The sequence below is a fragment of the Microcebus murinus genome, chromosome 14 (genome assembly GCF_040939455.1).
Source record: "Microcebus murinus isolate Inina chromosome 14, M.murinus_Inina_mat1.0, whole genome shotgun sequence".
In the NCBI taxonomy this organism is placed as follows: Eukaryota; Metazoa; Chordata; class Mammalia; order Primates; family Cheirogaleidae; genus Microcebus; species Microcebus murinus.
The window spans coordinates 30,486,132-30,546,966 of NC_134117.1; the positions used below are offsets into that span (position 1 = coordinate 30,486,132).

The 60,835-nt window shown below is 38.4% G+C and overlaps 1 protein-coding gene across 1 annotated transcript; it reads right to left on the bottom strand.

Moving 5' to 3' along the window:
• Window positions 1-19,398: 19,398 nt before the first annotated feature.
• On the bottom strand, window positions 19,399-56,189 carry LOC105875674 (cytochrome P450 2C18-like). Its single transcript, XM_076009958.1, has 9 exons — window positions 55,871-56,189; window positions 54,138-54,300; window positions 53,820-53,969; window positions 43,655-43,815; window positions 41,988-42,164; window positions 26,789-26,930; window positions 24,835-25,022; window positions 22,178-22,319; window positions 19,399-19,945 (listed from the first exon to the last, which is right to left on the bottom strand). The coding sequence occupies exons 1-9, from the start codon at window positions 56,036-56,038 to the stop codon at window positions 19,764-19,766; spliced, it is 1,473 nt and encodes a 490-aa protein (XP_075866073.1). The 5' UTR covers window positions 56,039-56,189; the 3' UTR covers window positions 19,399-19,763.
• Window positions 56,190-60,835: the final 4,646 nt, after the last annotated feature.

Below are 60,835 nucleotides of genomic sequence, written 5' to 3' on the forward strand. Positions count from 1 at the left end.
AAATAGCTAACATAAATCATACACCTTGAATGAGGAAACATATATCAAATAATTGGCTCAGCAAATATATGTCTTTTAACCTTAAACCCTCAAAAGAAAACCACTTGAAAGCAGGAGTTATTAATATAATCTTTTACTTTCAAATAAAGAAAGAGAGGCTTTGGGAGAATAGGAGACCTGACAGTTCTCACAGCACATTGGTGGCAGAAATGGGATTTGAGCTGAGACCTACATGTTTCCATTGTGGTGCATTATGATTTAAACCAGAGCTGCCTTGAGAACAATTTTAGAAAAACAAAATACACCTGCAAATATTTGTTACTCTGACTGTACACCACATAGACTCTGCTAGGAATGCAACAGGCTTCACATAAAATTGAAGCCTTTTATTTGACTCCAAAGATAACTGGAACAGAGGTGCTTAAAGGAAGAATAAAAGATAGGGTTCTGCCCCTCTCCATCACTGCAAAGATAAAAGTTACTCAGTGCAACTGACAGAAGAACAATCTCAGACATTTAGTGGGAAGGGCTTGAGAAACTATGACATCTCCACTTCCAAATTCCCTTCCAGACACAGCTACTTCTGGCATTTTGGTCTGTCATTTTCAGAAATAATAGAATGAATTAATGCACAGAAAGGATTAAGGATGGGAGGTAGGGAAATTATTATGAACATGAACATGAACAGCCAAGTGTCGACTTTAGCGTTAATAACAAAACTTGACTTTTCTAATTTTTCATTTATCAAAATAAAATTGTGAACATTTAAAAATATTCTTATTTACATTACAAGTAAAACTGCCTGTAAAGTAAAGCAAGCTTTCAGTGCTTTAAAGCTTTCCTCATCATTCATACAAGAGCAAAATGGATTCATCGTCAATGCACAGCACAAACTATCCTGTGGACTATGAGTGCCAGCTGTGGGCAAGGTTTTGTGGCCGGTGAGCACCATGCCGAAGTGGTTAAATGTACCCACAGCACAGAACCACCAAAAAGTTCAGACCTAAAAAAGAGCTGACATTCAGTGGTTAAGAGAATCTAAATACAACCAGAATGATATATATTACTAGATCACGAATGACCATGTTTTTGCAAAGGCATGTTCTATATGATAGCATCATTTTTTTTCTAAATTAACTAGTGCAAGTGTTCCTATCTCTCCGCATCTATGCCAACATCTATTGTTTTGGGACTTTTTGATAAAGGCCATTCTTACGGGAAATAAGTGATATCTCATTGTAGTGGGGGACTGCAAACTAGTTCAACCTCTATGGAAAGCAATATGGAGATACCTTAAAGCAATACAAGTAGATCTACCATTTGATCCAGCAATCCCATTACTGGACATCTACCCAAAATATCAAATGACACTCTATAAAAAAGACACCTGCACTCGAATGTTTATAGCAGCACAATTCACAATTGCAAAGATGTGGAAACAACCCAAGTGCCCATCAATTCATGAGTGGATTAATAAAATGTGGTATATGTGTGATATAGCGCATCTTGTATTTTCCTGGATAGAGCTGGAATCCATACTACTAAGTGAAGTATCTCAAGAATGGAAAAACAAGCACCACACATACTCACCAGTAAACTGGTATTAACTGATCTGCACCTAAGTGGACACGTAGGAACTACATTAATTGGGTATTGGGTGGATGGGGGGGGAGAGGGTGTGTATATACATACATAATGAGTGAGATGTGCACCATCTGGAGGATGGTCACTCTTGAAGCTCAGACTTCTCAGGGGAGAGGGGCAAGGGCATTATTTGAAAACTTAAAATTTGTACGCACATAATATGCTGAAATAAAAAAAAATTGCAAACACTAAAAAAAAAAATTAACTAGTGTGGTTATTTCCAGCTCTTTTATTAAGAAAAATATGTCAAGACCCAGTTGCAAAAGCAATCACAGCAACAAAAATAAATAAATGGGATATGATCAAATTTGCACAGCCAAGGAAACTATCATTAGAGTGAATAGACAGCCTACAGAATGGGAGAAAATATTTGCTCTCTACACATCCATAAAGGGCTGGTAAAAAGAATGTATCTAGAGCTTAAAAAAGGGAACAAGAAAAAATCAACCCCATCAAGAAATGGGCAAAGGAAATGAACAGAAACTTTTCCATAAGACAGAATAATGGTCAGCAAACATATTAAAAAATGCTCAACATCTCTAATCATTAGAGAAATACAAATCAAAACCACCATGAGATATCACCTAACCCCAGTGAGATTGGCCTCTATCAAAAAATCCCAAAACAACAAATGCGGGCAAGGATGTAGAGAGACAGGAATACTATTACACTGCTGATAGGACTGCAAATTAGTGCAACCTCTGTGGAAAAGAATTTGGAGATACCTCAAAGACCTAAAAATAGAAATGCCATTCAATCTAGCAATAGCACTATTAGCCATCTACCCAAAAGACAAAGAACACTCTATAATAAAGACATCTGCACCCGAATGTTTATGGCAGTGCAATTCACTATTGCAAGGACATGGAAACCACCCAAGTGCCTGTCAATTCATGAGTGGATTATTAAAATTTGGTACATGTATACAATGGAATATTGCTAAATAATAAGAAATGACAGTGATCTAGCACCTCTTATATTTTCCTGGATTGAGCTTGAGCCCATTATCCAAAGTGAGGTATCATAAAATCAGAAGAATGGGCTCCACATGTACTCTCCATCAAATCGGCACTGACTGACTAACACTATGGTGCTCACACAGTAGTAATATTCTCTAGGGATTAGGGGGTTGGGGGGCATAAACTCACAACTAATGGACGTGGTGAGCATTGTATAGGAGAAAGGCCTGCTTCTAACCCTTGCTTGGGTGAGCAAAGACATAAAATGTAACCAAAATATTTGTACCTCCATAATTTCCTGAAATAAAAAAAAGCAATTAAAAGCAAAAAGTACAAATCTGAGGCATCACATTACTTGACTTCAAATTACACCACAAGACTATAGTAAGCAAAACAGCATGGTACTGAGATGAAAGTAGACACATAGACTGACGGAAGATAATAAAGAACCCAGGAATAAAACCATATATCTAGCCAACTGATCTTTCACAAAGCAGACAGAAACATGCACTGGAGAAACAGCACCCTGTTTGATAAATGGTGCCAGGAAATTTGATAGCCATATTCAAAAGAATGAAACAGGACTCATTTTTCACCATATACAAAAATTAATTCAAGATGAATTACAGACTTAAATGTAAGGCATGAAACAATAAAAAATGTAGAATAAACATAGGAAACATAGACACAGAAAAAATAAAGTTTTATTAAGACCCCAGACACAGTTTTATTGGTCATGTTTACAGGGACTCTGACATTTATAGAGAATTTTCATACCTATGGTATCCATTTTGATTCTCTCAAATACCCTTGCCTTAAGGTAAAATTATTGCCATTTGAGGGATGAGGAAGTTTGGCCTTAGAGATTCAGTTGCTTGGCCAAGGGCACACAGATTGCAGGTGATAGATCTAAGGCTGGAATCTGTATCCCCTGACTCTTGCATGTTTCTTCCAAGCAAGAAATTCAATACAACCAGATTCAACAACATTTACTTACTGTGTACTCTTACTCAGTATTTCCTGATTCAGCCCAACCAGTGACCTTCAAACAAACATTGAGTCAATAATTACAGCACAGATGGATTAAAATGAGGGTCAGAGATTGGTTTTGTAACCGTTAGCACTGAGTGTGTTTTGTCTTGGTGAAAACCCTTTATCTGGGACAAAGAGAAGCAGTTATTTTACTGCTAGATTCATGTAGCTCTGGGCTCTAAAACAATCACACTAGTTTATTTTGGATGAAATGAACTCATTGTCTCTCTTAAAAGCAATCGTTTTATTTCTTGAGAAATAAAATGATTTCTGTTCTGTTTCTCCAAAAGGAGAAATGCTGAGGCTCCTTCAGGCTTTTTCTCTTTATACAGTGAAATAATCATAGATACTGGGGACAGAAGGGACCTCAGAGATCCACTAGGCTAAACCCTACTTTATTTTTCAGAATGGGCAATTGGTGACCCAGTGAAGTTAAGTGTCATCAATGCAGGGATGAGACCGTGTTCTATAATAAAATGTAGGTTTCAATTCCCAGTTCAGTGATTCCCACAGCAAAGGGATTTCTCATCAGTGCCCAAATGGATGGTCAAGGGGCATCTGATTTAAGCCTCCACAGAGTATTGCAGACCTCAGCTTGGGTAGAAGTATGAACTAAAACAATTTCTTTTTAAGTAAAAATTTCCACTGGAGCATAATATACATGGAGAAATTGTGCACATCCAAAATGTATAGCTCAAGTCATCACAAAATGAACATGTCTGTGTAATCAACACACAAATAAAGGAAAACAATTTTGCCAAGTCCCAGAAGCCTCCTTGTGTCCCCTCCTCCTCACTAAATTTCCCCTCTCTAGATATGTCCAGTGTCAGACCATATGATAGTTTTGCCTGTTTATGAACTTAATATAAATGGAAATGTTCAGTATTTTTTTAGTATCTAGTTTTTACACTTAATATGGTGTTTCTGTGGTACATTCATGTTGTCTCACATAGCAGAGGGTAAGCAATGGTTTATATTGTTTTATAAATATTTCTGAATTTATATTCTTCAATGTATTATTATCAACATATATGTTGATTCTAGTTTGTGGCTATTGTGAATAGTGCTGTTATTATCCTAATACATTGTTATCCCAATGTAAGGATTTCTGTTCAGTACACCTATGAGCATAATTAATAGCCATGCATGTGTACTTTTTCATTAACTACTGCCAAAGAATTGTCCAAATGGCTTAATCAATTTGCAGTTTTACTGTGAGAGTGTCAGCTGCTTCACATTCTTTTTATTCTTTTTTTTTTTTTTTTTTTTTTTTTGAGACAGAGTCTTACTTTGTTGCCCCAGCTAGAGTGCCATGACATCAGCCTAGCTCATAGCAACCTCAAACTCCTGGGCTCAAGCGATCCTCCTGCCTCAGCCTCCCTAGTAGCTGGGACTACAGGCATGTGCCACCATGACCGGCTAAGTTTTTTCTATTTTTGGTAGAGTCGGGGTCTTTCTCTTGCTCAGGCTGATCTCCAACTCCTAAGCTCAAACAATCCACCCACCTCTGGATCCCAGAGTGCTAGGATTACAGGCATGAGCCACCGCACCCAGCCTTGCTTCGCATTCTTGACAACACTTAGTGTATTTCGTCTTTTTTCACTTTAACCATTTTGATGAGTATACAATAAAAATCTCTTTGTATTTTAATTTGCATTTACATTAAGTTTCATGATGCTGAACATTTTTTCAAATGTCCTTTGGGAATTTCAAATTTTTTGTGAAAGGTTTGTATAGTTTAAATATGAACCCATTGTTTGTTTTATGTATATAATTTATGCTCTACATAAATACACATATATATGCATAAAATGCACATATTTTTATTTTATTTCATTTATTTATTTATATATAAATTTTTTTCACTTATAAATGTGGAGAAAAGTTAGAGGCTATGATGTCAGTGGGTTCTAGTGGTGGAAGCTAACTACCTTCTTCAGGGGCCACTTCTCCCCTGTCATCCAATTTGTTTCAGATATGAGTCTCAGACACCTTCTGATGCTCAAGCAGTGTATTCTGGCAGCACTCTTATGAGGCAGCAGGTTGGTACCATGAGCCCAACATACTCAGGGCTCAGATGAGGAGACTATTCTTGGAGTGGAATAATCTTTCCTTCTTCCTTATATCTGTGTTCACTTTGGGTCAGTAACCAAATGTTTTCTTAAAAAGGGAGTTTAAGCTATGCTAGTTAGTACAAAGTTCGTTTTAAGGTTGTTGAGAGTTACATCTTTGTGGAGGTGCTCTTGTCTCTTGGAAATCTCTGGATCAGGATTAGAAATCTCCAGATGGGTTGCGCTATATTGCTAAATAATACATAGTGTTACCCCTTCAAGATGTTTGAGTGGGCCTTAAGGCTACCATTAATTATTAATATGTAGCCACAATATGTCTCTTACAGTATACTACAGAAGTACCTACCAAGAAGTTTATTTTGAACATTGAGAGTAAATTGCTAACCTGAAGTTAAAACCTGAAACATGTTAGTATGTATTTCCTAAAAGCAAGAAAACTCTCCTATATACCCACAGTATAACCTTCAGAATCAGGATATTAATATTGATGCATTAGGGCTATCTAATCATTTCCATTACTGTTTCTCCATAAATCTTTTATATTGAATTCAGAATCACATTTTGCAACTAGCTGTCAAGTCTCTTTGGTCAGCCACAGCCTGGAACAATTCCTCAGTCTTTCCTTGATCTCCAAACCTTGTTTTTTTTTGTTGTTTGTTTGTTTGTTTGCTTGTTTGTTTGTTTGTTTGTTTTAGTATAGACTGGCATTTTGTAAAATGTCTCTAAATTTGGGATTTCTGATGTTGCCTTGTTATTGGACTCTATGTATGCAGCTTTGGCAGGAATATCACAGAAGATGCTTTCACTTCTCATTTCACCTCATTAGGTGAGAATCCGAATTCACTTGTGACTCTTTGATTGAGAAAGTGATCAATCAGCTATATCAACTTTATATTCCCCCAGAGTAAAATTTGCTCCATTTATAGTGATAAAATAAAATGTTCTCTAGTCTTTTTCTCTTTCTTTCCAGTGCTCAACCTTGAGATTCTGTTTTAGTTGTAATATGTTGGAGGCCAATCACTTCCAGACACAGTTATTTGTTTGCTGCAGAAGTAATTGGGTTTTAGCATTATTGAAATTTGCAATTTGATCTTGGAATACATTCTTAAATAATGTGGTTATGTTATACATCATCTTAATGCACATTTATCGCTTTGTGTGTTTTTGCTAAGGACTTATTACTTGCTGTTTATTTTATATTTATTTTACACTATGGAAATGATGTTCGACAAAAAGCAGTTTTTAGTGATTTTCTTACTTGAGTTCAAAATGGGTCCTAAAGCAGCAAAGATGATTTGGAATACCAATGATACCTTTAGCCCAGGAACTGCTAATGAATGTATAGTGCAGTGGTTGTTCAAGAAGTTTTGGAAAGGAGACAAGAGACTTGAAGTGAGGAGCACAGTGGCTTGCCATCAGAAGTTCAACAGCTAACTGAGAGCAATCATGAAAGCTAATCCTCTTACACAAGAAGTTGTCGAAGAATTCAATGGTCATTTGGCATTTGAAGCCAATTGGAAAGGTGAAAAAGCTCAATAAGTGTGTGCCTCATGAGCTGACCAAAAACCAAAAATTATCATTTTGAAGTGTTGTCTTCTCTTATTGAATGCAACAACAAACCATTTCTCAATCAGATTGTGATGTGTGATGAAAAGTGAGTCTTAGACTACAACCAGTGATGACCAGCTCTGTGGCTGAACTGAGAAGAAGCTCCAAAGCACTTCCCAAAGCCAAACCTGCACCAAAAGAAAGTCATGGTCACTGTTCAGTGGTCTGCTGCTGGTCTGATCCACTACAGCTTTCTGAATCCCGAAGAATCTATTATATCTGAGAAGTATGCTCAGCAAATCGATGGATGCACTGAAAACTGCAATGCCTGCAGTTGGCATTGGTCAACAGAAAGGGCCCAATTCTTGTCCATGACAACATCCAACCATGTCAAAAAACCAATGCTTCAAAAGTTGAATGAATTGGGCTATGAAGTTTTGCCTCTTCCGCCATGTTCACCTGACATCTTGCCAACTGACTACCACTTCTTCAAGCATCTCAACAACTTTTTGCAGGGAAAATGCTTCCACAATCAGCAGTGTACAGAAAATGATGTTTTCTAAGAGTTCATCAAATCCCAAAGCATGGATTTTTATGCTACAGGAATAACAAACATTTCTCGTAGGCAAAAATATATTGATTGTAATGGTTCCTATTTTGATTAATAAAGATATGTTTGAGGCTAGTTAGCATTATTTAAAACTCACAGTCCAAATCCACAATTACTTTTGCACCAACCTAATATTTATGTTGTTTTTGGTCTGTAATTGTCAGAAATAAAACATAAAATAATGCACAACATGGAAGGGAAATTATAGAATACAGAATAACAGTTATGAATGAAATCGAGGATGGGAGGTAGGGAAATCATTAAACAGATCCACCACACAGAGCAAACACAATGTGCAAACCTGAACAAGAGATGGCAACCAGAATGATATACATTACTAGATCATTAATGACAATACTTATACAAAAGCATGTTTTAAAAGAACATCTTCATATTTTTTAATGAACCTGTACAATTATTTCTAAGATTTTTATTAAGAAAAATGAAGTTATGTCAAGAGCCAGTTATACAATTTTTTTCGGCATATTATGGGCATATAGATTTTGAGGTTTCAATAAATACCCTTTCCCCCACCTCCCCCACAAGTCTGAGTTTCCAGCATGACCATCCCCCAGATAGTGCACATCTCACTCATTATGTATGTATATACACCCCCCCCCGCCCAATATCCTATTACTGTAATACCTATGTGTCCACTTAGGTGCTGCTCAGTTAATACCAGTTTGCTGGTGAGTATATTATACAATGTTTTATCAGTCATATTTACAGGGATTCTGACAATTTACAGAGAATTTGCACACCTATCATATATCTTTTGATTCTCTTAATTAGCTTTGCCTCGGGTGAAATTATTCCAATTTTAGGGATAAGGAAGCTGGGCCTCAGAGATTCAGTACCTTGACAAAGGATATGGTGTCTGCTGATGGTAGAGCTGAAGCCAGAACCCATATCCCCTGTATCTTGCACCCTACCCTTCAAGCAATATATTCAGCCTAACCAGGTCCACTGATATTGACACACTGTGTAATATAATGCAACATTTCATGATTAAGATTACTCAGTGACTTGAAAAATAAATATTAATTTAGTTAATGATTATAGCACCGATTGACTAAAATGAGGATCAGAAGAGTTTGTTTCATAATCTTTAGTAATTGAGTGAGTCCAGGTCTTGGTCTCACTTGAACCCTTTGTCCTGGGCAAAGAGAAGCAATAATTTACTGCCTGGCTTACATAACTCTAAACTCTAAAAGAACCACACCAGCTTATTTTAGATAAAACGAGCTCTCTTATTTTAACCAAGCCAAAGTTTTGGAAAACTTTTAATCACACACTTCATCTTAATTTTTAAAATTTGTTTTTATTATTTAGGAGTTACAAGTTGAATTCTACTACATGTTTTTATTGTGTAGTGATGGAGTCTGGTATTTTTGTGTACTCATCACTTGAATAGTATACATTGTACCCCATAGATCATTTTTCATTCCTCACTACCTCCCACTTTCCCCTATTTTGTTTCCAGTGTCCATGATACCACTCTTTGTGCTCTTGTTTACCTACAGTTTAGCTCCCACATATAAGTGAGAACATGTGGCATTTATTTTTCTGTCCCTCAGTTATGTCACTTAAGATAATGGCCTCCAGTTCCATCCAAGTTGCTGCAGAAGACATTATATCATTCTCTCTTATCACTAAGTAGTACTTCATGGTATATAGGTACTACATTTTGTTAATCCACTCATCAATGATTGACACTTAAATTGCTTCCATATCATTGTGATTGTGGACTCTGCTGCAATTAACATATGAGTACAGGTATCTTTTTGATATAATGATTTCATTTCCTTTGGCTAGATACACAGCAGTGGGATTGCAATATCAAATGGTAGATCTAAATTCTTTGCCTAGTCAATGTCCAATCACCTTTTTCCTAGGTTTTCTTCTAGAATTTTTATTGTTTCAGGTCTTACATATGAGTCTTTAATTCATCTTGAAGTTAGTTTTCATATATGGTGAAAGATAGAGATCTAGTATCATTCTTCAGAATCATTTCAGTACTTTGAGAAATCTCCACAGAGATTCTACTAATTTACATTCCCACAGTGTTCCCTTTTCTCAACATCCACGCCAATATCCATTTTTTATTGGCTTTTATATAATAGCCATTGTAATTGAAGTAAGATGGTATCTCATTGTGGTTTGAATTCGCATTTCCTTGGTAATTAGTGATTTTGAGCATTTTTTAACATATTGCTTCTTTTTTAAATTTGCCATTTGTATATCTTCTTTTGAAAAGTGCCTGTTCATGTCATTTGCCCAATTTTTAAGGGGGTTGTTTGTTTTTTCTTCCTGATTTCTTTGAGTTCCTTATAGATTCTGGATATATATTGGATATACACTTTGTGAATATTTTCTCCCATTATTTAGATTGTCTATTTACTCTTCTGATCATTTCTTTTGCTATGCCAGTGCTTTTTAGTTTATGCCCTCTTTGTCTATTTTTGTTTTATTGTATTTGTTTTTGGGGAATAAGGTATAAATTCCTCATCTAGCCAATGTCCAGTCGAGTTTTTCCTAGGTTTTCTTCTAGAATTTTTATTGTTTCCGGTCTTACATATGAGTCTTTAATTCATCTTTAAGTTAATTTTTATATATGGTGAGAGATCAGGATCCAATATCATTCTTCTGTATGTGGCTATCCAATTTTCCCAGAAGCATTTATTGAAAAGAGTGTCCTTACCTCACAATATGTTTCTGTAGACTTTATCAAAGACCAGTTGGCTGTAAGTATGTGGCTTTATTTCATTTCTCTATTCTGTTTTATTGATCTATGTGTCTATTTTTATATCAATGCCATGTTGTTTTGGCTCTTATACCTTGTAGCATAATTTGAAGTCAGGCAATGTGATGCCTCCAGTTTTGTTCTTTTAGTATGTGGTTGCTGTGGCTATGTTGAGCCATCCTTCCATTCCTGGGATAAAACTCAGTTGACTGTGGTGAATTATGTTTTTGACATGATGTTGAATTCAGTTCACTCATATTTTTTTGAGAATTTTTACATCTCTGTTCATCGGACATATAGGTCTGTAGTTTTCTTTTTTTATTACATGCTTTCCTGACTTTGATATCAGGGTGATACTGGCTTCATAGAATGAGTTAGGGAGAAATTCCTCCCTCTCAATCTTTTGGAATAGTTTCAGTGGGATTGGCACCAGTTCTTTATATGTCAGGTAGAATTTAGTTGTGAATCTAACTAGTCCTGAGCTTATTTTTGTGTGAGAGATTTTTTTATTACTGATTTATCTTGCTGCTTGTTATTGGTCTATTCAGTAGTTCCATTTCTTCCTGATTTAATCTTGGAAGGTGTAAGCTTTCAAGATCCATCCATTTTTCTCTAGGTCTTCTAGTTTGTGAGTATGTAGTTGTCCATAATAATCTTTGATGATCTTTTGTATTTCTGTGGTATCAGTTGTAATGTCTATTTTTATCATTTCTGATTGTGTTTATTTTGATCCTCTTTCTTTTTTTCTTGGTTAGTCTAGCTAGTGTCTTATCAATTTTCTGTATCTTTTTAGAGAATTAACTTTTCATGTCATTGGCCCTTCATCTTGTTTTTTTCTTTGGGGAGAGAGTCTTTATTTCATTTAGTTCTGTTCTGACCTTCATCATTTCCTTTGTTTTTCTAACCCTCGGTTTGGAGTCTTCTTGTTTTTCTAGTTCATTGAAGTGCAATGTTAGGCTGCTAATTTGTGACGTCTCTATTTTTGTAATGTAGACCTTTAATTTTATAAACTTTCCTCTTGGCACTACTTTTACTCTGTCTTATAAGTTTTTTGTATGTTGTGTTTTCATTTTCATTCATTTCAAAATTTTTTATATTTCTGCCTTTATTTCTTCATTAACCCAGTTATCAACAAAAGTAATGAAAGATAAACACAGTCATTATATAATGATAAAGGGAACAAATCGACAAGAAGACATAACAATATTAAATATTTATGCACCTAACTCAGGAGAATCCAGATTCATAAAGCAAATTCTACTTGATCTAAACTAAATGATAAATAGCAGCACAATAATAGCCAGGGCCTTCAACACCCTGCTGACTTTGTTCACCTTGCATAGTCCCATATCTCTCGAAAAGATTGCTCTGCCTTTGTTTCTCTCTTCTCTGCTTCTTTAAATGATTGGGTTAGGTCAACAGCTTTGTCTTCAGGGTCTGAGATTCTTTCTTTTCCTTGATTTATTCTGTTGCTGAAACTTTCTGTTGTGTTTTGAAAATCCCCGAATGACTCTTTCATTTCTTTCTTTTATATCTTTCCTAATTTTGTCTAATTCTTTAGTGACTTTTTCATTATTTTTCTGAAATATTTTTGGGGCTTCTTTTTATTGGTTTTTAACTTTCTCTGCAATTCCATTCATCTTATTTGCCATCCATTTTTTTTATTCCATTTCTGTCATTTCAACAATTTCTTTGTAGTTGGAGTTCACTGCTGTAGCTACATTGTGATCCCTTGGTGTATGGATCTGTTTTGTTTTGTTGTTTTTTTTTCATGTTACCAGTGTTCTTTGGCTGGTTTCTTCTCATCTGAGACCTATTTTCTCAACTCAGGACCAATAGGTTTGCAAGGTTCCTGTTCCTTTACTGGAAACTCTCCTGCTTGGTTAGAGTAAGAAGAGGTCACTTAGACTGTGCTCTCTTTTTTTCCCCTACTCTGAAATATTGACTTAGCAAAGAATGGGCATGTAGTTGTTCTGATGTATTCTGTTTGCCTATGATTGCTTCTACTCAAGCCTGTGCTGAATGTTCTTTGGATTGGGTGATGGGTTTCACAAGATAGTTATAGGATGTTCAAGGTGGGAGCTGGGTGAGATCCTTTTCACCGATGCTAGTATGGGGCTTGCTTTACCCACAGTTTCCCCACTGAGGTAACAGCAGCAGCTAGATGTGGTTGTCATGGGTTCATGGCTATGTGTTTGCTCAAACCTTGTCACAGTGTCCTGGCAGCTAAAGACTGGGGACCTCTACTGGGGCATTGGACATTGGAGTCCTTCTAGCCCTGCCGTACTGATGGAGTCTCTGGGTTGAGACCTGGGGGTCCAGGTGCTGCACAGGGGACTTAGGGATGGTGTCTTGGGCCTGGAGGGGTTTCTGGAGGCACAAAGGCAGAGTCTCAGGCTACCGCGTGAGAGCCTCAGAGTTGCAAGTGGGGAACAACCACAAGCAGAGTTTCTGAGAGGGGCCAGGGGCCAGAAGCAGGGCCATGTGGACAGCTTGTCTAATGCAACCTGGAGGGTGGGGTCAGGGCCAAGCAGGCAGGAGGCAATTGGGGTCTGCAGGGTTGAATCAGGGCTGAGAAAGTGGTAGACTGTTTCGCAGGTTCAGGGGCCCCACTGATGCTAAGTGAGGTAGAAAGATGTCAGATCCTGTGGCCCAGGAACCACGGAGCTCTCTATTCTCCACCCAGGACATGCCAAAATGGTTGCCCAACACCTCTAAGGTTGGAGCCTCTTGAGCCTAGTCAATTCCCATGTTCAGCTCCTCTTGTGCTCCAGGGGAGAAGTGCTTGGCTTCAAGTCACAAGGTACAGCTCAGAGAGGCCTCAAATCAGTCTGCTCCCTCCCCAGCCTAGTACAGACCTGGCCCTGAGAGCTCAGGATGATTTTAGCTTCTGCCCAGCCCCCACCATGCCTGCTGTCTGGTTCAATGGCTCTGCAAAGACTTCAGGCAAGTCTCTAGTCTAACCAAGCAGAGGTCTGTGGGGGTGGTACGAGCAGTCTTGCAGTTCAGTTTGCACTTCACCAGAAGAGCCAGTACAGCGTCCCAACACTCTATTCTCCTATTGTTCCCTGTGCATTGTCTGATCTTATTATATGTATCACCCCATTACCTTTTTTCTCCACTCTGAATGTCCCACATTGCATCTCTGTGATATCACAGTGCTGCTTCAGGGAAGAGCAATTCATATGTAGGCAGCTGCCTGTACCTTTCACTTCTTTCCTTGGGAGTGGTATGCTAGCAGGCTGCATCTAGTCTTTCATTTTTCCTCACTGACTAGAAGTATTTCAAACATGCCTCATCCACTTAGAATAACCAAAATAATGTGCAGTCAATCACGCTTGGAATACATTATCCAATAGGAACATAAGAGTTCAAGATAAAAGTGAGAGGAAAAACCAAAAACTAGGAAGAAGAAAAACAGGCAACCTTCTTGGCCAGGACTTGCTAGGAACTGAAAGTGATTCCCCAGTATGGGAAATGGTGAGTGAGTCTTTCTACAGTCTACTTTCCTACTGGAAAATCAACAATTCAGGCCACAGATCAGCATATTGATCTTCCCAAGCTTTGAATCTCACTTAGGAAGTAGCTGTGAGACTGTGAGGACCTATTCTGGGGAGGAAATATGCCCTGTGTCCCATAGCCTTCTAAAATCTAAGCAGCTGTAGCAAGATGCCATTCTCCATCCCAGTGTTAAACACGCAGTACATGGTCTTGAAAAGCAACGGCTACAGTCTAATGCTTCAGGGAAACTTGGGCTGCTGCTTCTGGAACCAAGCCACTAGAAAGTTGTGGGCTTTTGCAACTGAGATGCAGTGTGGTGTGGGCTGCAATCACCTGTGCTGAAAGTGGGCACTGTCCCTGGGACTTCAGCAGGAATAGAGCTGCCACAGAGGCTTGGTCTTGAGCTGGACATGGACTTTTATGACCCAGGGCTAAGTTGTGGGCTAGGGATTAACTGCTGGGTCTGATGCAACAGCCAGATCAACTACAACAGCTGAGACTAGGAGTCAAGCCTTGCCAGGACCAGGATGTCAAAGGGACAGAAGCCCCTCACCTGCCAGCCAGGGCTTTTCCTGCTGGGGCTAGCTCCACTCTCCTTGTAGCAAGACCTCAGCACAGTGGTGGCCGGCCCTCACCCACACATTCCTTCAGGGCTTGGGATCACCGAAGCTCCACCCATTATGGCTATGCATGCCCCATCATTGGGGTATCTGAATGCAAACTTGCCTTATCTGGTTCTGCCTGGCTTTGGCATCCCCTCTGAGACAGAGTGTCAGATCCAGGATGTTGGCAGTTCCAGGCCCCAATCCATTACCTGGGACACTTGAGTATTCTTCCTAGGGGACTGAGTTTGGACATAAACACCCTACTGCTACCACCTTATCAGGATCCTACCTGCTAGCATAGAGGCTGGCCCACACAACCCAGTACAACCACTTTCAACATAAGTACACAGTGCTTAGGACCCAGAAGAGCACTCACCACTGCTACTGCCATTGCCCACACCGCACTGGCTGTTCAAGGGCACAAGAGCCTACTCTCCTACCCAGTGCACTACTACTACACCAGCATCCAAGAAAGTTACCCAGAGGCCCAAGAATCAACCCCCTTGGAAATGCCAACACAGGTGCCAGTATCCGCCGCCCTGGGGAACAAGGATGGACACACTTAGCCCACCGCCACTACCTCTGCAACCTGAAGATGGGCCTATCTGGCATTTCAGTCCCCAGCACAACTTCACCAGAGCCCTCACCAATAACTGCACCCTAAAACATCAAAACCACATATTCCACTACTAGCTACTAGCCAGAGAAATTATACAGAGACTTACATGTACACAGAATCCCAGCCAAAGGGCCTTACCCAACCAACATCACAGTCAGACCTTTGGGAAAATGTCCACTCTAAACATAAGTAAATTTAAAAATAGGAAGAAATGACTGTTACAACAAATGCACAGAAATCTATGTAAAGACAAAGGAAATATGAAAAAGCAAGATAATATGACACTCTCAAAGGAACACAATAATTCTCCAGTAATATATCTTAATAAAAAAGAAATTTTCAAAATGGAGATACCTCAAATAGCTAAAAATAGAAATACTATTCAACCCAGCAATAGCATTGTTAGGCATCTACCCCAAAGAGCATAAGACATTATATTATAAAGACATCTGCACCCAAATGCTTATGGCAGCACAATTCACTATTGCAAGGACATGAAAACAACCCAAGTGCCTGTCAATTCATGAGTGGATAATTAAAATTTTGTATATGTTCACGATGGAATATTACTCAATTCTAAGAAACGACAGTGAGCTAGCACCGTTTATACTATCCTGGATTAAGCTTAAGCCCATCATCCAAAATGAGGTGACACAAGATCAGGAAAATGGGCTCCATATGTACTCACCATCAAATTGGCACTGACTGATTAAAACGATGGTGCTGAAATGGTGGTTGTGTTTACCAGGGATTGGGGGGTTGGGGGGAGGCCCACATCTTAGGGATGTGGTGAGCATTGTGGAGGGGAAGGGCATACCTCTAACCCTTCTTAAGGAGAGGCAAAGATATAAAATGTAACCAAAATGTCAAAAAGATAAAAACTTTTATAAGGTGTCAGGCAGGTGGGAGGGGAGAAGAGAGGATGGGTGTATACTTACACAATGAATGCAAAGCACACCATCTGGAGGATGGACATGCTTCAAGCTCTGACTTGGGAGAGAGGGGTGGCAAGGGCAATATATGTAACCTTAGCGATATTTGTACCCCCATAATATGATAAAATAAAATAAAAATTTTAAAAATCCCAGATAAATAATTCAAATATTGATTTTAAAGATGCTTGATGAGATGGACGAGAACTCTGAAAACGAATACAAAGAACTCAGGAAAAAAATACAGAGAATGAGTAAAAAATACACCAAAGGGACAGATATCTCAAGAAAAAAAAAGCAAACAGAATTCATTGAAAGAAATACAGAATATATTTGAAAGCTTCAATGATAGACTAGACCACACAGAATAAAGAATTTCAGAAATTAAAGGCAGGTCTTTTGAATTAATCTAGTCAGTATGACAGGGAAAAACCCCCATCTCGGGGGCGCCCATGGCTGAACTCACTGCTGATTGGATATTAAAGCTTGTTGCTGATTGGACGCTTTTTGAATCCCACCAAGTGTATAGAACTGGAGGAGAACAAGGAAGCGGCGCTCAGAATTTGGTGGCAAACCCCTCGGAGCCTGCCAGCAGAATAAAGGCTGATTTTCCAACCCTCTGTGTGCCACTTGGTTCTTTCCCTGGTCAGTCGCTGTTAACACTTGCTGTACACTTGCCAGAACAAGCAGACAAAAATACAAAAAAAAAAAAATTGATTTTATTAGAAATGCCTGCCATATAATACTTTATCATTATATAGTTATGAAAATTATTTTCATCTACTACATACATGCCCACTTTTAAAGGTCCACCATAATTTATTTATCACTTAAAATAGGTCTTTTATTTGTTTCAAACCTATTATAACCAATCATGACGTGAGCATTGACATACAGGTTAATTAATGTACACATTCAAGGATAGTCATGAAATAAATACCCAAGCGGTTGAATTGCTTAAAGATTTGGTATGTCCACTTACATTTTCATGCATATAGTTACATGGTCCTTCAACAAGAACGTAGGGTTCACATGCATAGGAACCATTCATTCATTCATTCATTCATTTAAGTAGCCATTTATTTATTGAATATTCATTGAGCCAATGTGTTCCAGACACTGTTTCAAGTAGTTGGTATTCATCAAGTGAACAAAACAAAGATCCTGCTCATATGGAACATGTATTTTAGTGAATGGAAACAAACAATTCAAAAATAAACACCTAAGAGGGATTAGCAAATTGGTTAGCAACCTCTACTTTTTAGCCAGATTGCCCAAGTTCAACTCCTAGCTCTAACACATAAAAAGCTGTGTGACCCAGAATCACAGGGTTCAACCATACTTCACTGAGCATCTGCTTAGGCGTTTGGGTATTAAAATGGGTATAGAATGATAGTATGGTAGGCTGAATAATGCCTTGACATGGGGAGATTGTTCTAGATTATCCAAGTGGGCTCAATGTAATCACAAGGGTCCTCATAAGAGGGAGATAAGAGGATAGAGTCAGTAGTAGGAGGTGTGACCCCAGGGCCAAGGGTCTGGAGTGAAGCAAGGAAGAGTTCCTGAGACCAGGAATGCAGGCAGCTTGTAGAAGATGAAATAAGCAGGAAATCAGATTCTCTCCCTAGAGCCTCCAGAAGGAACCAGCACAGCCAACTCCTTCATTCTATCTCACCTGTGGGTGTTTGCTCACACCTTTGCTAACACTACATTAAAACATTTTCATTTCCCAATCAAGAAGCTTTATACTGTATAATATATATTTTTTTATTTATTTATTTTTTCCCAAATTCTGTGGGTACAAATATTGTTAGGGTTACATATCTTGCCCCTGTCCCCCTCCCCACCCCGGTCTGCCAGAGCTTCTAGTGTGTCCAGTCTTCAAGTGGTGCGCCCTGCACTCACCATGAAAGTGCGTACCCTTCCCCCTCGCCCCCCTCCATCTGTTCACCTCCCATTAACAAATTTTTTTTTTAGACATTTTGGTTACAGTGTGTTTCTTTGCCTCTCCCTAAAAAGAGATAGAGGTAATCCTTTCCCCCCTACAATGCTCATTACATCCTTAAGATGTGGGTCTCCCCCCCCTCAGATCCCTGTTGAACACTACAATTATTTGAACACCATAGTTTTAGGCTGTCATATGTAATTTTAATTTGGATCTTTTCATCCATGTAATACTCATTTTCACTTTCTCTTCTGTAATCTATTTGGATTCTTTGCCTATATTTCTGTTATCTTAGAGGTTTGCTTTGTATATAGTTTAGTAGAAAAGCAGCAAGTTGTAATACAATATGTATAGTATGAGCTCAACATTGTAAATAACTATTTAACCCTATATCTACATATGCATAAATTATATTTATCATTTGTGTGAATATACACTTATGTCCACATATATGTATAGATATAAATATATATCTGTATCCATATGTTGTCTTTAAAATGTATTCCAAAGTTTAGGTAGCCTCTTCTAACATATGAACTGGGAGATGGGTAATCTGTGATATCAATTCTTGTATCACACACTTCAAGCAGAAGATAGGGGAAAAGAGATGAATATAATTTGACATGATAAAATATTAAGTTTACTATGCTTTGGAGATGACATGGGGTAATGATTTCAGGACCACACCATCAAATTACCATCATACTTATGTTAGGTGTCAAAGAATGTAGTAATTCCTCTCAAAGATGTTGTTTGTGTTTCAGGAGAGAAGAGTAACTCTCAGAACACATGGGTATCAATATGAAAGCATATGTGTCCAAACTAAGTTGGAAACTAGAAGTAATAAATATAATCCAATCTTTATTTGGGATAAAGTAATGCCACTTTATAGTAATGCTACAGCAACACCAAAGCAGGTACATAAAATCTAGTACATATTGTTCATTCCTCCTTATCACTGATCTTCCCAGTATTTCGACAGCTTGGAGCTGCTTATGGACACAGATTCTCATTCAAATCCAAACCTTGAGTAACTCTAGGTGACACTCAGCCAAGAGAACTTCCCTACACTCTTCCCATTTATCCCCTCCCGTGCTTATCATTTTGAGGACCAGCATGGCCCCTGGGACTCTGTTTAATTTTTTTTACTTGCTTTATGCAGAAAAGAAGGAAAGTCTGAGAACTGACTCAATAAATAATAATGATTTTTATTTAGAATGTTCAGAAAAAATAAATCTGAATTATCATACACTAATCATATTCTCTGTTTTACCATGATAACATTAATAACTTAATATTAGGTAAGGATTGGCATATGTGGCAATTAATACAAGCATTACAGAATACGAGGAATAGTAGACATGTTTGTGCAGTGAAACTCAGGAAACTCTCCTAACAGGAGGAATGATATCCACTGGATCTTGAGGGAATAGGGAGATGTGAGAGCACAGGTCAGCAAAGGCATCGCTGATCGTGGGAAGAGGTACATGATGTCCCAAAGAAGAGGGAGCTGCAGACGGCATCCCTTCAGCAGCCAGACTGCTTGACCTTCTTCAGAGAGGAACAAAGCAGAGCTGGTACAAGGGTGGCACAGAAGTAATTCCTTTTGCAACTAAGGTGATATCAAGGTCCTTTGGGTCAACCAGAGATTTCAGGTTAAAGTTCTGTAAAATGGAGGTTAGGAATAAAAATAGTTCCATGCGGGCCAGTCCCTCTCCCACACAAATCCGTTTTCCTAAAAATAACAAGCAGAGAGGGTAGTTACTCCTTGTGTGTAGCAGTGACTGAGACAAACACTGTGCTTGTGACTAGAATAAATGGAATACATAGTAACTCTTTGAAGAATGGTTGGCTGGATGGAAGTATGATTGGGTAGACAAAAGCACAAAAAGTGGACACACTTGTTGTCCACCTAACATCTGATCTTAAGGGCACCCTTCATTTAACAAATATTAATACTTATTAAGTATCAGCTCCATGCCAAGCACTCTATTAAGTATTCTCATATGAAAACTGATGTTTTGATGTTTTGAGTTTCCATTAACATTTTACAAGAAAGCACATCCACATTCCTGTGTTTCCTGTTTCTAGTCTGACATTTCCATGATATTTCCTTCCACTCTTCACAGCTTCTATTCTCAGCTCAAGCCATGAAGCCATGAAGTTCAAGCCATGAAGTTCGAGCCATGCTTCAACTAAAGCATGTGTATGTTCTGAATGTTTCTCCCCCAAATTCATATGTTGACATTTAATCCCAATGCAACAGTATTAATAGGTACGGCCTTTCTAAGATCAATAAACTGTTCAGGCTCTGTAATCATCGGACTAATGACCGTGTAAACAGATGCAAGGAAATTATTTCTCCCCCTCTCGCTCTTTCTGTCCTTCCATCATGTGAATACACAAAGAGGGCATGATCTAGAGGAATAGGCCCTAAGCACACACCAGTCTTTCTGGTGTGGATCTTGGACTTCCCTGCCTCCAGAACAGTGAGTAATAAATTTCCATTATTTATAAATTACCCAGTCTTGGGAATTTTGATAATGCATCACAAAGGGATGAAAACGGTATGAATCACCTGGACTCACACATCTCTGTTTATTTTTGACTGCACTAAAATATGAATTATGAAGGGAGGCCTCAGAGCACTTTCCTTGTTGTGTCCGTATCTACAATGCCAGATACAAAGCAGACAGACATCAGAAGGCAAGAATGTAGATGGGGGTTCCATGTCCAGAGACCAAGCACACACACTGCATGTGTAGATCCAATATCCAAGATATCTGATCATGACTAGATGAAGAGTGGAATGCTCTAGAATCATTGCAGAGTATCCAGCCACATTCCTAATGTTTTCCTGACTCCGTGATTGTTAGGCAGAGGCATCCTTGATTCAGAGCAAATGTCCCATTCCTGTAGTTGATTACCTCCTTAAAAATGCCCTGCAATATTTTTTTCATTCTATTTTCTGCCTCCTTTGAGGCAGCTCACATGTCATTTCTGCTATTAAAAGATTTTTTTTTTTTTTTTTTTTTGAGACAGAGTCTCGCTTGTTGCCGAGGCTAGAGTGAGTGCCGTGGCGTCAGCCTAGCTCACAGCAACCTCAAACTCCTGGGCTCCAGCAATCCTTCTGCCTCAGCCTCCCGAGTAGCTGGGACTACAGGCATGCACCACCATGGCCGGCTAATTTATATATATATATATTAGTTGGCCAATTAATTTCTTTCTATTTATAGTAGAGACGGGGTCTTGCTCTTGCTCAGGCTGGTTTCGAACTCCTGACCTCGAGCAATCCGCCCGCCTCAGCCTCCCAGAGTGCTAGGATTACAGGCGTTAGCCACCGCGCCCGGCTTATTAAAAGATTTATTACTCCATTTTATGTCTCATGTGGCATATGAGAGAGCAAGGACAGGCATCCTCTCTCTGTCCCCTACAAATGCAGCCTGTGCATTTCTGTCTCACAGCCCCAAACATACTGAATTATAATGATCATATTTACTCATCTGCTTCCTTACCTTGGGTGTGAACTCTTAAGACTCCTTTCTGTGTCTGAGGATACTTGTATCCCCAGGGCTCAGCTTGGGGGATGAGAAACACCACATAGAAGACATTCAATGAAGCTTTAGAGTTAGATGCCTTTCTCATGGTGGCAGATGAAAGAATGAATGAGTTTTAAGTTCTAGTAGGAGCTCTAGGGTACCTCGGTTATGCATCTAGTGGCAGAAATCAGAAAACCTACACTCTCAATTTGGAAAAAATGAGCCAATTCCCCAAACCCCCTCTAATCTGGCCCAATAGCAAGGAAGTATCATGAGAGGGGAACTACATGGCATTGGGAGTGGTGCTCCAATCATGTACAAGAAACAACTAATTCGACAGGCTTCCAGAAGAGGCACCATGCGACTTGCAACTGATCCCCAAAAGTAATTGTGTTCTCAGAAGTATTATGTAAAGGAATTTCTGTTACCTGCTGAGAAAGGCATGAAGTAGTCACTTTTCTTAAAGTTGCCACTCTCATCCAGAAAGTGGCCTGGGTCAAATATTTCTGGGTTGGAGAATTCCTTGTTGTCATGGAGCAGAGATGTTAGGAATGGTATTACGGTTGTGCCCTGGAAACAACAAATAAAGATAAACCAAAGTATGAAGAAGTCATGGAACTGGAAGAAACAATAGTGATCACCTATTTAATTCTTTGATCCATATATTAGGAAATGCTGGTCCAAAAGAGCAACAACATTTCCAGCCAGACAGACTCAGCAATGAAAGACAATAAGTTTAAGGCCAGTGCCAGTGATCATCCTAAGTGGCCTCCAATCACATCTGAAGGAATAGGTACTTGGGAAGTTTGATACAAAAGTTTCTGAATTCATTCACCTTATAATGAATCTTAGACCTTAGTGTCTGTCCCCACTCGCTGCTCTATTTCATCATTTCAATTTCACACCTCTCATCTGTAGAGTATGGCTTAAAATAGAAGTCTCTGTTGGTAGTTGAAATGTCTGCATTGAGAGGGCATTTGTAATCAAATGTATGATCTAGTTTAAAAAAACTTCTTCTGGGATGGTAACAACAAGTACAGTAACAACTATAAAACTATTGTGTTCATCATACCATGCAGTTTGTTTGTCTTAATTAATAATATGTGGAAGATATTCATTACAGATTAATTCTAGCTTAGAAACACAGAAAGAATCATGAAATTAGAAAATCACCACTTTGTAAGAATTTAGGTCAGGATCATCAGTTCAGGCAACGATCATCCATTAAAGCTAAAAGTGTTGGGTGCATGATTTCGGAAGCAGGACTTGTAAATAGTCTTAAAGTACAATGCCATAGATTTTTATTAATTACACATAAAAAGCAGAATCTCTGCAATACAGATATCTGTTAGGTACCACCTTATTACCAAGGAACTTAGCATAATCAATAGTGGCTTAAATATTTGAAATTTTACTAATCTCATTGATTTTTCCCCTTGAAAATATTAATACAACCTTTGGTGATACTATTTTAAATTTTAATAATAATATGACCTGGCTTCAATGGAATTAGAGTAGCTTATGGCATAGCAATTAGAATGTCTGGATGAATATGGGAACCATGTGTTCAAAGGCATTGCAAAACCACTAAGACAAAAATTGGTCTCAAGATTCCAGAGATAGAAAAACATCAGAGAGGTAAGCTAACAGTTACAGTTAATTTTTAACTGTGTTCACTTCATGTCCAACCCTGAATCAGGGCAAGAGGTCTTACATCATTATGACTGCCTATGGGAGAGGAATGAATCCTTTCTAGAAAGAGATGAACATCTCTGATACTCTGTATTTTTTCATTTATACTCTCTGGTATTCAACCAAAATTTGTTAGTTATTTCAAAGATACAACTAAGTGGTCACTAAGTGATCAACTGAGAAGAAAAGTGTGGGATGGAAGGCAACAAAAAGAGACCCATATTTAGGAACCTTTTTCATCTAATTTCATGAGACCAGCATTATCTTGGCATCAGAAATCTGACAAGAAAATTTTCAGGAAGTAACAACACATATGAAAACATCTTAGAAACATAAATACAGCTAGGTGTAGACTTGTATATATTTAGAAAGGAGGGTGAGGCCAATATATGCAATCATGCCAATAGAGGCAGAGAATCAATTTGATAAAATTAGAAACAACTTTCTGACAAAAATCCATGTAAAAAATTGGAGCAAAGAGCAAACTTTCTAAATGTGATAAAGAATATGTACCTTAATCTACTTAAAGCATCATTCTCAATAGTGAGATGTTAACTCTCCACCCTTTCTTGTATATGAGACATGAAACAAGGAACCCCATTGTCACTAATTCTGTTCAACACCATCCTGGAAATCCTAGCCAGTGCAATAATGCAATAAAGAGAAATTAAGGGCACAAGAATTGGAAAATAAGAAATAAAACAAATATTATTCCAGATAGAAAAATAATTGTACCTGGAAATTCACCATGAATCTATAGTCAAATTATTAGCAATGATTAGTCAATTTAGAAAAGTTGTTAGATACATAGCAAAAAAATGATAAATTCACTTATATTTCCATATAGTAGGTATAAAGAAATGGAAAAGGTATTTTATAAATTTATAACAACAAAAATATTCATTATCTAGCAATAACCTAACAAATGATTTGCAAACCACTACACTAAAAATAAAAAATTACTGAGCAAATAAAAGAAAGCCCAAATAAATTGGGAGTGTAACCATATTCATGAATTGAAAGATTCAATGTGACAAGATACCAAATTTTACAAATTGATCTATAGATTGGATATCACCCTGATAGAAATCCCAGCACAGTGTTAAGGCAATGGACAAACTGATATCTATAAAATGTACTTGGAAACGTGTACACCTAAGAGTAGCCAAAATAATCTTGAAGAAGCAGAACAAATTTAGAAGACACAAGCTTCTAGGAACCAAGACCTGTTCTAAAGCATTATAGCCCCAAACTAGAAATAACACAGAGTCCATCAAGCTACCACACATGAGTTTTCCATTTCTCTCATCTTGAGATGGTAGAGGATTGGAACCATGCTGTGGATTTTGGAATTGCAAGAATACTGAGGTACAGTGTAAAAAAACAAGCTTACCTTGGGGAGTAGGTAGTTTCTGAATTTAATGTCACGGGTCACTGCATGGGGGAGGTCGGTCGGGACAAGGTCCAGGTATCTCTGGACCTCATGTATCACAGCATCCGTGTAGGGCATGTGGCTCCTGTCCTGCATGCAGGGGCTCCTGTGTCTACCAATCACACGGTAAATCTCTTCCTGAACTTTAGCTGATAAGACACAAGTAAGAAGTGATGGAATAGGAGAAAAATGGTACATTTATTGTAGGAATGAGGGCTACATGAAGCTATGAAAGTACTCCAATATAATTTTAAACTTAAATTATGAAGCTAGAAGTACCTATAGACTTAGACAATTGTTATAATACAAATGCATATAATTGCACCATAAGCTAGACATTAAGGTAAATCTCTTATGTACATGTATTGATATATATGATAAGTACTACAAACAGAAATGATGAAATGTTTGATATATAAAGTAAGCATATAATTAAGTCATGAAATTACTGTCTTGCAAGAGTAAAAACAGAAATCAAATATTAATTTTATATGAAAACAATATGAGGTTTTAAGAAAATTAAATTTTACTAAATGATTTATACATATGTATTTGTGTCTGCATTTGTGTGTCTCTGTGCATATGTGTGTGTGTACACGTACAATGGTACATCTTTCCACTTCACAAATGTCGCTACTTTGAACATTCTAGAAGCTTCTTCTGAAAAATATGTTAATTTTTCTAAATACAGACTGTTTCTATTTCTTATCCATTTGTCAATAATATTTAATGATATCTCATTATGGGATATGAAAATGTTAATCTCCATCTCCACCTCATATTTAGATATATGAGGTGGAGATATGGACATATTTGGATATACCTTTCAAACAAGTACACAAATACACTTCCCTCAATCCAATATCCAGAATATATTTGGACCACAATTTCTGGTTATATTAGTATTCAATAATTACATCATTCTAACTACATAAATATTCATCCCTGATAAGATAGCTATGATTTTACATTTGATTTTTGATATTTTCTTGGACTTAATGGTGTCTCTTTACTTGAATTCATAACTTTTTATTTCCCTCGTTAGAATTATTTCCAAATTCTTGAGTAGATGTTTCAAACACCCAGTAATAACTTCCTAATTATTGGGAAACCTCAGACTATCAATCACTTCTCTTTGGGCTATTTCCTGTACTCCATTCTTACCAATTTAAAATGACTGATTTTCATTTATAATTAAGCTATTGTAATTTCAGTGGGATCTTGACACATAGAAAAGTATCTGTTGCATAAAAGGTAAATTTCTCAAGTACAGTTATACATAAGAGACAAAATTATTGACCCACTCCTTAAAATATTTTTTATATCTTCAAACCCTAGTTTTATGGATCAGACTTCTGAAATAATAAACTTCCTTTGGGAATATCTTTTGCCTAAATGGAAACACCTTTCTTATGAATCTAACTTTTTAGAATACTTTCCAGATTGGAAATTATCTCAGGTAGCCTCATTAAATATCTAGGATTTCTAAGTATGATTCAGTAAAGAGAGTTTCCGTTTTCCCTAATTTAGTATTAGAGCATGGAATATTCATAACGAGGAAAGGTATCTTCAAAAACATACCTACTGTTTCTTTTTCATAATAAAATCAAAGTACAACCCTAAGCCAATTTGTGTTCGCTCTGTCTGGCATAAATCATTCCCTGGGAAATCTAGATACTACACCAGAGCTCTCTTGCTCTTCCTACTGCCAGGGTGCCTTTACTTCTCTCAGTAATCCTTTCCTATTGTGCAAAGATATCCCATTTTAATCACATCATTAAATTTGGACATACTACAGCTGTTGGCACAGAACTTTAAATAATGCAGGTGTTTAAGGGAAACAGGATGGAGGACACCAGCAACATCCTCCCAACATCATTTCTGAAAGTCACATTACTCATCATCTTGTTCATACCTGTGACTTCTGGATACTTCAGCAGGAGCAGGAGAGCATACCTCAAGGTTGTGCTTGTTGTCTCTGTCCCAGCTCCAAACAAATCAAATACAGTGGCTACTAAGGCTTCAGAAGTAAACTCCGATGATTGATTATTCTTTTCCTAGGAATGATTTAATGCAATAATCTGACAAATTCATATGCCTGCATATTTAATTATAATGAATCCATAATAAGTCATATTGTTGTAAAGTTATCCAATACCTAAAGTAGAAAGTATAATATTAGAGAAAACTACTGTGTGATATAGTACAGGCTGTAGATGAGTTGATCTAAACTGTATTTCTTGCCCCCTAGCCCTTAATTGCTCCAAAATTCCATTCATCAAACTCTTTGCAGTTAGCTGAGTTAGGCATCATATTTTTTGCCAAAATGATATTCACAGAAACCTGCTACTGCCACTTCTTCTATTTCCTCCTTCTTACGGAAACACAAATGTGAAGGAGAAAGTAGAGTAGATCTCATCTTGGGACATGAGGATTTAATCATGAAAATGAAGGCCTACATATGAAATATAATGGTGGGGGAAAAGAAGATATTCAACTCTGTAATGCTTTGGGACTACTATATCATCCTTATATTGCCCCACAATGAGACACTGTGTATTTGAGTTAAATATTACCACTGTTTGTTTAATTATTACCTAGATTTTCCTTTATTTGTGGACAAATGCAATCTAAGTTAATAGAAATAGGTAAATAGACCTATATCATTAAAAAGTTATAAGCCTGAATCAATAGTCTCCAATTCTCTTCTGTCAGAAATTGGCATGGACTCATTATTGTCTGCAGACCTATTACAAAGTTGACATTGTATAAAACCTAATATGACAGCAAAGCACAGAAAGAATTATTGGGAAAAAGAGTAGGTTAACAATGACAAGATAAGGCCAGCACTATTGTAATAAAGATGGGAAGCAAAACACAACCTGATCTAAGGAACATGAACAGGAATAAATAGATTCAAATCAAAAAGACACTGGAATCATGCAGACAGACAGTTGAGGCATTAACTGCCTGTACAGCATAAAATACAGAATAGTTGTAATGCACATGATGAGGCCAGGAGACTAGTTGAATAGAGTTCTTATGAGTTGGAAGTTAGAAGAGAAAGCAAATGAGAAGGGACAGTAAGTTTGGTTCAGGGCTGTGGAGATGATGTGACACAGAATTGACAACAAGGAGGTAGTTTCAAATACTGAGTACAGGAAATCTTTAATGTACAAAATATGTTATTTTCTTTTTTAAAAATGTTAACTAACATCAGGACAGATTGCAAAATATATTATTTTCTAATCAGTTCCTAGACTAGCGTTAAAGTAGTAATGATTTTATAGTGTCTAGGTGACCTGTAGCATGTCTAATATTATGGAATCAACACATGGACTAGACCCTCTCAACTAAAGAGGACTAGACCCTCTCAACACGTGTACTTGCCTTATAATTTTTTATCCACTCAACCAGTCTATGTCTCTTCAGAGGACAATCCAAGCCATTCACATTTACTAAGAGGATTGGTATATAGGGTATATTTTTGTTCATATTGTTGGGTAAGTTCTTACAGTTTTCTTTTACCTCTCAAGTCATTGTGGAATCCAAGTACTGGACTTTAAGTCCTAAGTGATTTTACTTTGGTGAGTGTCCATTATGCTTTCAGTATACAATGCAGGCCTGAGTACTTCCTGCAGGGCAGGTCTGTTCTTCGCAAATTCCATCAGTGATTGCTTGTCTGGGATAGTCTTTGTTTCTGAATTTTAGTTTTTCTGGAATTCTAGGTTGGCTATTATTCAGTTTTAGAAGATTGAGGATGGGTCCCCAGTCCCTTCTGACTTGTAGGCTTTCAGTTGAGAACTCTACAGTTCATCTGATATGTTTTTCTTTGTAGGTTATCTGCTGTTTTCATCTTACTGCTTAAAGGAATCCCACTTTCAGGTTTACTTTGGCCACTCTAATAATTTTGTGACATGGTGACTGCCTTTTGATGTTGAGTCTCCAAGAGTTCTGTGTGCTTCTTGTATCTAGATATATAGATTTCTGGCCATCTAGGCATATTTTCCTCCAGTATTCCAAGAAATGGATTTTCCAGGCCTTGTGTGTTTTCTTCTTCTCTCTCTGGATGCCTATTATCCTTATATTTGTTTTCTTTACGTAATCCTACAATTCTTGTATGTTTTGTTTTTATCTTTTGCTTCTGTGTTCTTTTTCTTCATCGGATTTGTTCAGCACATAGGCGTTATCTTCAAGCTCTGAGATTCTCTTCTGCATGTGATCCATTCTATTTTTAAGGCTTTCCACTGTGTTTTGAAGTTCCTTGAATGCATCTTTCATTTCCAGAATTTCTGTTTGGTTCTTTTATAATGTTTTGATTTCCTTAGAGAATTTTTTATTCATTTTCTATATTGTTCTTGTGGCTTCTTGGTATTGGGTTTCTCTTTTCCCTTTGATTCCTTTGAGTTTTCTTACAATCCATATTCAGAAGTCTTCCTCCATCATTTCAATGATTGCATTTAAATTAGTATCTTTTTTTGAGGACCTAATGAGTTCTTTTGGGGGTGGCGTTTGTCTCTGATCTTTCATGTTTCCTGCATTCTTTCACTGGTTCTTTGTCATCAGGCTACTTGGTCAAGAACTGGGAGTGCTAAGACTGGTTTGTGTCCCTAATTTCAAGCCCCCAAGGGACGTTCTTGAGAGTGGTGGGAAGAGGCGTGCTAGTCTTGTATTGCCTTAGAGGTATTTTAGCAAGTTGGGTTTCCTCTGATCTGTTGTCTTCACCTCTTGCTAATGGAGATTAGTGAGTTTGGTCCTCCAGCTTAACTGCCAGGTGTTGGATCACACTTGTGTATATGATTCCACTTCCCTCTAATAGCTTGAGATAGAGGGCACTGTGTTAAGGTATGGGGTTACCCTCTCTGTCATTGGTTGTAGATTGCATTGAGGAGCCAGTTATTGGGGTAATCTGTTGCTTTTATGTTAGTCTCTTGACTACCCAATGTGTAATAGAATGCCCTGAACTTTAGGAAGACTCTTGCCACTAATAAGGGTTACTTGGGCCCTATTCACCCATAAGTGGGCGTAAACACAAGACAAATCTCAGCTGATGCCTGGAAGCCTGTGTGTGTGTGTTCTATGGTTGCTTAACCTACCACTAGGAGGAGCCACTAATATGTTATTCAGGGCTCTTTCACCAGGCTTGGAAAACTTCTTCGAATAGGAAGAGTCAATTGGTGGAATTGCTAAGTTCTCTGACCATGATTTTCCTTTCCTGTCTAGAGCCCCACTGTTGGCAGCAGCCAGACATGGAGAGCAAGCCCTAGAGTTAAGTAGTTATTAGCTGAGGTACACTGGTCCAGCAGGCCCAATCAATGGTCTCTCAATTATGCTACAGCGCAAAGGCGCTGCAGATTCACATGAGTCACACAGGGAAAGTGGCTTTTCTCACTTCTCCCCACTTCTAAAGGTGGAGCCTGCCTTGCCCGGCCGGAAAGTCACTGGGCTAGAGGAGTGGTGTTGCCTGACTACCAAATGCCCCAGAGTCAGGGATCTGACAAAAGGCAGCCTCCCGCCACTAGGAAACTAGTTTTGGGGGGAAGCACTCAAGATTCACCCACCAACACAGGCCCAGCTAGCCAAATCAATAGATCGTGGATGTCCCACAGATTCACAGCAGCCACACAGAGCAAGAAGTTATACTCAGTCCTCAGCCCTTCCAAGGATGGAGCCCACAACGCTTTGGGGGAAAGTCCCAGGTTGGTGGATGGTTGCTGACCAAAACTGTAATATGCTTCAGTATGTGGGTTGTGGACCCCAAAAATGGCAGCCACCCACCTGTGAGAGCCGGCACCAGGGATGATGGCTCAGGAGTTGGCAAAGGCCACATTGGTGAGCTGAATCAACAGGATGTCAGATGTCTCTTGTGTATCATAGTCCTCCAATCTCATGCCTGTCCCTCAGAAAGTCTTCCTCTTTCTGACCTATTCCAAGCCAGCCCAATCATCAATGGTTTCCAGGGGCAGAGCCCCCTTTTCAGTGTTCACCTCCTTTTTTATGGAAGCACTGACCACCAGAGGCAAGGTGCCTGTCTCCAAACTCCCTCACGCAGCCACAGGAAGCAATCACTCAAACCCAGTCCCTCCCTACCCAGTGCAGTATTAGCACAGAAGACCAGGGAGGTCAATATATTTCCTGCTTATTCTACCCTCTCCACAGAGCCCGCCTTCTCATGCCACAACTTTGCACTGACTTCAGACATGTCCCTGTCTGAGTGGATGTGGAAGTCAGTGTAGGAGTCAGGCATACTCTTGTGGGTCAGATCCTACTCCACTTGCTGGCTGGGGTGGTATGGACCTCACACTCTCTATTCTCTACTGTTTATTTCACACATATCTCCCATTCACCTTTTTTTCCCCTGCATTGTGTGTCCCACCCTGTCTCTCCACAGCTTCACAACGCTGTTCTTAACGGGGAGCAATCCACTCATGTGTAGCCACCGAGTTCTTCACTTCCTTCTCTGGGAGCAGAAAGCCAGAAGGTCACCTATAATCCATTTTTCTGAAAACCTCTCCTATCAGCAATTTTTAGTATATTATTTCACTGATTTATCTGCTCCATAGATTCTCAAGAAAAATCAGCTGTAACTTTTGTTGAGAATCTTTCTATGTAATAAGTCATTTCTCTCCTGCTGATTTCAACATTTTCTCTGGGTCTTTGGCTCAGGACAATGTCATTAAAATATGTATTGGTATGACTCTTTTTGGTTTTACACTTTTTAAAGTTATTGAGTTTCCTAGGTATGTATATTTGTGGTTTTTCATCAAATTTGGAAAGTTTTCAGCCATTATTTATGGGAACTTTTTCTCTCTCTTCTCTTTTTCGGAGACCATAATGTGTATATTGGTAACCTTTCTAGTAATAGAATTCCATAGGTTCCTTAGCTCTCTTCAACTTTCTTCACACTTCTTCCCCCTACTACTACTCGGGGAAATGTCTGTTGCCCTACCTTGTGTTGTTTTCTATTTCTTTCTTCTCCCTGCTCAAGTCTGCTGTTGAAATCTCTGGTGAATTTTTGGTTTCCTTTCAACTATTATATTTTAGCACTAGAATTTCTATTTAGTTCCTTTCAATATTTTATTTCTCATCATTGATATTCCATATATTTTTGTGCATTGTTCTCTTATTTTTCATTAGTTCTTTGTACATGTTTTTGTCCAGCTCTCTCAGGATGTTTAAAACATTTAATTTAAAGGCCTTATCCTGTAAGTCCAAATGCTGTGCTTTTTCAGGAATATTTTCTGTCAGATTCTTTTTTTAGGTATTAGTGGGTTGCATTACTTGTTTCTTCATATGCTGTGTCATGTTTTGTAGACAAATCACATGTAACATATTGTATTGTGTTAACTATGGAAGTAGAATTTTTCTGCTTCCAATAATTACTGTTGTTACTTGATGAAGGCTGTATTCATTCTTTCCTTTAGTGACTTTTCCTCTACGTGAGATGCCAAACTAACAAAATTTACTAGAACTTCCTTCTGAAGGTTGTCCTTAGGTGCTGCAAGTGTTTGACCAGACTCCAGGGACCCAATACAGTTTCTTGAGACAGTGTACTCTAGGTGAGTAGGTGCTTTAGTTTTGGTGGAGGAGCTAATTCCTGAATTTTCTGATTTGCTATCTTTGTGACATTATTCCAGAAATGTCTTCAAAACAATATTAGTATATTCCTCTATGACATGGAAGATCTTAACATTTGTTCAAGTTTTCTTTAATATCTGTCAACATTGTTTTGTATATTCTAGCTTAATTATGATAAGCTATGTATCTACAACCACTAAATCACCAAATTATAAATATATGTATACTAATCAAGAAAGCCCCAAACATTTTGAAGCAAACATTAACAGAATTGAAGGGACAAAGATACAGTTTTACAGTAATAATAGGAGACTTAAACACCCACCTTTGAATAGTGCATATAATATCTACACACAAAAAAATCAATAAAGAAATAAAAGAATTGAATAACACTGGTTATTAACTACACCTAATAGGCATACACAGAACACTTCACCTAACAACAGCCGAATGCACATTCTTCGCAAGTGCAAATACAATTTTCTCTGGGATAGACTATATGCTAGGTCATAAACAATTCTCAATAAATTTACAAAGATCAAAATCAAACAAAATATCTTCTCTGACCACAATAGAGTAAACTTAGAAATCAATAAAAGAGGGAAAACTAGATGTTAAAAGACATACCCTTGAAAAACCAATAGGTTAAAGAAGAAATTACTGGGAAACTAGAAAATATTGAAAGGTAAATTAAAATGAAAACACAATGTATCAAAATAATTGTATGCAGAAAAGGAGTTCTTAAAGTAAAATGTATAAGTACAAACATCTACATGAAGGAGAAGACACTAATAACTAAAATGAGAAATGACATAGGTTAAAAATGCCTTTGGTTTTACATAAATACAAGAGATTATAAGAGAATACTATAAAAAATCATATACCAACAACAAATATAATCTAGATAAATGGAAAACATCTTGGAAATACACAAATTACCATAACTGCCTTATGGTGAAATAGAAAATGTGAACACACCTACAAGTAAAGACATTAAATTATTATAGCAATCAACAATTCTATAAATGAAAGATCTAAGACAAGATGACTTCAATGGTGTAGTCTACCAGAAATTATTAAAAGAACTGAAACTGAAAGGTGCTCTCAAAGATGGAGGATGGGAAAAATTGCCAACCAGAGCATCCCTGCAAGAAAGAAAGATTTTAGAAGAACATGAAATAAAATAAAATAAACAGGCAGACAAATATAGATCAGACGAGGGTTGAAAGGAAGGTGTCTGAAAATACAGGACACTCCATGCAAAGAAGTTTCAGAGGAGAACTGGAAGGATAAAGGCCCCCAAGAGGCTTGGACACCAGTGACAAGTGTAGGTGGAACAGTTAAATTTCCCCTCGCTTGTATCTTGGACTGCTGGTGGGCTCCTGAGTGGTTGGAGAGACCTGTCAACATCAGCTCAGAGACAGCCACTGCCAGTGAGTTGTGAGCCTCCTGTGGACAGGTCCTAGACGCCCAGCTCCTTCAGGGCACTTCCTGGCCTGCAGACCAGAGCTGATAGGCAGGCAACATATTGTTTTATTCCCCCCTTCACCTTTCCTATACGTGGTTTCCAAGAGAGATAATTTAGTCACCACCAAGAACCATTTGCAGGGAATGGGATGTTTCCTTTTGGGGCCCTACAAAAGACTAAGGAGTACTCAGACTGTGAGCTCCTTACAGTTGAAGCCAGGGTAGTTGTATTATTTTGTTACCAGCAGTGCTAACCTGAATGTGACCTGGTTACTTTGGAAATGCGGGAACTTATATGAATATACTGTACAATAAAATGGAGGCTGATTCCTGGGATTCTGAAAGAAAAAAAAGCTCTCCCAGATGCTCCTTGCCTGGTGAATCCAGGAACACAGCGCACATCCTGAGGTGGAGAGACATTGATCCAACCTGGACACCCTGTGGGTGACCTGAGAGCAGCACTCTTCTCCCTGGCAGAGCCAGGGATTGATCTCCAGTGCTCAGGGGACAGGCCTGCACATCAAATCCAATACAGCCTGATATCGAATACATTGCCCCAGGGCACAGAAGAGATACTTGTCAACAAACCTATTCATGTGTGTGTGCCTTCATGGGCATATCACCCTGATTGAGGGGCAACCCTCCTACCATGGAAGGCCGTGTGCTCAGCCTAGGCTGGGAAACTGGGCAGGGAACCTCCTGGTCCACATCACAGCCAGGGGAGATTCTCTAGCTTCAGGTCCTACCTGCTGACAGATGCCCAGGAGAAACTTCTCAATAAGGGAGAGTGGAAAGGAGCAAGGCCTGCTTGAGACTGCAGATCTCAGAGAGCCCCACCATCATAGAGAGACCTTTTGGCTGAGTGGGGCCATTTCAAACACTCCCTGGCAGCTTTGCCCAAAAGCATAGAACAGACTGTTGACCCCTGCTACAGCATTTGTGAACCTTGAGGGCAGGCTGACCAAACCCAGCTCTACCCAGACTCACTCACCAACCTGCCACCACTGAGGTGGAGAATAAGGACACACCTGGAAGTCCCAGGGTCCCTCCCACCACCTGAGACACTAGAGTACCTCCCAGAGGAACAAGAGCTGGTTACAGGACGCCCCCCCCCCAAAAAAAAAAACCCTACAGCCTGTAACTCCCAGCAAGTGCCACCTATTGACAGGGAGGCCATTCTGCACACACTTTAACTATGTCTACAGACTCATCATAAAGAGTGTGGTCGATTCTCATTCACACAACCAACTGGCTCAGAGACTAAACAGGGCATATCGTTATCCAATTGAAAATCTAAAGGTAAGAAGCAACAGCTGATCCAGATGGGAAGAAATCAGCAAAAGACCTCTGGAAGAATTAAGATTCAAATGCAAAGCACAGTTCCAAAGGGGAATACTAGCTCTCTAGCAAGAACATGAACCAAATTCAGAACACTAAAATGGCAAAAGAAGAATTACAAGCATGGATTGTAAGAAAAATCAATTATATGCAAGAAAAAACAAGTAACCAACACAAAGAAAAAACAAAACAAAACAAAAATCCAGGACCAGGAAGAAAAATTCACTAAAGAAATAGAAATATTAAAGAAAAATCAAACCAAACTCCTAAAAATGAAGAATTTCTTCAAAGAATTACAAAATACAGTGGAAAGCCTCAAGAACAGGTTAGCTCAAATGGAAGAAAGAATCTCACAGATGGAAGATAACATCTTTCAATTAAGTAAGTCAGTCACAGAGATAGAGCAGAGAAATAAGAGAAAAGAGCAAAGCCTACAAGAAATGTGGGATTATGTGAAGAGGCCTAACAATAGAATCATATGCATCCCTTAGGTTGAAGAAGAAAATACACAAGAGTTGGATAAGCTATTTAAAGATATAATAGAGAAAAATTTCCCAGGCCTTGTTAAAAATGTAGACATCCATTACCAAGAAGCTCATAAGGACTCCAAAAGAAAGCAGGCATAGCAGTTCTGATTTCTGATAACTTAGTCTTCAAATCAACAAAAGTAAATGAAAAACAAAGATGGTCACTATATAATTGCATAGGGTACAATTTAACAAGAAGACATAACAATTCTAAATATTTATGCACCCAACTCAGGTGCACCCAGATTCTTAAACCAAATCCTACTTGATCCAAACAAAATAATAAAAAGCAACACCATAATAGCCAGAGACTTCAACTCCCCTTGACAGAACAGGACAGATCCTCAAAACACGAAATTAACAAAGAAACAATGAACTTAAGCAGAACTCTAGAACAAATGGGTCTGACTGACATTTACAGAACATTCTACCCAAAAACCACTGAATATACAACCCTCTCATCAGCTCATGGGGCATTCTATAAGATTGACCATATCCTAGACCACAAAGCATATCTCAAAAAATTTTAAAAAATAGAAATTATACCATGTATCTTCTCAGACCACAGTGGAATAAAATTAGAAATCAACTCCAACAGAAATTCGTAAATCTACATAAAGTCATGGAAAATAAACAACTTTCTGCAGAATGATTATTTCATAAATGAGGAAATCAAGATGAAAATAAAAGAATTCTTGGAACAAGAATGACAAGGGAGACTTAAGTTATCAAAATATGTGGGACACAGCTAAACAGTCATCAGAGGAAAACTTATATCCCTAAATGCCTACATCCAAAGACAAAAAGAACACAAATAAACAATCTAATAAATCACCTCAGAGAACTGGAACAGAAGGAGCTAACTAATGCTCCAAAATCAGCAGAATGAAAGAAATAAAAAAGATCACAGCAGAACTAAATGAAATTGATTTTTTAAAGCTATATGAAAGATTAAGAAAACAAAAAGTTGGTTCTTTGAAAAAATAACCAAAATCACATGCTTATGGCTAGATTAATGACATGCAGAAAAGAAACAATTCTAATAAGGTCCATCACAAATGAAAAAGTAGAAAATACAATTGATGTCACGGAATTACAAAATGTCATCTATGAATAGTATAAAAACCTCTATGCACATAAACTAGAAAATGTAGAGGAAGTGGAAAATTCTTAGAAACACACAGCATCTCCCGGCTCAATCAGGAAGAAATAGAATTCCTGAACAGACCAATATCAAGCACTGAAATTGAAACAGCAATGAAAAACATTCCTAAAAACAAAGTCCTGGACCAGATGGTTTCACACCAAAACCAAGAAAGGACACAACAAAAAAAAGGAAACTACAGCCTAATATCCCTTATGAATATAGATGCAAAAATTCTCAAAAAATCCTAGCAAATGAAATTCAGGTACTTATCAAAAAAATAATCTATCTCTACCAAGTGGGCTAATCCCAGAGATGCAGGGATAGTTCAACATAGCCAAATCTATAAATGTAAATAACCATATAAATAGAAACAAAAACAAAGACCATATGATCCTTTCAATAGACACACAGAAAGCATTCGACCAAATTCAACACCATTTTAAGGCAAGAATGCTAAACAAAATAGGCATACACAGGAATTACCTAAAAATTATACAAGCCATATACAACAAACCCAGAGACAACATCATACTGAATGGGGAAAAATTGAAAGTATGCCCACTTAGAACCAGAACCAGACAAGGTTGTCCTCTACCACTACTTCTATTCAACATAGTGCTGGAGGTCCTAACCAAAGCAATCAGACAAGAGAAGCAAATCAAGGGCATCCAAATGGAGGCCAAAGAGTTCAAATTATTGCTCTTTGCTGACAATATGATCTTATATCAAGAAAACCCCAAATATTCTGCCATGGAACTACTGGAATTAATAAACAAATTCAGCAAAGTCTCAGGTTACAAAATCAATTACAGAAATCAGTAGCATTCCTATATGCAACGAACAGTCAAACTGAGAAACAAATCAAAGACTCAATATCTTTCATAATAGTAACAAAGTAAATAAAGTATCTAGGGATATGTTTAACTAAGGAGGTAAAAGACCTCTATAGGGAGAACTATGAAACAAGACAGAAGGAAATAGCAGAGGGTGTAAAATGGTGGAACACTATATCATGCTGACTGGTCAGCAGAATCAACATTATAAAATGGCTTACTACCCAAAGTCATCTACAGATTCAATGCAATTCCTATTAAAATATCAATATCATTTTTTATAGATACAGAAGAAAAAATTCTACACTTTTTGTAGAACAAGACAAGACCCCGTAGAGCAAAAGCAACCTTAAGCAAAAAGAACAAATTGGGAGGCATCAATTTACCAGACTTTTAACTATACTACAAGTCTATAGTAACTAAAACAGCATGGTTATGGCACAAGAACAGAGACACAGACCAATATAATAGAACTGAGAACCTAGATATAAAACCATCCTCATATAGCCATCTACTCTTTGACAAAGCAGACAAAAACATAAACTGAGGAAAAGAATCCTTATTCAATGAATGGTGCTAGGAAAACTGGATAGCCACATGTTGAAGACTGAAACAAGATCCATACTGTTCACTCTCACAAAAATCAACTCATGGTGAATAACAGAGTTAAACCTCAGGTGTGAAAATATAAGGATTCTAGGAGAAAATGTTGGAAAAACTCTTATAGACATTAGCCTAGGCAAAGAATTTGTAAAGAAGACCCCAAAAGCAATCATAACAACAACAAAAATAAATAAATGGGACCTGATCAAATTAAAAAGCCTCTGCACAGCCAAAGAAGCTGTCACAGGAGCAAACAGACAACCTTCAGAATGGGAGAAAATATTTACATGTTAGAATCCAGTAACAGGCTGAAAACTAGAATCTATATAGAACTCAGGAAAATCAGCAAGAAAAAAATCAAACAACCGTATCGAAAAGTTGCTTAAGGTCATGAACAGAAACTATTCAAGAGAAGATAGAATAATGGCTAACAAACATGAAAAAAATGCTCAACATCTCTAATCATCAGAGAAATGCAAATTAAAACCAGAATGAGATATCACTTATCTCTAGTGAGAATGGCCTCCTCAAAGGGTCCTAGCACAATAAATGTAGACATGGTTGTGGAGAGAGAGGAACACTCATACACTGTTGGTGGCACTGCATACTAGTACAACTACTGGTAAAAACAATATGGAGATAGCTCAAAGACATACTAGTAGAACCACCATTGGACCCAGCAATTCCATTACTGAGCATCTACCAAAAAGAATAAAAGATATTCTTAAAAAAGACATCTGCACTTGAATATTTATAGCAGCACACACAATTGCAAAGATGTGGAAACAACCCAACTGTTCATCAATACATGAGTGGACTCATAAAATGTGGTATATGCATACCATGGAGTTTTATTCAGCCACAAAAAAATGGTGATATAGTACCTCTTATATTATCCTGGATAGAGCTGGAACACATTCTACTAAGTAAAGTATCCCAAGAACGGAAAAACAAACACCACATGTACTCACAATCAAATTGTTTTTAATTGATCAGCACTTAAGTGAAAATATAGTAATAACATTCATCAGGTGTAGGGCAGGTAGGAGAGGGAAGGAGGGTTTGGGTATATACACACCTAATGGGTGTGATGCGCACCATCTGAGGGATGGACATGCTTGAAGCTCTGACTTGGGGTGGATGGAGGAGACAAGGACAATATATGTAACCTTAACATTTGTACCCCCACAATATGCTGGAAAAAATGAATAAATAAATAAATGAATAAAGACAGAGAGTAATGTCACCCAAATGGCTAATTAGATACCCCTAGCATTCATCCTGTTCTCAAAGATAGCCAAAACAATGAGGATACAACTACATTTTAATGAAAATAACTAAAAGAGACAGCAAGAGCACATCAAAGGAATAACAGAAACACTGAAACTCAGTATAAACATATAGAGGATAGAAAGAAACACTAGGCCTCCACAACCACATTCCTCAAGTGGGATCAGCTGGAAATCAGGAGGAACTTATATCCCTACAATAAAAAGGTAAGCAAGAGTATCCCAGCAATCCCCAATCAACATTTTGAACACTTACAGGCCTCAACACTGGGGACTCCTACAGTCTTCACAGGCATGAAACTCAACTGAGGGAGTTCCCTGGAGTCCACATAGCTGTGCTAACCACAGAGAAGGAGCTGAAACTGCCCTACTCTCTGTGTTCTGCATGTCTATTGTGTTACACTATCTTGGAACTGGAACAAAAGCTGTAGGGGATCTTGCTCCAGGGATACGCAGCCATGGATCCCCTTCATCCCTAAGGCTAAGCCACTGTCAAACCACCCTCATATGGTGGCCTGACAACCCCAAGCAAAACTCAAACAGCTGTTACACCCTTCCTTGAGGGCCAAGCAGAGGTGAGTATCTCCACCTACCTCTCTCCAACCTCCAGACAGGAGAAGAAACTGTGTACTCCCACCAGGTAAACACTTTGGAACCTTTGTGAAACTGCTCCAAAAACTCCTACCAGTTGATGCTGTGCCCTGCCCTACAGGACTTTAACTGAAGGTATATCCTCAAACTACAGCCTGCAGGCCACATGTCACCCACTGAGGAAATTTATCACACCCTCCGGGTGTTTTTGCCGCCACTGCCTGTCCTGCGTAGCAGCTTACTTGTCCCAGGCCCACAGTGCACACTCTCCAATGGTCTGAGGGACAGTGAACTGGCCCCCTGTTTAAAAAGTTTGAGGTCCCCTGGCAGTCAAGGAAACAGTGCAATGGTGGTGCCATTTCATATAACCTTCCAAGCTGCTGCTGCATCCCATCACCCTGTGCCAGAGCAGAGGGAATGCCAGGCACCTAGGGAAATGGTGCCTTGGCTACCCAGAGCAGTCATACCCCTCTGTGCCTGAACTAAGGCAGTACCCTGCCTTCCAGGAAAACAATACCTTTCCTTCTCAGAAAAGTCACACTGCCCTGATGCCTAAATTGAAAAAGCAACCTGCATCCAGGAAATGGTGCCTTGACTACCAAGAGCACTCATATACCCCACGCTTAAGTCAAAGTGGTACCCTACAGGGGTGAATTTTCTTATTGTTTTTAACTTTTGACAGTTTGACTATCATGTACCATGGAGATGTTTTGGGGTTGTATGTACTTGGAGATCTCTGAGCTTCCTGTAACTGGATGTGTACATCTAATTGGTAGATGAAAGTTTTCATCTATTATTTAATTTAATAGGCTTGGGCTCTCTTCTAGAACACCCAATACTCAAATATGCAATTGCTTTACGATATCCTATATGTAACATAATTTTCATTCATTCTTTTTTGGTCATCTGCCTTTATTTTTGTCTATCTGGGTTATTTCAAAAACTTGAGTTAAAGTTTGAATTTTTTTCTTCAGATGAGAAATATATTGGAGGAGTGAGAGAAATTGGCTGACTAAAGACATCAATCCTCAGATTATCTCACAACAAAGAAAAACTTTCAGGTGAAAAAGCATAGCCCAGGTAGAATGAGGAAAGAGAGCCAGAATGTACTGAATATTCAATAGGAAGAAGTTGCAGAGCAGAACAAAAAGGAGCAAGATTTTGGCCCCAAGGAATCGGTAGTCCCACATAAAGTGTAGGTGGGAGTTTATAACTTTCCTCTGCTCATATTTGTAGCAGGCTGTTGGCTTCCCAACTGTCAGCAAGCCCCCCTACCCTGATGAGCCCAGGAAATGCTGCCATTGGCAAATTGAGAATTCCTTAAGTACAGACTACCCAGCTGCCAGCCCACATGGGGCTGCTTCCCCCACCATAGTCTCGAGCCCAGATGGCAGGCTCCATACTGCTGGTGCATCCATTGTGTGCCTCTATCCTGTCCAGGGTATCTCCTTGTCACTGGATCCCACGCAAATATTCCCAGGCACGCACGTGGACTGTGATAACCACAAAGGTCATGGGAAGTACAGGAGAGCTACAGAATTCCCAGAATTCTGACTCGTAGGGTGGGCTGCCCCTAGAGAATGGGAAAGTACCTTGAGCCACATAGCTTTTGGAGACAGAGGGAAGTGGAACACATGCTCTCCTCCACCCGAGAGACCATGGCTTGTGATGCCAATTTCTCTTTACCAACCTTGAGGAGACGTGTCTGCAGAGTGGAGTCCATATGTTCTTAACATCTTACCTGCTCCATTTTGATCAGGAAACAATCAATAAAGTCTCGAGGGTTGTTAACATCCAATGATTCTTGGTGTTCTTTTACTTTCTCCAAAATATAACTTTTTACAAAAGCAGCATTGTCAAATATTTCTTTAAGGGTCGCTGGGAAATAATCGATGAGAGCAGGGAAATTATTGTAGATCTAAAAGACAATCAATAATTTATTGAATAAAAAATACTAATTGGCCGGGCGCAGTAGATCACGCCTGTAATCCTAGCTCTCTGGGAGGCTGAGGCGGGTGGATTGCTCGAGGTCATGAGTTCGAAACCAGCCTGAGCAAGAGCGAGACCCCGTCTCTATTATAAATAGAAAGAAATTAATTGGCCAACTAATATATATAAAAAAAATTAGCCGGGCTTGGTGGTGCATGCCTGTAGTCCCATCTACTCGGGAGGCTGAGGCAGCAGGATTGCTTGAGCCCAGGAGTTTGAGGTTGCTGTGAGCTTGGCTGATGCCACGACACTCACTCTAGTCTGGGCATCAAAGCGAGACTCTGTCTCAAAAAACAAAAACTAATTGAACACATATGCCATAATTGAAGCCCTGGTTAGAAATTATAGTTATTAAAATGAACATATGGTGTCCATCTTGAGGGAGAAATTTTTATTGTGCATGTATAGTAATTCTCAATGTTAGGGAATGATTCAAGGGAGAAAATACTCACCAGGGAATCAAATATGATAATTATTTCCTAGACTTATACATACTTTTTATAATGTAACGGCATCTTTTTGTTGTTTCATTTTTATACCAATTATACCCCACAACCTTGAAACATAAGATGGAATGAATTATTATAATTCACATGTTGTAGAGGACAACACATTTTAAGTGAGTTTGGGCAATTTGGTTGAGAGCACAAAAACTAGTCCCTGCTTTATTTGTTTCTATCAAATAGCCTCAGAAGGGAATCTTTATTTTTAGAAGCAGTGGGGGCTCAAATATACCTTGAAACCAACTGTGCACCAGAGCAGTTACATGAGTTCTCTAAGATCACACAATTATTATTTAGACAGAGTGTGGGATATGCCAATTCAGCACATGGTAAAATTGTAAAGGTTATCTCTGGTTCATACACCATAACACTAACCATTTTGTCACTTCTAACCTAGATACCTTGTTGGCTAGGCACCTGAGGCACCAAACATCACTACCCTATGCAGTATTATTTCCTAGAAGTTTTTGGCAGAGTATTTCTATGGTCCTACAGATTCTCTTTCCTTGAGAAGATTTTATCTCACTAATTAGCCTATTTCTGACAGGTAATATGACAAAAAAATCTAGAAGTATTAACTGGTAGACAAGCATTGTGGGTAACAAGCATTCAGAAAGGGCTTGGATGTTCATTGAGTGAAGTAGGCATACTTTGAACAGTTAACAAAGTACTTTATAAAAAAAGGACCTTGGGTTTAATAGAAAACTCACTTTATAGGAAGTTAATGGGCTTGAAATCCTGCCCTATTACTAGCCATTAATCTCTTGTGTGTAATATAAAGAGCTCAGCCATCTTTCTCAGGTGTTTTCCGTGACTTTCTTGGCAAAATAGTGGTATTGAAACATGCACTTCACAGCTTGGTCCTCAGAGAAAAGAGAGTAACTGGTTTTTTAGGAGAAAAGGATCATGGTCTCACCTGTATCCATGGGGAGCTGATTATCTTGGTATTCAAATGTACTTTTTCCATCAACTTAAGAAAATGCTCATCTTTATAATCAGAACGATTCTGGAAAATAATGGAGCAAATCACGTTGCAAGGAGCACAGCTCAGGATAAAAGTGGGATCACAGGGTGAGGCTAAAAAATTGGAAACAATTTTAAAATACATTAAAACATAACTATGAAACAATTGGTCTTTGTTAATAGGTAAAGGTAATTTAAAATTTTTAAGGAATATCTGAAATACAAATTCCCTTAACAGTGAAAAAGAATTCAGCATGCATTAAATCAACATATCACTTTGACTTTATTTTTTAAACCTTTTTTTTATTTTAGTGTATTATGGGGGTACAAGTGTTAAGGTTACTTATATTGCCCATGCTCCCCTCCCCCCTCAAGTAAGAGCTTCAAGCGTATCACTTTGACTTTAAACCTAAGTTTGCCATTATAACCTAGATGGTTAAATAATGGTTTTGCAAATACTCAACTCTCATCTACTGCCTTTGTTTATACCCTTTTAAATCAAGGTGTCTGTCATTTTCGAAAGAAGGAAAAGACATTATTCCAAAACCTAATAATTCAAGTCTTCAGTGCAGAATCACATCTATCTGCAAAACTTGTTGACAATAAAGCACTGAGATAGAAAGGGAGAGAATAGGTGGGGAACTGGAAACTTTTTATATATAATATTAGCTGAAAGAATCATGTATTGAACCAATGGAGAGGTACCAACGAGAGAGAAATTGAGGATGAATTCATGTATTTTGAGAAACAGTGTAAAAAGCAGAATGCATCAATGTCACATGAGAAGAAAAACTAATAAAAACAATCAGTAAGTGTAAGATGAATGTTTTTGTCACAAAAGTAATAAAATGAGAATTTTTTATTTGAAATATAAATCCTTGGTAAGGAAAACAACAAAAGATAAATTTATAAATGCAGATATTTTTCTTATTTCAAATTTTTAAAAAATGTTTCTTCTTTAAGAAATAACTATCAACTCCAATCATCCTGAAAACTTAAGTTGTGAGGAAAGTTGCTATTTTTTAGATTCTGAGATGTTCCATATAGCCATCAATAGTATACAGTATGTTTTAAGAAATTTTTTATATTACATATCAGGTGTCTTAAGTTACAAATAACATATGCTTAAGAAATTTTAAAATTTGATAATCAGTTAGGTCAAGTCTGTCGTTTTACAGGTAAGGAAATTAAATTATAGGAAAGGTTTTCTTTTTTTCCTGAGAGATCTCCAAAATGAAATTCTTATAATCAAATGACCAATACACTTTATATGTAAGTAGCTCTTAAATTTACATCTATAGATGCAAAATAAGGGTTATTTGAATCAAAACTGTTCTGAATAAATGGTAGGACACTGAACAACAGGAAACTTCTTGAGTTAGCTATGCCAGGCTCCTTTACATATTATAGGGCTCTAAGCTTTAGGAAAAGTTTTATTTAGTCTAGCAGGTAGAAGGTAATTTGAGAAGCCTTCAGGATTTTGTTTGTGTGTGTATAATAATTTTCATTTTTTTAATTTGCTATAGTTGGAAGAGAGTATTTTTAAAAGTAATTTATAATCCAAGCTAATAATCAGATTCATCATGACAAGAAATTCATAAGTTAGTAGAATTGGCAGTGGCAGGAAAATAATTACCACAAATTTCTAATCCAAAATCAAATTAAATATGGGGAAAAAATAAGTTTACCTCTAAACAGAGCCGAATTACACTTAAGAAAGTCAGGGTAAAGAGTCAAATGATAGTAGTCAAAGTCTAGCTAAATAAATCATTTTATAAATGGGTATATTTTTACTTTGCAGAATTATACTATAGCATGTTTACTCAAAATACATAATTTAATATGGTAATGTTTAACAAGAAATAGGGGACAGATACAAGATTGTAGATGAGAAAAACCACTAGCCATAGTGGTTTTTGGCAAAAAAGATTTTAGTGGCAAAAGTGGCAAAAAAGACAGATTTTAGAAGAACATCAAAGATAAATAAGCAGACAAACATAGATTGGATGTGGGTTGGAAGGAAGGGTACCTGAGACTATAGGAGACTCCATGGGAAGAAGTTGCAGAGGAGAACTGGAAGGACAAAGGCCTCCAAGAGGGTTGGAGACCAGTGACAAGGGTAGGTGGCACAGTTAACTTTCCCCTTCCTTGCATCTCGGACTGCTGGTGGGTTTTTGGGCAGTTTGAGAGACCTGCTAACACCATCCCAGAAAGAGCTGCTGGCAATGAGCAGTGAGCCTCTTGCAGATGGGGCACCAGGCTTCCAGCTCCCTTGGGGTACCTCCCAGTGCACAGACCTGAGCCGATCCTCAGGCACCATATTTCTTGATTCTCTCCTTCCCCTTCTCTACCCGTGGGTGCTCAAGAGACAATTTAGTCATCACATGGAGACATCTCTAGGGAACAGGATCTTTCCTTTTGGGGCCCTAAAGACAGGGAGGTACTCAGATTGTGAGCTCCCTACCCACCAGCCCACCCAGGTGCTTCTGGCCTGGTGACTCCAGCAGAACAGGGCATTTATTAACACTGGGAGACATCAACCTAGCTTGGGCACCCCATGGGTGACTTAGGACTGGCACTCTTCTCCCTGATGGGGTCAGGGATTGAACTCTGGGGCCCAGGGATCAGGCCTCTAGACCAGATTATGTACACCCCAGGTCTCAATCACATTGGCCCAGGTCACAGAGGAGATATTTATGAACAAGCCTACTAAGATGTGTATCCTTTCAGGAGCATATCAGTGTGCTTGAGGGACACCCCTTTTCCCATAGGAAGGCTTTGTGCCCAACCTAGGCTGGAAATCTGGGCAAGGAACCACCTGACCCACATCACAACCAAGGGAGATCCACTGGCTTGAGGTCCTGCCTCCTGAGAGAGGGCCAGGAGAAACTGCAGAATAGAGGGAAGTGGAAAGGAGCAAGCCCTGCTCAAGACTGCAGCTCTTGAACAGCCCCACCCCCACACATGCTTTTCATTTGAGAGGGGCCATCTCAACCCCTCCCTGGCAGCTTTGCCCAGAAGCAGAGAACAGACCTTTGGTCCCTGCTATCAGAATTAGTGGTGCTTAAGGGCAGGCTTACCCAACCCAGCTCCACTCCGACTCACTCCTCGACCTGTCCCCACTGAGATAGAGAAAAAGTACACACCTGGAAGTCCCAGGGCCCCACCCACCACCTGAGGCAAAAGAATGCCTCTCCAGAGGAACAAGAGCTTATTATAGGACCCCAAAACAAAACTGTAGCCTGCTCCTCACAGTAAGCGCCACCTACTGACAGGGAGGTCATTCTTCACACCATTTTACTGCATCTACTGACACATCATACAGGTCGTGGTCGAATCTTACCCACAAACACCACCTACTGGCTCAGAGAATAAACAGGGCATGTCATTATCCAAACGAAAAACTAAAGGTAAGAAGCAACAACTGATCCACATGGGAAGGAATCAGCAAAAGAACTCTGGAAGTATGAAGAATCAAATGGAAAACACACCCCCAAAGAGGAACAACAGCTCTCTAGAAATGCAAATTAACCAAAGTCAGAATACTGAAATGATAAAAGAAGAAGTTTGAACATGGATTCTAAGAAAACTCAATGACGTGTAAGAAAAAATGGATAACCAACACAAAGAAAACACACAAAACAAATCCAGGACCTGGAAGAAAAATTCACTAAATAAATTGAAATATTAAAGAAAAATCAAACCAAATGCCTGGAAATAAAGAATCTATTCAGGGAACTACAAAACACAGTGTAAAGCCTCAAGAACAGGGTAGATCAAACAGAAGAATGAATCTTAGATATTAAAGATAACACCTTTCAATTAAATAAGTCAGTCATAGAGATAGAGCAGAGTAATAAGAGAAAAGAGCAAAGACTACAAGAAATGTGGGATTATGTGAAGAAACCTAATGTGAGAGTTACAGACATCCCTGAAGTGGAAGAAGAAAACACCAAAGTTTGGATAAGCTATTTGAAGATATAATAGAGGAAAATTTCCCAGGCCTTGCTAAAAATCTAGACATCCAGGTACAAGAAACCCTAAGGCCCCCTGGCATATTCAATGCAAACAGGAAGACACCATGACATGCAGTCATCAGACTGACCAAAATATCCACTAAAGAGCCCCTTATACAAGCTGCAAGGCTAAAGAAACAAGTAACATACAAAGGAAAGTTCATCTGAATAATGTTAGACTTCTGAACTGAAACCTTACAAGCAAGAAGACACTGGGGCCCTATTGTCACTCTTAAAACAGAATAATGCCCAGCCTAGAATCTCATCCCTGCAAAACTAAGTTTTCTGTATGAAGGAGAAATAAAGACATTTTCAGATAAGCAAAGACTGAGGGAATTCACCAAGACAAGACCAGCCCTCCAAGAAGTACCCAAAACAGAGTTACACATGGATAAGCACAATAAACACTCATGAATGTAAAGCCACTCAAAAGCTAAAGATCAAAGGCCAGATACCACAATGGCTCAAGAGACAAAACAAAGCAAAAAAGCTAAACCCAACAGAATGAACAGAAATCTGCCCCACCTTAATTCTCTCAATAAATGTGAATGGTTTGAATGCCCCACTCAAAAGCCATAGGTTGGCTGAATGAATAAAAAAATAGAGGCCAACTATTTGCTGTATTCAGTAAATACGTCTAACCTGCAAGGATGCATTTAGACTAAAGGTAAAGGGGTGGAAAACAATATTTCAAGCAAACAGAAGCCAAAAGACAGCTGGCTTGGTGGTTGTGATTTCACATAATTTAGCTTTTAAATCAAAAAAAGTAATGAAAGACAAAAAGGGTCACTATTAATTGTGAAGAGTACATCAAGAAGACATAACGATTCTAAATGCGTATGCACCCAACTTAGGTATACTCAGATTCATAAAGCAAACTATTTGATCTAATCAAATTGATAAACAACAACACCATAATAGTCAGAGATTTCAACACTCCACTTACAGAACAGGACATATTCTCCAAACATAAAATTACCAAAGAAATAATGGATGTAAACAGGACTCTAGAACAAATGGGCCTAACTGATATTTACAGAACATTCTACCCCAAAACCACTGAATATACATTCTTCTCATCAGTTCATGGGATATTCTGTAAGATTGATCATATTATAGGACATAAAGCATGTCTCAAAAAAACTTTTAAAAATAAAATTATACCATGTATCTTCTCAGATCACCATGGAATAAAAGTAGAAATCAACTCTAATAAAAACTCTTATACACAAAGTTGTGGAACCTAAACAACCTTATGCTGAACAACAACTTTATAAACTAGGAAATCAAAAAATTCTTTGAATCAAATGACAAAGGAGACACATGTTATCAAAATCTGTGGGACACAGCTAAAGCAGTCTTGAACGGAAAGTTTATATTCATAAATGCCTATATCCAAAAGTCTAAAAGATCTCAAATAGACAACCTAATGAATCAACTCAGAGACCTGGAAAAAGAAGAACACACCAACTCTAAACCTAGCAGAAGAAGTGAGATCAATAAGATCAAATCAGCACTAAATGAAATTGACAACAGGAAAACTATACAGAAGATTAATACAACAAAAATTTGGTTTTTTGACAAAATAAACAATATTGATGCACCTTTGGCTAGACTATCAAAAAGCAGAAAAGAAAAATCTCTAATAAGCTCCATCAGGAAAATAAAGGAGAAATCACAACAGATGCCACAGAGATACAAGACATAATTTATGAATACTACAAAAATCTTTATGTACACAAACTGGAAAATGTGGAGGAAATAGACAAATTCTTAGAAACACACAGCTTCCCTAGGCTCAACCAGGAAGAAATAGAATTCCTGAACAGACTAATATCAAGTACTGTAATTGAAAGAGTGATGAAAAACCTTCCTAAAAGAAAAGTCCCACACCAAATGGTTTCACACCCGAATTTTACCACACCTACAAAGAAGAACTGGGGCCTACCCTGAAGCAATTATTCCACAACATTGAGAAGGATGTAATCCACCCCAACACATTTTATGAAGCCAACATAACCCTGATACCAAAATCAGGAAAGAACACAACAAAAAAAGAAAACTACAGACCAATATCCCTTATGAATATAGATGCAGAAATTCTCAACACAATCCTAACTAACTGAACCTAGGTGCTTATCAAGACAATAACCCATCATGACCAACTGGGCTTCATCTCAGAGCTGCAGGGATGGTTCAATATATGCAAATCTATAATCACCTAAACAGAAGCTAAAACAAAGACCATATGATCCTCTCAATAGATGAAGAAAAAGCATTTGACAAAATTCAACACCCTTTATGAAAAGAATGCTTAACAAACTAGGCATAGATTGGGCTTGCCTGAAAATAATGCAAGCCATATGTGACAAACCCACAGCCAACATCATACTGCATGGGGAAAAATGGAAAGGATTCCCACTTAGAACTGGAACAAGACAAGGTTGCCCACTATCTCCACTTCTATTCAACATAGTGCTGAAAATCCTTGCTATAGCAATCAGACAAAAGAGCAAAGTAAGGGCATCCACATAGGGGCAGAAGAGATCAAACTCTCACTCTTTCCTGATGATATGATATTATACCTTGAAAACCCTAAGGATTCAACCAATAGATTTCTTGAATTGATAAATAAATTCAGTAAAGTCTCAGGATACAAAATCAATACACGCAAATCAGAGGCATTCATATATGCCAATAACAGCCAAACTGATAACCAAATCAAAGACTCAATTCCCTTCACAATAGCAACAAAGAAAATAAAGTACCTAGGAATATATTTAACTAAGGAGGTAAAAGACCTCTACAGGGAGAACTATGAAACACTGAGGAAGTAAATAGAAGAGGGCATAAACAGATAGAAAATCATACCATGCTCATGGATTGGCAGAATCAACATTGTTAAAATGTCTATATTACCCAAGTGATCTACAGAGTCAATGCAATCCCTATTAAAATACCATCATCATTTTTTACAGATACAGAAAAAATAATTTTATGCTTCATATGGAACCAGAAAGACCCTGTATAGCAAAAGCAATCCTAGGCAATAAAAACAAAATAGGAGATATCAATTTACCAGACTTCAAACTATACTACAAGGCTATAGTGACTAAAACAGCTTGGTACTTGCACATGAACAAGGACATTGACCAGTGGAATAGAACAGATGGATATAAAACCATCCTAATATAGCTGTCTAATCTTTGACAAAGTGGACAAAAACATACACCGGAGGAAAGAATCCTTATTCAATAAATGGTACTGGGAAAACTGGATAACCACATATAGAAAACTGAAACAGGATCCACACTTTCACCTCTCACAAAAATCAACTCATGCTGGATAACAGACTTAAGGTGTGAAACTATTAGAATTCTAGAGGAAAACCATGTAAATACTCTTCTAGACACTGGTATAGGCAAAGAATTTATGAATAAGACCCAAAGATAATCACAGCAGCAACAAAAATAAATAAATGGGACCTGATCGAATTAAAAAGCTTCTGTACAGCCAAAGAAACTGTCACGAGAGCAAACAGACAGCCTACAGAAAGGGAGAAAATGTTTGCAAGCTACACATCCTATAAAAGGCAGATAGCTAGAATCTATTTAGAACTCAGGAAAATCAGCAAAAAAATAAAATCAAACAACCCTATCCAAAAGTTGACAAAGAGCATGAACAGAAATTTTTCAAAAGAAGATAGAATAATGGCCAACAAACATATGAAAACATACTGAACAACTATAATCATCAGGGAAAAGCAAATCAAAACCACTATAAGATGTCACTTATCTCCAGTGAGAATAGCCTTTATCAAAAAGTCCCAAAATGTTGGCATGGACGTGAAGAGATAGGAACCCTCATTTACCTCTGGTGGGACTCCAAACTAGTACAACCTCAGTGGAAAGCAATATTGAGATACCTTAAAGCGATACAAATAGATCTATCATTTGATCCAGCACTCCCATGACTGGGAGTACCAAAAGAACAAAAGAAATCCTATAGAAAGATATCTGCACTCGAATGTTTATAGCAGCACAATTCACAATTGTGAAGATGTGGAAACAACCAAAGTCTCCATCAATACATGAGTAGATTAATAAAATGTGATATATGTATACGATGGAGTACTATTCAGCTATAAGAAACAGTGGTGATATATGCGCCTTGTATTTTCCTGGATAGAGTTGGAACCCATTCTACTAAGTGAAGTATCCGAAGAATAGAAAAATGAGCACCACATGTACTCACCAGCAAACTGGTTTCACCAAGCAACACCTACGTGCACATATAGGAATAACATTTACTGGGCATCAGGCAGATGGGAGGGAGGACAAGGGGATGGGTATATACATACATAATGAGCACCATGCACACCATCTGGGGGATGGACACACTTGAAGCTCTGACTATGGGGGGCCTGAGGGGCCAAGGCAACCTACATAACCTAAACATTTGTACCCCCATTATATGCTGAAATATAAAAAATAAATAATTAATGCTGACATTTCTAAATAGTGTAGTGGTTATAGAGAAATAATAATTGATAAAAATTATACTAAGTTACACCTAAGCAATTAAAACTATACATATGCCCATCACTATCCAGAAATATAGCATGGCCTGGAAAGAAACCCACAGATATGTCAGTGAGGCTGACTGTACAAACATAGTGCAGTCCAGGGAAAGCACAGGTCACATGATTCACAATCCATAAGGGTCCAGTGGTGTCATTCCTATGATCTCTATTTGCCAAGTACTCTCTGGTGAAATGTTCTGGAGGAGGTAACTCACATTTATGCTATGGGGAAAACATTGCTCTTTAATTCATTATGAAAATGAACTCAAAGCCTGTATTCAGGATTTCCGATTTGAAAACAAAGAAACAATGTTTGGGAGACAATGGGATTTGTTAGGTAGGGATGAAGGTATGCAGGTGGCAGGCAGGTGGTTAGACGTGCAAGTGGCAGGGAAGGCAATAGGGGGTTGTAGTCAAGGGCCAAGGATCAGGACCAATAAAAACAGAGAAAAGACACCACAACAAAAACAACTTGAGGTTGGGGACTTTTCCCAACTGCAGCATGTGCAGAAGCTAGGAGCTTATGACCAAATGTGTCCTTTCCCTCACTGATACAGTAAAACTCAGACCTTCTAGTGCCATGACAGTTTGAGAGCCAGACATACAAGGACAGAAAATGGGAGGGTACATGATTCTGAGAATCCCCACCCACTTCCCAAGAAGACATGAATATGCCATCCCAAACTTAACATATTAGGGAGTATCATAAAGGACAGACCCTAAGCCTGGGATAACACTGTTCCTTATTGGATCAGTCCTCTCTCTACTGACCTTAAGAGTGTACTATAGTTTCCTTCCTTCCTGCCTTTCTTTCTTTCTTTCTTTCTTTCTTTCTTTCTTTCTTTCTTTCTTTCTTTCTTTCTTTCTTTCTTTCTTTCTTTTGACAGAGTCTCACTTTGATGCCCAAGCTAGAGTGAGTGCCGTGGCGTCAGCCCAGCTCACAGCAACCTCAAACTCCTGGGCTCAAGCAATCCTGCTGCCTCAGCCTCCCGAGTAGCTGGGACTACAGGCATGCGCCACCATGCCCAACTAATTTTTTCTATATATATTAGTTGGCAAATTAATTTCTTTCTATTTTTTAGTAGAGACGGGCCTCACTCTTGCTCTGGCTGGTTTTGAACTCCTGACCTCGAGTAATCCGACCACTTTGGCCTCCCAGAGTGCTAGGATTACAGGCGTGAGCCACCGCATCAGGCCTAAGAGTATACTATACTTTCTATACTCTGTCTTTAAACTCCAGGTCATCTCCACTCACAGGGACAGACCCGAACAATTCTCAAAAATCACAGCTGACATGATTAAGTGATCTTTTATGGCCATGCTGTATGCGCAATCATGCCTGTACACACAGCACAGATGCACACAAGCTCCCTGGGCTCTCCACTTCAAACATCCTCCACCGCAGGGCTGACAACAAGGACCCATAATGAAAGATCTGGCTACTCCTAAATGTTTCCCAGGACATCATTAGAGAAGATAGTAGTCTGCTAAGGTCAGTGATACAGAGTAGAGTCACCCACCCTCAGTTTTTCTCAACTCCTCCACAAGGCAGAGGGCCTCCTCTTGGACACGTTCCTCAATGCTCCTCTTCCCCATCCCGAAATTCCGCAGGGTCATGAGGGTGAAGCGCCGAATCTCCTTCCATCTATCTCCATTGCTGAAAATGATTCCTACCAGAATGGGAAACAAAAACTAGGAGGGAAATCCCAGGCAAGGAGGGAGCTGACACTCCACAGCCATGTGGGAGGCTAAGCTCTGCCCTAGGAGCTCTTTAAGACTCTGTTGGCCATCCTCCCCACCCCCTTTACCACTGCTGACTCAGGCACAGGCCCACCTACCAAGCCCTTTATTAATTCTTTCAGCCACTGGGAAATGGCCTCTTCCAGAAAACGCCTCTCCATGATCAATCAGGGCTTCCTTCACCGCCTCATATCCATGCAGCACCACAGCGGGCTTCGTGCCAAGATACACAGTGAACACCGGGCCGTACACTTTTGAGAACTAAGAAAGAAAATATGGAAAATAGCAGATGAAGTCATTTCTTCCATATATATTGTGCCTAATCAGGGCTGATGTTATCATTATATTGTTAATGTTTTTATTATGCCACACACAGCTTCAAATATTTCTGAATTTTATGAATAAATATGATGGTGATTGTTACAGCTTCCACTTACAAATGGACCATGTTATGCGAGACTTTGGACCAGCCAATTTGTACACAGAGTACAATTAATCCTCACATCAACACATTCAGCAAGTTTATTTGGTCTGTTTTAAACTAGAAACAGAGTTCAGAGAATTCCAAATTCATTTCCAGTGTTCCACAACTAATATAAAAAAGACCAAATTTGAAATTTTGCTTATTTGAATGCTGATGCTTGAGCAAATTTAGCACCCACATGTCCACTTTGAGACCAATACCCTCCTGCCTATTTCAGGATCACCTCTGAAGGTCTTCTCGTGGGGATCCTGACCACACAGCCATGTGATAAACATTAGAGAGCTATATTTTTAAAAGCCACCCCAAGTGATTCTAATGCCCACCCAAGTTTGAGACCTGCTGGTATTGCTAACCCAGAGAGAGTGCAAACCACAGAGGCAGCCCCAGAATGTGTGACATCTCCTGGAAGAACAATTTCTTCCATCTACCAGCATTCTTGGCCATGAACAGAAGCTTTGTGCAGAATTGAATTGAATCTGGCACCACCAATTTGGCTTTGACTGATTTCTTCTTTCTTTCATTCATTTCCTGAACACATATTTCCTTGACATAAAATGATTTCCAGGCATAAAATGATTCTTCAGAGAAGTTAAACTTTCATGACTATTCTAAATAAAACACATGGTGGCAAGGCACGGTGGTTCATGTCTGTAATGCTAGCATTCTGGGAAGCCGAGGAGGAGGAATCGTTTGAGATAAGGAGTTCCAGACCAGCTTGAGCAAGATTGAGGCCCTGTTTCTACTAAAACTAGAAAGAAATTGTCTGGAAAACTAAAAATATATAGAAAGAATTAGCCAGGCATTATGGTGCATGCCTGTATTCCCAGCTACTTGGGAGGCTGAGGCAGGAGGATCTCTTGAGCCCAGGAGTTTGAGGTTGCTGTGAGGTAGGCTGACACCGTGGCACTCTAGTCCAGGCAACAGAGCGAGACTCTGTCTCAAACAAACAAATAAATAAATAAATAAAACAAAACATATGGCCAATAGAGTAGATGACTCACTGAATGAAATCTCTAATCACACACTTCCCTTACTATTTACCTTGATACAAAAATCAAAGCAAATGGCTACAAAACAAAGAAGGGACACAGAACTCCAAAATTTTGCCACTTTATCATTTTGATTCTATTACACAAAGTCCTAAATGTTTCTCTCCTCACAAAGTACATTATTTCATTTCACTATTTCTGGCAATGACAGACTGGAAAAGGCAAGAGAAACGTTGAAGTATTTTGCTGCACAATGATCCACTCTGATAGTGTGCCTCTGGGAATATATTTTATCTAAAAATAGGGGTGAGTTTACTTACCAATTGCAAGCCACTGGAGGAGTGTAAAACATACTTACATTGGTAAAGGATTTGCCAATGTCCTTAGCATCCACCTGCAGGATATTTCCAATAATTGGGAGAGGAGTTGGGCCAGGAGGGAACTTCCCTCTCCCAGGGCTGTGTCTCCAGAGGAAGAGGAGAAGCAAACAGGAGAGACAGAGCACCAGAACCACAGCTGGGTCCATTGCAGCCTTCTCTTCTTACCAAGACAACTGTGAGCTTGGACTCCAAGGCTTTTATAACACTCCCTGCTAATGCGGTGTGTGGCCAATCAGTTAGATGCACTTTATGCTCTCTTTTGAGTGGAATTTGGCCTATTGATAGAGATAAAAATAAAATGTTCTTTGGCTTGTTCTCCTTTACTGTAGTACCCTCCCTGTAGATTCTGGCTTAATTCTACTATGTTGGGGTCCAGGTATTGGTAGTTAAAACAAATAAAACAAGTGGTTCCGAGGTGCAGCCATGATTGAGAAATACTAAAGTAAATGATTTGCTCTAAAAAATTACTCAAAATACTGGAGGGATAGACTAATGAAAAGTTATGGCTCTGAGAGAAATCAATGTATTCTATGCCTTGTATATAAAAAAATGATATAATGTTTTATCAAAGATTAGCGGACTTTATCCTTGATAATGAAATCATTTCAAATAGTTAATATGCTCTGCTAGCCATAGAACAGCCTAAAGATAAAATAGCTAACATAACTCATATACCTTGAATGAGGAAACATACATCGAGTAATTGGCTCAGCAAATGTATGTTTTTAACCTTAAACTCTCTTTTAAAAACCACTTGAAAGCAAGAGTTATTAATATAATTTTTTACTTTCAAATGAAGAAAGAGAGGCTTTGGGAGAATAGGAGATCTGCCAGTTCTCACAGCTCACAGGTGGTAGAAATGTTATTTGAGCTAAGACCTTCCTGATTTCCGTTGTGGTGCATTATTATTTAAACCAGAGCTGCCTTGAGAACAATTTTAGGAAAACAAAACACACCGGCAAACATTTGTTATTCTGAGTGTACACCACATAGACTCTGCTAGGAATGCAACAGGCTTCACATGAAATTGAAGTCTCTTATTTGACTCCAAGGATAACAGGACCAGAGGTGCTTAAGGGAAGAAATAAAAGATAGCGTTCTTACCCTCTCCATCATAGCAAAGATAAAAGTTACTCAGTGCAACTTACAGAAGAACAATCTCAGACATTTAGTGGGAAGGGCTTGAGAAACTATGACATCTTCACTTTCCAGTCCCCTTCCAGACACAGCTACTTCTGGCATTTTGGTCTGTCATTTTCAGAAATAATAGAATGAAATAATGCACAGCAAGGAAGAGAAATTACAGACAGAACAGTGCTTTGGGCGCAATAAAGGTTGGGAGGTAAGGAAATCATTACATGCACCCACACCACAGACCCACCACAAAGTTCAGACCTGAACAAGAGCTGACATTCAGTGCTTAAGAGAATCTAAATACAACCAGAATGATATATATTACCAGATCACAAATGACAATGTTTTTGCAAAGGCATGTTCTGTAAAGATAGCATCATGTTTGTTCTAAAATGACTAGTGCAGTTATTTCCAGCTCTTTTATTAAGAAAAATATGTCAAGACTCAGTTGCAAAAGCAATCACAACAGCAACAAAAATAAATAAATGGGATCTGATCAAATTAAAGCGCTTTTGCACAGCCAAGGAAACTATCATTAGAGCAAATAGACAACCTACAGAAGGGAGGAAATATTTGCTCTCCACACATATGATAAAGGGCTGGTAACAAGAATCTATCTAGAGCTTAAAAAAATGAACAAGAAAAAATCAAACAACCCCATCAATAAATAGGCAAAATAAATGAACAGAAACTTTTCCTAAGAAGACAGAATAATGACCAGCAAACATATAAAAGAATGCTCAACCTCTCTAATCATTAGAGAAATGCAAATCAGAACCACAATGAGATATCACCTAACCCAAGATTTCTATCAAGAAATCTTGATAGAAATCTTTCTATCTTGATTTCTATCAAGAAATCCCCAAACAACAAATGCTGGCGAGGATGTGGAAAGACAGGAACACTCTTACACTGCTGGTGGGACTGCAAATTAGTGCAACTTCTGTGGAAAAGAATTTGGAGATACCTCAAAGAACTAAAAATAGAAATACCATTCAATCTGGCAGTAGCACTATTAGGCATCTACTCAAAAGAACAAAAGACAATTCTGTAATAAAGACACCTGCAACCAAATGTTTATGGCAGCACAATTAACTATTGCAAGGATGTGGAAACAACCCAAGTGCCTGTCAATTCATGAGTTGATTATTAAAATGTGGCATATATATATACAATGAAATACTAGTCAATTATAAGAAACGACAGTGATCTAGCACCTCTTTTATTTTCCTGGATTGAGCTTGAGCCCATTATCCAAAGTGAGGTATAACAAGATCGGAAGAATAGGCTCCACGTGTACTCACCATCAAATTTGCACTAACTGATCAACATTATGGTACCCACAAAATAGGAATATTCTCCAGGGATTAGGGGGTTTGGGGGGATAAACTCACAACTAATGGACATGGAGAGCATTGTACAGGAGAAGGGCAAGCCTCTAACCCTTGCTTGGGTGAGGCAAAGACATAAAATGTAACCAAAATGTTTGTACTCCCATAATTTCCTGAAATAAAAATAAAAATTAAAAAAGCAATTAGAAGCAAAAAGTACAAATCTGGAGGCATCACATTACCTGACTTCAAATGACACTACAAGACTATAGCAACACAAACAGCATGGTACTGGGATAAAAGTAGACACAGAGACTGACAGAAGATAATAAAAAATCCAGGAATAAAATCATATATCTATGACCAACTGATCTTTCACAAAGCAGACAGAAACATGCACTGGAGAAACGGCACCCTGTTCAATAAATGATGCCAGGAAATTTGATAGCCATATTCAGAAGAGTGAAATAGGACTCATATTTTCACCATATACAAAAATTAATTCAAGATGAATTACAGACTTAAATGTAAGGCATGAAATAATAAAAAATCTAGAATAACATCGGAAAAACTCTCCCACACACAGGAGAAATTAAGTTTTCTCGACTCCAGAGACACAGTTTCATAGGTCATGTTTACAGGGACTTTGAAATTTACAGAGAATTTTCATACCTACAGTATCCCTTTTGATTTTCTCAATTACCCTTTCCTCAAGGTAAAATTATTGCCATTTGAGGGATGAGGAAGTTTGGCCTTAGAAATTCAGTTGCTTGACCAAGGGCACACAGATTGCAGGTGATAGATCTAAGGCTGGAATCTGTATCCCCTGACTCTTGCATGCTTCCTCCAAGCAAGAAATTCAATACAACCAGATTCAACAACATTTACTTACTGTGTACTCTTACTCAGTATTTCGTGATTCAGCCTAACCAGTGACCTTCAAATAAACATTGAGTCAATAATTACAGCACAGATGGATTAAAATGAGGGTCAGAGATTGGTTTTGTAACCGTTAGCACTGAGTGTGTTTTGTCTTGGTGAACCCTTTATCTGGGACAAAGAGAAGCAGTTATTTTACTGCTAGACTCATGCAGCTATGGGCTCTAAAACAATCACACTAGTTTATTTTGGATGAAATGAACTCATTGTCTCTCTTAAAAGCAATCATTTTATTTCTTGAGAAATGGGTCCCTGTTCTGTTTCTCCAAAAGGAGAAATGCTGAGGCTCCTTCAGGCTTTTTTTCTTTATACAGTGAAAGAATCATAGATACTGGGGACAGAAGGGACCTCAGAGATCCACTAGGCTAAACCCTACTTTATTTTTCAGAATGAGCAATTGGTGACCCAGTGAAGTTAAGTGTCATCAATGCAGGGATGAGACCGTGTTCTATAATAAAATGTAGGTTTCAATTCCCAGTTCAGTGATTCCCACAGCAAAGGGATTTCCCATCAGTGCCCAAATGGATGGTCAAGGGGCATCTGATTTAAGCCTCCACAATGACAGAGTATTGCAGACCTCAGCTTGGGTAGAAGTATGAACTAAAACAATTTCTTTTTAAGTAAAAATTTCCACTGGAGCATAATATACATGGAGAAATTGTGCACATCCGAAACATATAGCTCAAGTCATCACAAAATGAAAATGTCTGTGTAATCAACACACAGATTAAAAAAAACAACAATTTTTCCAGGCCCCAGAAGCCCCCTTGTGTCCCCTCCTCCTCACTAAATTCCCCCTCTCTAGATATATTCAGTATCAGAACATAGGCTAGTTTTGCCTGGTTATGAACTTAATATAAATGGAAACATACAGTATTTTTTTAGTATCTAGTTTTTCCACTTAATATTGTGTTTCTGAGGTACATTTATGTTGTTTCATATAGAAGGGAAACAATGCTTTCTTTATAGTGTTTTACAAATATTTCTGAACTTATTTTCTTCAATGTATTGTTATCAACATATGTGTTGACTCCTGTTTGTAGCTGTTGTCAACAGCGCTGTGATTATTCTAATACATTGTTATCCCAATGAAAGGATTTCTGTTCAGTACACCTATAAGCATAATTGCTAGACATGCATGTGTACTATTTCATTAACTACTGCCAAAGAATTGTCCAAATGGCTTAATCAATTTGTAATTTTACTATGAGAGTGCCAGCTGCTTCACATTCTTGACACGACTTAGTGCATTCAATCTTTTTTCATTTTAACCATTTTGTGAGTATGCAATAATATCTCCTTGTATTTCTTTCTTTTTCTTTTTTCTTTTTTTTTTTTCGGCATATTATGGGGGTACAGATTTTAAGGTTTCAATAAATGCCCATTTCCCCCCCTCCCCCCAAAAGTCTGAGTCTCCAGCATGACCATCTCCCAGATGGTGCACATCTCACTCATTATGTATGTATATACCCGACCCCGACCCCCTTCCACCTGCCCAATACCCTATTACTGTAGTACCTATGTGACCACTTAGGTGCT

Bases quoted from the DNA above. Each gene is read 5' to 3' on its own strand.
- LOC105875674 (XM_076009958.1), bottom strand. From the start codon at position 56,038: ATGGACCCAGCTGTGGTTCTGGTGCTCTGTCTCTCCTGTTTGCTTCTC. The intron at 25,023-26,788 runs GTATGAACAAGA...GTGTCTTATCAG, and splicing joins GAAGTATCCAGAAGTCACAG to CTAAAGTTCAGGAAGAGATT. The intron at 19,946-22,177 runs GTAACAGAAATT...TGTTATTTTTAG, and splicing joins CTTCATGCCTTTCTCAGCAG to GAAAACGGATTTGTGTGGGA.